This window comes from Pyricularia oryzae, chromosome 4 (genome assembly GCF_000002495.2).
Source record: "Pyricularia oryzae 70-15 chromosome 4, whole genome shotgun sequence".
Taxonomy (NCBI): Eukaryota; Fungi; Ascomycota; class Sordariomycetes; order Magnaporthales; family Pyriculariaceae; genus Pyricularia; species Pyricularia oryzae.
The window spans coordinates 57,078-122,055 of NC_017851.1; the positions used below are offsets into that span (position 1 = coordinate 57,078).

Sequence of the window (64,978 nt, forward strand, 5' to 3'; positions counted from 1 at the left end):
AACACCTTGCCACACTTGTACATGACTGCCAAAAGTCACAGCGGATCAACGAAGCGAACAGATTTTTGGTGCTTCGGCCCCAACTGCCCCGGTGACCGGGACAGGTGAGCAAATGGCAGTTTATTAATTAATGCTTTATAAAAAAGCCGACTTTCTACAGAGGCTGCCAGGCCAAAACTTGGGTTGCTGTGTGTGTGTTTCGAGTGTGTTTGTTGAAAGATGTAATCATCTTTTCGTCCTCCCTTTACTCCAAAAAATCTTCCAAACCATCTTGATGACGAGAAGGGAGAGCTCGGTGGTGGGATGGACGACAACACACACAACAGCAAAAAGTTTGATGCGTAAAAACAAAAACAATGGAGAAGGAAAAGAACCAACAGATGTGGTTGGGCTGGCCCAATGCTGGACATGTGAAGCAAGAAACTTCATGTCCCCGTGTAACCTCTAAAGCCTTTTCGTCGAAACTGGTAAAAGGACAAACAACAAAAACGCAAACGCAAATCCAGAAACCCCGAGGTGGTCACTATCGACTCGCGATATGAGGACCAAAGGTTGGTTGGTTGCGTGACAAAACAGCAGGCCCAAACATAAGGAAAGAGACGGTCCAAGGAAAACAGTGCCCAGGAACAAGGCAGATAAAACCACCAACCATGGACAGGGACAACATGACTGCAGAGCCCCAAAGCACTTGGCCAGAATGCCCTCCAGTCCGGAAAAGAAAAGGAAAGCAAGCAACAGCAAAGACAAGATCCCAACAGCTAAACAGGACTTTTGATGTGATCAAAGCAGATGTCGCCGCACCTGGGGTGAAAAAAAAAGGGGAACTTTGCGTTCCTTGTCCCACCCTTGAAAGTGAAAACAGTGAATAAAGAATGAACATCCTCCTCTTGCAACCCAGCATAGTGACTGGGGGAGATGGCCCGCCCGTAAAAGTGACGCGCTAGGCCTCCTTGGAATGAAGTACAAGCACCATAGAAGCAAGGTTAAAAAATAGAATCCGACCACCATGGAAGGAAAGAAAATAAACTAAAAAAAGGGGTAGAAGGAGTGAAAAAAAAGGAGTGTAAAGTGACCGCCTATGCAATACACTGACTATATGTCGAGCAATTCAACTTTTTTTGAGTGGAAAGAAAAGGGACAAAACCAAAGCCACCGCAAACAAGAAAAGGAAAAGAAAAGCACAACACCATCAAAACACACCCTTGACCCCATCAGCGACGGTGTCCCATCTGGGAGCGATGGTGATCCGAGCCATGGGAGTGATGATCAGGAGCGCCCCCTTGGTGATAGCCCGAGCCCTGGTAGTGCGAGTAGGGGTAGGCAGACTGATGGCCGCCGGTGGCCGCCGGGTGGTGAGGATCCTGCTGGTGATGGTGGTGGTCGTGGTGGTGTTGCTGCTGGTGCTGATGCTGATGCTGATGCTGATGCTGGTGCTGGTGCTGCTGGTGGTCATGGTGGCTGCTGCTGCCAGTCGGCGGAGGCGTCGGCAGCGGTACGTAGCCGCTGTTTGGGTTCACCAGCGACGGCATGCCGCGCCTGTGGTCGACAGAGGCGGGGCTGGAGCCGGCCGTGGCGGTCGAGTGGCCCGCGTGGGCGTGGTAGGGCGACGAGTGGGCCGATTCGGCGTATTCGTAGCCGTTCATGGAAGGGCCGGCGTGCATCGAGTCACTGAAGATGGCGTCGGGGAGGTTGTTAGCAACTTCTGGCATGTCGGTTCTGGCGGCGGCGGTGGCTGAGCTGTATGCCCGGTCCTGGTGGTGGCCCTGCTGCTGGTGGCGGAGCTCTTCGTCTTCCCTGCCCTCGTCCTCGTGGCTCTTGTGGTCCTCCTGCCCGCTCACGCTGCCGCCGATGCTGGTCCTCGGCGTGGCGGAAGAACAGGCCGGGCTGGTGGTGGAGCCCCGGTTGGAGTTGGCGGCAGGCGAGGCGGTGCCCTCCATCTTGACCATGTGCTGGACTGAATAGGGTGCATTCGAGGGGGGAGCAGCAGCATCGCCGAGCTGGGAGTTCGGGGACGGGGAGTTGGAAGAGCTGGTGGCCAGACGCTCGGTCGGCAGCCCCTCGGGGATGAAGTGGTGGCCACCGCCGAGCCTCAGGGTCGTGGGCTGGGGCATGTACACGACGCTGCAGGACTGGTGGTGGCCAGCGACACCCGCCTGGGTTGTTGTTGTTGTGTGGTAGGGGTACTGCATGGCAGTGTAGCTGTGTGGATGGCCAGCACCGGGAACAGCCGCAAGAGTAGCCAGAGGCGGCATCGACGCTGTAACGGCGGCGGCGGCGGCAGCAGCAGCAGCAGCAGCAGAGACAGGGATGACAGAAGCAGGCCGGTGAACGAGCGAGGCAAGGTTGTGAGGGTGATGCAGGACAGGGGCAGGTGGATCCACGTACATGCTGCCAGCCGTCGGTCCCGACCTGCTGCTGCTGCTGATGCTGCTCCTCGTGCCCGACGCGGACCCGCCGCCGCTGCTGCTGCTGCTGCCCCAGGGGCTATACCCAGTCATGTCGGTCATGGCGCCCGGGTAGTACGGGGCGGGCGTGTGGTACTCGTCCTCGGTGGAGTAGCCGCTCCAGGAGCTGCTGCCGGCGGCGGCATAGTAGGACGAAGGTGCCGCCGCCGTCGGACGGCTGCCGTATCCGCTCGAGTACGGCGCCCGCTGCTGGTACGAGACCTCGCCGCCCATTTCCGTGTAGGTGGGCATCGGTAGGGGCGTTACGGAGCCCCGGTTAGCGCCGGCGCGTGACGCATCCATGTTGTAGCCACACTCTAGGTGCGGGTTCGGTGTGGGGTTTCCGCCCTCGTGGGCATGGCGCATGTCGGTCAGCGTCGTGAGAACCTGGCTTGAGTGTGGATGGAGAGATTGAACCTAGAGCGAGGAGGAGGTGGGATTGTGTCAAGAGTTAGTTAAGCGTGAACTTCATTTTGGCTTCTGGCGGTCCTCAAACAAAAAAAGAAAAATTATATGGGAGGTGGTGATACTTGCCCGTAGGAATTGGCAGGGCTCATTGGCTCCAGCATTCTTGCAGTTGATGCACGGTTGGCCACCGCCAGTGTCGCCACTGCAGCGAATCTTTCTCTTGCGACAACGACCACACTATTTGGGTAGTTAGTTAGTTAGTTCCTGTTTCCAGATGAGCTGTCTGTTTTTGTCTGTATGAAGATAAGATGCAGTGAAGGTGGAGAAGAACCAAAGTGCTGGGTTGGAATCCCATCGCCCGGCGTCGGGTGCCAGCAGTGTATAAGTCGGAGCAAGGGTTAGGGTACATCCAACAAAGAACAAAAAAAGGGGGTAAGACGGGAAACACAAACTGCACAACGGCATCACAAGAACGGATAAAAAAACAAAACTCTGTGGCAAACAGCAGACGGGAAGAGCAACGGCAAAAAAAGCATTCAAAGACGGAAGACAAGGACAAGGGGAGCTCGGGACGGGAACAGGGCAGGCAGCCTAGGGCAAAAAGGGGAAAGGTTTCCAACATACCGCCACAGCAATACGCTTCCGTGTAGGCGTCTCACTGCTTTCCGAGGGTCCGTCCGACATGATTCCCGACGAAGAAGTAGCGGCTGTCTTTTGTTGGTTCCCGTGGTGGTGGCCCAGAGACGAAGCTAGTGCAGATGAGGAGGTGGACGAAGAAGAGTAGTGTGTGCTGCCACCTTGGTGCTGGCTGTAATGACTGCCGCTTGTGTAGCTCGTGAAGGACGGAAAGGTCGAAGAGGGTGGGTAACCCGAGGGTCTATATCTCCTGCTGCCACTGCTTCTACTACTGCTGCTGTAAGAGGATGTGCGGCTTCCGAGCATGGTATTTGTGCTGGCGCCTCTTCTCCCAAAGATTATAATAACGCGGATTGGGGGTAGAGGGACTGATGATGTGAGTTGACCTGCCCTTTTTTTCTCGCCGATTTATGGGGTCGTGACCCAGCCAAAAGGAGTCCAGAGGCGTCTGCTATAGAGCGGAAGGATAAGGTCTCAAAGCAGTGGCGAAAATAACCACGTCTGATTCGATCTCAGAATCCTGGCCTGGGGGTTAAGTCCTGAGGCTGGGCTCAGATTGGGCAGTTGTAGTCGAGCGGAAGGACGACACGCATTCCCCCGGAGGATGATAACCAAACAAAAGAGCGAATTGGATGTGGGATGCAGTGCAAGGATGCCTCCTTGGGACAGGAAAGAAAACAACCAGCCGACCCAAAGGTCTCTCTTTTCTCTTGTCTCTTTTTTCTTCGTAAGCCCCTATTTCCCACCGTGGCAGAGAACAGTGTCGTAGGAAAAGAGCGAGTAGATGCAGACTGACGTGTTGGCGCGGATCAATGACAGGCCGCCGTAGGGGTGATGTGAGAAAAAAAGACAGGGGCCAAGGGAAACGGGCGTAAAGCAACAGCAGAGTAAAAAGAGCCGACTCCCAAGAAATGAAATAGACAACCACCCCGGATGCTAAGAAAAACAAATGGCAAAAAAATGCCCAACACAGAAACCGGGGCTGTGGGAACCACCCCCTCAAGGCGTAATGCAACGGCACAGGCAACGAGACAAAAAGAGGCTAGTCTGACACGCACAACGGGCGCAAGGCTAGATGCACGGGTAGCCGACAGATCTCTCTTTTTTTTTCGGGTCCCGAGGATGAGGTAAAGTGGGCTACACAGACCCAGACGGCCGTTATGCTGGGTGGCTCTCAAGTCGCTTTGTCGTTCCGGGGGTTTCGATTCTTGTATTGCTTGACTCCCGTCCTTTTCTTGGTGAATGTCTGCGACTTTTTTTTGGGGCTGTTGCTTTTTCCCTGCTGCTTTTTTCCCTGCTGTAGTCGATACCAATGGGGGTATGGGAAATGGCGTGCCTGCCAAGGATGCTGCTCGAGTTTTGTTGTCTCAGACGTGCTCGTTGAAGGCCTCTTTTTTTTCTTGCCAATATTGCCGCCCCCTATTAGATACTATCAACAAAACCAGAGAAAGAAAAAAAGGACCACCCAGTAGAATGCCAAAAGTGGAAAGAGCGGAAGTGCAACCCGTCGTCCGCGGCTGAGGCTTGGCTGCAGTTGTAATGATGTTGCTTGCTGCAGGTCAAACGGCCGGAAGCACTGAAGCAGGCGGCGCTTACAATTTAAAAAAAAAAGAGTCTCCTTCTGCCGACAAGGGGTTGGTTGTTGATGGTAGTGGCCCAGCGGCCGGGGTTCCGGGGACCGGGATTTGGCAAACCTAGGTTCCAAAAGCTGGTACCCCAGACTTGTTCGTTCAATGGGTGTAAGAAGGAAGAAGGGGGGATTGAGATTTGTCTTGTTATGAGCGTGGCTGTGTGTTGCTGATGTCTGAGTCAAAACGTCAAGCCGGTCAGCATATAGATGTTTTTTTTTCTTTGGTTGTGAATGCTGATTCGAGCAAAAAGGGGGGAATGTCGGCCGTTTCCTGCCGCGTCTGCCGCGTCTGCAAGTTGCAGATGCCCGCGCTGTCAGGAAGGTCCAGAGAGAAAAGGAAAGCCAAAGATCGTCCACTGCCCCTGTAAAGAGAGACTGTTTTTTGTGTTTGTGTACTAGGAGTAGTATGAGGGCAGGGTGTTGAATTGAAGCATGGAACAAACAAAAAAGGGCAATGTGTACGTGGTGGAGGTTTTTTTTCCGTCTAGAACTAGTATGGGAGACGTCGGGCTTTAACACGATGCTGTCTCTCCTTGCCCTCAGGTCCAATGGCCTTCTGTGAAACTCACCCGCGTCTCTCTAGGTCAGGCCCGTCCGGCGAGGCAACACAGCAGAACGGTGGCCCACTAAAGTGTAGGCTTGTGATAGGTCACCTCTCTGGGTTCTCGCCTGTGCTTGCTGGTGTGAGAAAGCCCCAGATTTCCTTGCTCCCTTTTGCTCGGAGCTAGAGCTGGGGTAGAAGCTTCTCTCTGTCGTGGTTGGGCTAGCCTTTTCTGAGAGGGGGTTCGAATTTCAGTTTATGACCGGTGAAGAAAGAAATGCAGGACATGAATGATCCATAGGTTGGGTGCATACTGTGTATAGAGTTGTTTCTCTTTTTCCTTTTTTTTTATTCGAGGCGCACCACCGTCTATACACCTCTTTGATGTTGCTGCTACCAAGGAATGGCACACAAAGAAAGTCTCGTTGTATGTGTTGACTGGCTAATGACACCTTTTTTTGGGGGGTACAGTGTACGAGGGTATCACCAACTGAGGCAAGCAAGCCAAGAGCAAGGTAGATCAGAGCTCCAGTATCTTTGGAGATGACAAGGAGGATGAAGGTTGACCCGTTATCTTGGTGCAAGATAAAAACATACAAGGAGAAGGGTTGAAGATGGAGAAACTTTTCCCAAACATGGGGAGGTCATTGGCGAGTATTCATCAGCCTCGTCAGGATCAAGGAGAGAGGAAAAGGTAGAAGATATACAATTGCGGAGGAATTCCTTCTTCGAGATACCCACCACACTCACTGGCCACCAGGAGCTCAAGGCTTTCTTGCTATGAGCGAAGAAAGCTTTCCTTCGTTTGCTCTCATCCTGGCACGTTGGGGGCGTTTGGGGTGGGTGCGGGCTGGCTAGGACGATGTCATATTTCTCGTCCATCTTTCTCAGGAGATAATAATACCAAATAAAGAATAAACTAAAAAATTCTCAAGTCACTCTTCAGGAGAACTTTTTTTGCCCCAGGCAAGAAAGACGTAAAGGTACATGGAGAGCAGATGTTTGTTGCATCATTTGCCAGAAATTCCCCCAAAAGTTCCAATTTGACATTGGCCCTCGGGTTGCTGCAGTTTGAAGGAGAGACGCGGGGGGCGGGTCAAGGTTAGGTACATGGACGGGCGTGGCTTTTTTTTCTTTGGAGAGACGGAGAAATTGAGAAACCACAATCTTTCTGCCCTGGTTAAAGGGACAAACAAAAAGCAGATCAACCCAGAGTGCTATCCGACCCCAGATCGGTCCCGGAGGAATCTTGAGATAGAATAGAGAAAAAGAAGTGACGACTCCACCCACGAAAAGACCGTTCCAACTTTTTGGGGCAGTATTCAGCGCTGTTTTTGTTTCTTTTTTTGTTTTCGAGGTTCGACACCACCTCGGGCCTGCTGTAAGCCATCCGATAGGGCATCCATCATCATTGGGAATCTCTAGCTGGGTTCTTTATCCGGAACCGATGCATGTCTACCTACCCATCAACCAAAAAAAATTGGGTGGTGCTCAGAACCAAGAGCGGAGGGTACCGAGCCCGAGCGGTAGAGGTGCAATAGCCCCCCCGCTTCTATGACAACCCTTGAAAAGTGTGCTGTCCAATCGGCCACTTGCATATGCACAGAGTGACCGGGGGTTGTCGAGGTACCGGATTACATGTACTGTACCTGGCTCCAGACCCTTTTCTTTCCAAGAAGCACACAGCACATAGCAACCTCACCGATGTCTGGTCATCAATATCTATGTTTTTTCTCCTTCTTTTTTTCTCTATCCGTTTGTTGGCTTTATTTGGCAGTGTGTATCGTTTCCAGGAAACAGGATTGGAATCAGCTCGAGCCAATGTCTCTCCTATGGATTTGGCATATCAATAATCAGGGGTAGCTGCGTACGGATATCATCCACTCATGTGTTGGAGAAAAGGCCGGAATAATACCAAAAACATCAAAGATCATTGGACAAAGTCTTATGATCAAAATGGTGCATTGAATTCTTGATTCTGTTCCTGTTTCAAACTTTGAACTATCCAATCCAGGCGTCTTCCCCGCGCCTAATCATTGACCTCGTGCGATTTTCATCTGCCGGTTGACGCATCCCCCTTTCCACACTCTTGCTCGACCTTGCTTGACCGAGAGGGGCATTCAAGACAGTATAAGAGACACCCGAAAAACGTGGGGGTATATCAAGCGCTGTGTACGAATCCAAACACATACATACACGATATGTTGCTGCACCTCGGTATGGCACAAATATACATGGACGCGCTCAAGAAAAGGAATCACCACACTGACGCATCTTCCAGACCAACGTTCCATCTTGCCTTTCACCGTGCCAATCTCGCGCTTTTTTTTCTCTTCTTTTCTTCTTTTTGTTGGCGCCGGGGAGCCAGGATGTGCGGGACCGTGAGACTTTTTGCGTATGACGTGAACACGCAATGGAGAAAAAGGGAAATCATGAGTATCTGAACAAAAGTTCCATTTCCACTTGACACACACCCCCACGGAACTAGCTTCTTTTTTTGAACGTGACGGCAGGAATACGACCTTTGACCTTTTCGTGTCACCAACCTAGATGGGGATCTGCGTACCGGTTAGTCTATGAAGACTTTTGGCTGGGATTTCGGAGCAGGCCGAGCCGTTTGAATTAGCCTTGAGTGGTAAGAGTGATGGAGCAATTACCAAGGCTTCTCATCATGGCTGTCATGTAAACATCCGGCAGATATTTCCTACATGTCAATGCCGTTTACCTGGCGAGGCAGTCTGCAAGGGGTTATTCATTCACGCTCGCCAAACGTTTTAGAGTAAAAAGAAGAAGAAAAATACATCGGCAAAATGGGACTCTGAAAAGGCTTTTGTAACAGTCCAGGAAGCGGTTAGCAATATGTCGTACCGCTACGCCGGTGGCGCAAATCACTCGTGCATGTCAAAGTTCCTCCCCCCTTGCCGTCCCTTGTCCGCGGTGCAACAAAAGAATGCACGACAGCGTTGTGGTTGACTATTTTATTTTCCTTGATTTATATCAGGATGCTTCTCCTTTCTGCTCATCCTCACCGCAGTCCCTCGCATGTTGTTTTTGCATACAGCGACAGAAGAAAACAACAAGGATTGAGCTTGCGGGTGAACGCAGGTGTCTACCTGTCAAATCCACTCGGACAGGTAGTCTGTGGGGGGTGGTATCCTTATTCAATCCGCAAGCAATACGACAGATAGAAAAAACAGGGATATCCTGGCTACAGTGGATGAACTTGGCTTGCTTGGCTTCATGGATCACGGATACCAAGTTCCGGGATATCAGATTGGGTGATTGGTTCTTGTTCGGCTTGTTTGCATGCCAATATTGAATTAAATCATTTCTGTACGTTTTCTTCAGGGTTTCGGGTTTTCTTGATCTGGTTAGGGCACAACGTCTTCACCAAGCACCAGGCTTGAGAATATTGACCCAAGCGAGTTAAAGTAGGTATAATTTGTAAAAACAGACGAATTGCCAGTTTGATGACATCCTGTTTGTTCAATTACGTATCATTTCGTCAACCTCTTAAGATGTTTGCAAACAGCTCACGCCCGCAGGTTGGGGGGTTATTTTTTTGTTTGCTTCAAGGTACAAGCAAAAGACATTCATCTCGTATAACTGACCCAGCGCAACACAAAATTGGGGGAATGTAGTTTGTTTGCCAGGGGCCTCGCCTTTCCCCTATATCTCGCAGCAAGCTACTGTTTGTTCATCGACCTGCATTTCCTGCGCTGCATGGCACATCTGCACACAAAAGATCAAATCAGTAGAGACAGACAGAAAAAAAAAAGAAAAAAAACTTTCCGTACCCTCCACCCGCCAAAAGACTCGGCTCTCCATGCACGACAAGACAAAGTACATCTGGAAGCATTCCGTCACCAGCTTCGGGCCCCTCCGCTCGTAGATTAAATTATCTTGCCGTCGTCGCCAATCCCAGTTAGCAGCTTGTCCCGTCCCGGTTGTGGGATCGCGGTCGTCAGCACACCCCAAAAAAGAAAAAGAAGACCAATGAAGAGCCTCATTTGTCCGAGACCAGCGGGGATGATGATTGACAAAAGCAACGTGTAGCATTAGCCTCAATTGGATGTGGCAAGCAGTTAGTTGTACGCAGTTGGCAGGCATGGTACTGTTTAATGCCACATTGTGCCAGCCAATCGGCAATACATGTACTGTTGGGCCTGTTCCAGTTATTTATGGTTGACAGTTCGGCATAGTAGACGCAGATAGGTTATTACTATTTGTAGATTGAGAAGGAATATTTCATCTTGTCAAACGGTCAAACCAAGAAAAAAAAACTGCCGTTCTATCCCCGCACCATCGCAAAAAAGATTGTGGTGAGGGGAAAACAAGCTTGGCTTGCCCACCTCAGGCAAATTTGTACCAGGTAGCTCAAAAGGTTCTCTTCCCGCCTCCCCCAACCCTTGCCCACTCTGCCCTTGTTTTCCCATGAAATTCTGTCATTTTTTTGATCTCCGGCAATCGCCCTGATGGAAACTTGGAAATGTGACCGATCTCTCATTGCTACCTTACTCTTTTGCTTTTTCTCCACCCTCTTCTATAATTCCTTTGTTATAAAATGTAAATGGAATAGCAAACAACACACGACCTTGATCATATGTTTGACTATGTCCTGTCAAAATTTCCAAGACAAGCATTGAACTGTCTCGCCAGCTGGAAGAGAGAGAGAGAGAGAAAAAAAGCATTGCTCGCTCGACACCATCATTACCATGCCATGACGACAAAGCCACGTCCATAAGCTGCAAGAAGCAAGCCATGGAGCGAATACTCCGGGGCTGTAGTTCCGATACGATGGGCGTTTTGCTGCTATTCACACGCCTCTCCATCTCCAAAACCCCTCCCCTCCCATTTCCTTTTTTGGTCCCGGGGCGGCACCACCCCCACACGAACATATCTTTCCTCGCCTAGCCCTTTTTGACCACGCCCTTTTTTTTTCTTTTTTTTTGCTTCTATTTTCTTTTTTACGTCGATAAATCGTATCTGTATAGTGTCTTGACTGCATTAACAAAGGTTCGCTTGCATATGCAGCTAGGCTTCCGGCATACAACGCAGGAAATAGGAGAAAAGGCCTAGGAGAAAATACAAGTTCAGGGGTTTTTTTATCGAGCAAATGCCAACGAAAAAAAAATCCCCGTCTTCCTCGTCTGGCTGTGACATCGAGTTCTAGACCAAAGGGTTTTGAGAGCCGCGAGGGACCAGAGGGTTTCGACAACTGGTACAGAGATTTAGTGGGCTTTGGACCGCTGGCTTGTCGTAGCTTGTTCCTGGAGGGGCTTGTTAATGTTAGGCAGGTCATGTCGACTGTCGAGCAACCCTGCCATCCCACATCCATCCTGTCCTGTACAACCATCCATTCTGCAGTTGAGCATTGGGTGCAGAAAAGTACCTACGTGCCCACCCAAGGTGCGAGATACGTTTACGACCCTTCTGGCAGAACGCGCACAATCTCTTGGGGAGGCACTGTAACACCACGCCATCCTTGAACGGTGTGATTTTTTCTGCTCTTTTTTTAAGAATATATATATATTGTTTTGCCGAAAGAAGAGGGGTGTTGTCACTCGTCAAACTACTCTCAATCTCATCTTCGGCGCATGCACACAACCGACCGTTTTTTTTCTTTTCTGTCCTCCTTTCTTTCCCAGTTCACTTCCATTCTTATCCCCCCAAAACAGTCTTTGTCGCCTCTCCAACAGCCCTCCGTCATCATGGATGCAATTAAAGTCGGGGGATCTGACTGGAACTCAACTCTTTTTGGCCGGTGAGCTTTTTGTCGAACCCGCCAGCGGGAGTGGCCAGATGCCGTAGACGATGTCACCCACACCAAGATTGATAATCCATGACCTAGACACCATCCTCTTGCCCTTAGAAGGACAAATAAAACAAACTTGAGATTGTTAATCTCACCCGAACTCAACCCACACACACCTTTACCAAAATAGGTCGCCTTGTCAACATATACAGTTGGGGTTTGGAATAGCGGGGATCTGAACCGTCGGCGGACCACGCAATTGCGTATCTGGTTGAGCCTTTCCCTCTGTGCCTTCAAATTGCAATTAGACTAGAACTAGTCTAGATACCAAGAACAGCAATCACATCTAAAGTTGCACGGCATGCCCAATCTCAACCACTATCTATCATTCCAGCTGCGCCTTTTCTTTTCCCCTCTCCGCTAATAAGTGAACCACAACATCCAATCCAAGATTGAACAAGAGACAGGAAAGAAACAAGAAAGGGGGGCAAGACCCGGACAGTACGGGCCTGCCATGGACATCTGCACCTACCCGAATATGTGCAAGCACTGCGACCCTTTCGCTGCCCTCCCCTTTCCCTCCAACCCCTACCCTACCCCCCAGCCTAGCCTCTGCTGGACAAGGGGCCGCGCGCTGCAGGACACAAGATGGCAGCCAATGAGGCGAACTCCGGGTTTTCGTACTGCCACTACTTACTCGGGGCCAGCCGGGGGGGCGAGGCGGGGGAAGGGAAAGCCACTGGATTTGAACAGCATTCTCTTTTTTTTTTCTCCTTCAAACTAAACGCCCAATCTATTTTCTTCTTGTTCCTTACTTGTAGACGGTGCATGTTTAATTAGTGGCTTGGGAGGCTCATGCGGGTTGCTGTGCGATGTTTTGTCCAGGCTGCTCGAGCCGAACTAGGGCAAGATTTGCCGCGTCGCTAAGAGTCCCTTCCCCCCTTGAAGAGAAACCAGGTACAAGCGCCGCACATGTTGCAAAGAATCCAGCCCCCCTCTCTCGTCGATAAGGGCAGGGGCCCGAAAGCAAAGGCCAGCGCCATGCTTTGCCGCTTAGCCGCAGGCGCTTGTCGTGGTTTCTTCCCATTTGCAGGTTGCTGACGATTTGCTTTGAGCTATCTTTACCTCAAAATAGCATCAACCTCATTCCCTTCCCGGTATCAGAAGTCAATCGATATCTTTCGGGCAGGATTCGAGAACATAGATGGTCGTAATTTCATTTCTCCCACGCAGTGTGTTACCATTCCGCCCCCCCTCTGCTTTCGCCGCTCGCCGCTTTCCGCGTGTCGGCTATATTTTGGTCCGTGGATATCAGATCAGATCAGCCCAATGGCCAGTCCCTTGCTGGCACCAAATGCCACATACGGACTTCCAAATCAAAGCCCGGTAGTTCTGGCTCATGCGTGAGGACCCCAACCTGCCTAGGTAGGCAATGATCACACGCAGCGATGAGGGTCATATCCTCGCCTGGCCCCTCTGTCTCTTTGCTCGTCCTTGGCCACAGCAGAACCCCGGTTCCCCAAGGACTGACCGTTGGCGACAGTGCGAGCCGTGGCAGCAGCAAGATTTCGAATCGTCATTTGAGAGATGGAGTGTTGCACCAGGCCCCGTTCCAGGTGACACAGACGATGGGTAGGGAAACCAAAGAGGTTAGCCGTACGACGGCCCATAAGAGAGAAGCCGCGTGTTATTGAGACGCCCGCAGCCGTCGGCCCCGACTAAACCCTACATCATGCATGATGTCCTCCTGTCATGAGCCCTGTCGTAGCAGGTGAGGCTACATACCGGAATGACACCTCCCAGCCTTTTCCTTCCCGGGAGATCTGCACGCGGTTGTTTGTCCTGCCCTGGGGTCCGGGTGAGCAATTGGACAGGTCTGGGCTTGAGCTGAACCAAACGACAAGTAAGTGATGCCCAATGCTTTTCAGGTGGAGGAGGGGGCGACACCCAGTTGCCATTGGCGATTTTATGCCTTGTTATTTATCAGCAAGAACTGCAATTGGGCTGTAGGGAGTAATCTTTCTCCCAAAAAGACCATTCCGGCATTGACTTGAGGGAGTTTGCGAGGTCCGCACAAGGAATGAGCAACGTGACAATCAGATATCGGACCTCAGTACGATAATGCGTAGTAACGAGACACGGCCAGTGCCGTGTAGCCCACCATGCTTCCCGTCGTAATCCCCGTGGCCGCCGCACCATGTGGTGAAATGCTCAACATAGACACTAGGCATCATGAGCGGGGCCGGCATAAGCAGACCATCCACTATGAGTAGCCAAAGATATGATAACAAGGACCGTGCCCACGAAAATGAACCCCGCTCCCATAGAACAGCAAAATATTATCCCAACAGACGGATCATGGCAGCGGGCAGACCATGTGGCATTCTAGACGGTCTGACGGTCTTGTTCTAGTCTATTCTCATGGAACAGAGACATGAGCCCGTCTTGCGGAGAGTTGAGGCAATGACCCGGAGACAATCCTTGTCATTCCTGTCTCGAGGCGGGAAGGGGTTACAGAGATAGAGGGACGAGAGCATCGCTTTGGTCTTGGGACGAATCGCTTGCTTGAATAGGCCAGTTGGGTGCTGTTGTAGCACACACCTTGACCCTGGGCCTATTTTCTGCCACGTCAAACAACGATAGCGGCCAGGAAATTGAGGAAACACTCATCAGAAGGCACCGGTATCATAAGGTAATGGTGGCAAGGCAAGACAGTCGAGGCCCAAAACAAGGAAGATGAAGATACGAGATGGAAAGGTGGCATCACATAAGTGGTGGTGTGGTAACTAACGCAAGTTATTGCTCTGAAAGATTAGAAAATTGGGTAGTATAAACGTCAACTTTTCCCCGTACTCTATTTGCGGACCGGAAAAGCTCACATCCGGAACAAGTAATAGCAAGGGAACCATCGAACGGCTGATGATTATGCCGCCACCGTGCCTGAGATATATCGCAGTTGCATCACCTCTTGATTTAGTCAGGGGCTAGAAAACAATGAGTGCGAAGGGGAAAAAAAAAAAAAAAAAAAAAAACCTCTGGGATACTTTTGCCCTCCCCGATTTCCCAGCTAGGTAGCATCTTCCCCGAGGTACTGACACTCCAACTTCAACACCCCAGCTGTTCGAGAGGCCCCAGCGAGTCTGTTCTGCTGGAAGCGGCAACCAAACAAGTGTCCAAAACTGGAATTCAAGTCAAAATTGTCAACCAGAAGATACTTTGTCGGTCGACCTGTCAGAGAGGCTTTGCCAGTCACTCGACCATGTGGCCACGGGATGTTTATGAAGAGTGTGTAATGTGATACCACCAGATTGAATGGTAGTGAAGCGAGACAAAAGGAAACAACGCAACTCGGGGTGACACAGAGACAAGAGACAAGGAAATTCACGATGTACCTGCAGTAAACCCAAATTGACGGGTGCGTGATCATGTATGGCTGGCCACCGGGCGCCAGCAAAACTGCGGTCTGTAAACGGCAAGTCATGACGGAGACAAACATGATAACCAGGGGGGAATAAAATTGAGTCATGTTTGTTTGTCTATTGGATGCAAGGTATGACACCAAATCCATGTGGGAGAGGCAGACTGATAGATGAGCACCACCAGGCAGAGTCAATAGCCTAGGCGGACATCGGCGGACTGCACTAATGCTGTTGCTGTTGACCTCCGTCAGTCGTGAGCGGTAGCAAGCGAGCGGCCGTAGCGTGTAGCACCGTCAGGTCTTGCACCCATCCAGCAATACCGCTCTCATCAAGGAAATTGGCCTCGTTTTTCGCTTCTTGTTGCTTTATCCATTCCACATCGCATGGAACCTACAAACTTGAACCATAAATGATGCCGTCTGTCAAGCGAACTTACGTGTCATGTTGTGAATGCAGGTTCTGCACCGCTCTTCAATCTCGAAGCATTTCGCCGTAATCCTAACCTCAAGATCGGGGATGGTCCAAGTGAAAAGTCCAGGCAATCAATGAATCGAGGCTCGAAATGGGATTGTCTGCCGTCCAGCTGATTCCCACCTAATCCACCAGTTCGAGTTGCGATGATGATGCGACATATCTTGAGCGATCCTCGGCCATGTATGGCGGAAGTGATTGCCAGTAGTCTGGACCAGTTTTGGCGATCCTGTAGAGTAACTCAGGATGTCGCCACGGAACGAATGCTAGACTCACTTCAAGAGGTCAGACTCAACTACTATGTCAACCAGTATACAGAAGCTACCTCGTCGGCGTCCGTCCGGTTGATCGCGGCCTATCCTTTTGCTGGACTGCAAGTGACAGTCACTCATCGTCTCCTGTAATCATCACGTCGATCCCTATCACGGCGACGGTCTCGATCGTAGTCATTACCACGATTATGGCGTTCTTGACCTCGATCCCGATCATGACGGCTGCGTTCGCCGCCTCTTTTGGAACCCGAATCTCGGTCATCCCGTCGCCGCCCATCTCGTGAATCTCGGTGCCTTTCTCTTCGCGGACTCCGACTGCGGCTCCTTCTTCTTGAATCCGAGGCCCTGTCTCGTCGTTGGTCGTAACCATTACGGTCACCCCCACCCTCGCGAGGCTTCTCTGCGTCGTGTCCCGGGCCTGCCTTTTGACGCTCGTGGCGGCCTTGCATCTCTTCCTTGCCGTAAACCATCCCGTAGCTATCCGGCCGATCGTCCCGCCCGTCGTCTTCTCTGTACTTCCGCCACTTTTCCAGTTCGTCAACTCCACCCCAGCCGCCGCGGCCTTTGGCAGCCTGTTTCCTCCGCTTGTCGTTGGCGTCCGTCCGCCATGCATTGCTCAACTTGCTCACGCTTTGACTGAAATCAACGTGTATACGGCGGTCATCGATGAGAACACCCTGCATCTTGAAGTATGCCGTCTCACAGGCAGCCTTGTCCTCGAATTCGATGAATGCGTACTGCAGGCTGTCGCCCGTCTTGGAATCCCTAATGACCTCGCACGACAGGATTTTGCCGAATCGACTGAAGATGAGCTCTAGATCCGCATCCTGCGTAACGGGGTTGAGTTTGCACACGAATAGCACGTTCTCGGGAGGCTTGACCTCAGCGAACGGCAGATCGCCCATCATCTCAAGAGTCAAAGCCTGCGCTTTGGCCTCCCGCTCACGCCGCTGCTTCTCTGCCGCAGCAGCCCGGTCCTCATCGCCCTCCGCATCTTCCTCCGCAAGCTTCGCGGCCTCGTCTTCGGCGATGCGCACCGTGGCTATCTGCGCAGGTGTCGGGGCCGGGGAGCTGCTGGGCTCCCTCAGACCAGCCGGATCGGGGTAGGGGTCGTCGAGGATGACAGTGTGTTTGATACGGATGTCGACGAGCGGATGTCCCTTTTCGTCAATGATGGCTTCGTTTATCTTCTCAAGGGTGTCAAAACCCTCGACCACTTTGCCGAAAATGGCCGCCTTGCCGTCGATGAAATCGGTGTCTTCGCCCAGTGTCACGATGAACTGCGAGCCCGCCAGTCGCGTGTCCGGGTCTGTAGGATGGGGCGCCGTGGCCATACTAACGGTGCCGCGCTCCGCATGACGGAGCTTTGGATGGAAGAGGGCTGGAAACGTTCGCTGGGCGGGGTCGCCCGATAGTACTCCCCATATGCTGCTACCACCGTCGGATTGGGGAGCCATAGGTCCGAGGGGATCACCAGTTTGGAACGAAAAGTTTTTCTGGACAGAATGAACAGGCGAGAAGTTGTAGTATTTGACTTTGCAGAGCTTCAAAAAGTTTTCGCAGAGCTTGGGCGCGTAGTCGACCAGTAAGTCGATGACGATGTCGCCTGCGCTGGTTTCCAGTAGAACCGACATGGTGATTTGTTTACAAGTCGGAAGTCCGACACCTCTCTATATCAATTGTGCATGCAGCGATGTCGACTAGCGCGAGTGATCTTGGTGAAAGGCAACTACAGTCAAAAATGATAATAATGGCGTATCGGCGATGTCCTCTTTGTTAGCGTTGATAATGCCTGCCAGTATCCCCTGGAAAGCTGAATCAACTTTGTCTTGACGTCGGCCTGGGAACGGACGGCCCGCCAAGATTTGAAGGCATCACTGTGGCGTGAGCTGTCAACCTAGTCAGCTGTGGCTGACTTCACAGCCACATTGAAAATTGATGCTGGGTGGATAAGTGGGAAAGAACCCCGCCGAGTTGGCCTGAGGCCGCTACTCCATTTTCGTTAGGGCTCACAATTGGGAAAATGGACCAGGGCCCCGCCCGTCCAATCAGCCAGTGGCAGGGCTCCGCTAATCGATGCACTGCGATTGAGCAAGCAGTCGAAAATTAACAAACGCCATCTTGTACCCGAAGCCTCGTCTTGCATTCTCCTCCGCCCTCTCTCGCGTCGACGACTAGGTTCAATATCACACCAAACCACAGCAGTCGCAAACATGGCCGACGATACCCCCGTCACTCTGCGCACGCGCAAGTTCATCCGCAACCCTCTTCTGGGTCGCAAGCAGATGGTCGTGTGAGTGAACTTCCCTTGTCGACGGTTTTTCTGGTGTCAGAGGAAAATCACAGATTGGTGGTTTTGGAAATTGGTGGCGGCGAGACGGAGGATCGATCATGTTGGTCTGAAGAACCGAAACTGCGACAAACTACGACTGCCAGATTTACGATCAACGGCCGACTTCAACTTCGATCGATATGCTGCCACCAAAGCCAGACGAGCCACCAGCCAAAATACCAGCACGAGGAAGAGACTAACCTTGGACGCGCCCAACAGTGACATCCTGCACCCGACCCGCCCCAACATCTCCAAGGATGAGCTCCGTGAGAAGCTTTCGGCCATGTACAAGGCCACCAAGGACCAGGTCAGCGTCTTCGGCCTGAGGACTCAGTTCGGTGGTGGCAAGACCACCGGCTTCGCCCTGATCTACGACTCTCCCGAGGCCCTCCAGAAGTTCGAGCCCCGCTACAGGTTGGTGCGTATCGGCAAGGCCACCAAGGTCGAGAAGGCCAGCAGGCAACAGCGTATGTTTTCCCCTCCAAGACTTGACTATTTGGTTTTGGCTGTTTTTTGTGCTGACATTGGATATTTTCTCCCTCACAGGCAAGCAGCGCAAGAACAGGCAGAAGACCCTCCGTGGTACGGCAAAGGTCAAGGGTGCCAAGGCGAAGAAGGACAAATAGACGATTTCTACGAACAATCGGCGCATTGCAGGGCATTCTGGGGTTTTTACTCGTCGCGTCGTTCTCAACATATTCTACTTTCCTCCCTTACGCCCCTCGTTTCGGCATCTTTTGGGGAACGAACATCACAAAAATGGTTGGGGGAAAATACACTCACATGGGCGTTGGCATCATGTATTGCCGGGCTTGGGCTTGGCTTGGGCTCGGATCGAGATGAGAACAATGCAAACAAAAAGACGATCTTGTTTTGCCTGTTATTACAATTTCCGGACTTCGGTTACAACGGTGGCGTGAATGGGATGGTTTTGATTTTTTTCCTTTTGCGGTCAACAGCATCAAAGCATTCCAATCCAGGTGTTGTGTTCGTGTCTTCAGCTCCCAATGTGTTGAACTGGGTGTCTTCAGCGGAGGCCAGTACCGGATGTACCGTTGTTTTGCGGACGTTGTGAAGACTTGCAAGTATCAGTGAATGTTTGTATTGACTGACAAAAAGAAATAATCATGTGACTGGGAAGGAACAATAGCCAGCTCAGCTAGCCGGGGACGAATACATGATACAACCTCCTATTATCGCACAAGATGCAGGCTTCCAAGCGAAACATGAGCAGGGCACAAAAGCTTTAGCTCCTCATACACCCATACAGAAAGCCTTACCACGCCCTCAAGCCAACCACACCAAAATCGCCGACCCAACCGCCCCAGCAGACACCACCACCCACCCAGGCATATCCAGCCTCGACCCAGCAGACCACCCAGACTGCCCACCGCAGTAAGAATAGAGGCCGCGCTGGACACAGCCCCACTGATTACCTCCGCCGTTCAACCTTTGCGTTATGCCTTCGACTTGGGCGTCCTCCTCGTTCCTGACCGCGAGAGCAGTCGTCGTCTTGGCAGCACCATCTTGGCTCCCGGTGGCAGCCGTGGCCTCCTTGATGGCGGCGATGGCCTCCTCGAAGCTCAGCTCCGGGTACGGCGACGTGGCCAGCTGGCGCGCCGCCGAGACGTCGGACTGAGGCAGCGGCTTGCGGACAATGTAGAACGTCCCGTCGTCGTTGCTGGTTGTTGAGGCTACTGCCGGGGAGGCGATGAGGAGTGCAGCGAGGAGGAGGGCTGGGGTGGTTGCGGTAGCTGTCTTCATTTTGTCCGTGATGCCGGCCGGCTGGTTATTCTCGTCGTTATTTGGTGAGATTGTTAGCTTGGTCTTATGATGGTGTGTTCGTGGTCAAGACTGACTAATTATGGGAACTCTTGGGAGAAACACAAACGTCGCTTGTAGTAGTAAGTACGAGAACTTGTTTGGGATCGAAGTAGAGGACGTGGGGAACCAGTTTCTCTGGGTTTGGCGAACTGCTTGGCTTTGATGAGGATCATACACCACCTACATCAGCTTCCAAGGGGAAGGGCCAGCCGTGTTCTTATACAGCTAAAATCTCGGTGCTTGGCAACCAACCCATCTCGCCCCGACAATACCGTCTATACTTTCCATATACGCATCACCAGGCTCTTGTTGAGACATTGCCTAAGGTAGTCACCCACCCTCCCCTCGGGGACGATGGTTTTTTTTTTTTTAAAAAAAAAAATGATATCACTGGGCCGTTGCATAGGAAGGTGTGGTGCAGCTCACGGTGACGACGCCCTCTACCGATAGTATATCTTGCTCTGGGGTAACTTTGACAGGTCTGCCGACCAATAAGAGGCCTGGATGGGTTTAAGTATTTGTCGCTGCAGCCGCAGTTATTTCCGTTTCTCCGCGCTCGCCTTACAGGAAGCACCATAAGGCGACGCCAATCATCGGCACCCCAAGCCGGCTCACCTTCTAGTCTATAGGACCGACGTCCCCCCAAGCCGGTGGAGTCTCCATAGGGTAGCTGATTAGAATTCACAGTCTACACGAGAAAAGGACGGTCAAGCAAGGCGGACCAAAGCAGGGCGAGGGAAAAAAAAACCCCTGCATAAGGTGTGCCTGACGGGTCCCGAGCCGAACATATGACGTGCAGGCGAAAGCCTCACGAGAGACGATATTACCGCCATTGTCAGGCTTGTAGCAGCAGAGCGCGGCATTGGCGAAAAGAGAAGGGCTGCGAGAGTGAGGGCGCGAGGCTTCCTTGTCAGGGGTGATCCATGATCATAGACACGTAGTCTGGCTCTAGCGTGGTGGTTTGGCCAGCATGGGGCTTTGACCTTTTTTCATGTAAACGCTTCACGCGAGACAGATTAGAAAGAATCGCACTTATTATACTATATAGCAGAAGAAACCATCCGATGTTCTGGGCGTACTGAGGCTTCTTGCAATATGTTCAAATAACCGAGTATTATAGATAGTTATTGTTGTGATATATAATGTTCTTAATTAGTTATTATGTAGTTTTCGGGTTTTCTTCTTCATTACGAATCATCACTCTTTACTACTGCCATTTAGTTCCATCACGCTAGTTTTACCAAATAAGCTCATTATAATTTGGGATGACTTTTAACACAAAAATTGTGACCAGGAATGCTTTGTTCATCGTCTTGTGACGATTCGGGTATGCATGTAAGTGAAGGGTGGGTACTACGCACAACCGCACCCAAAACATCAAAAAACACCAAAACACCAAAAAAAGTCATCGCGACACCGTTATTGCGTTGCAATCACAATGGAGACACCAAGAATCGAACTCGGGACCTCTTCCAATCAAGACAACTTGATGTTGCTAAGGAAGCATTATACCACTAAACCATATCCCCATGTTGTGGATGATTTAACTCATCGCTTGTTGTTGTGGAAGGGCCCACAGGTGGATGCTATGAGGGCCAGGTGGGACGGGGTCATGGAAAAGAACTTTTCCTAAGAGGGACAGGACTCAGACACACATGTTCCAATACTGTTGTGGAAAATATGCGTGTTATAAGTATCAGTGATATCAAAGAACGAGTTCCTTCCGAGCTGTGTCGGGCATGTCTGCATGCTGTTCGCTGTGAAATTCCGGATGATCAGGCTGATATTTATTGTCGGCAGAAAAATACCGGGTATTGGGTATCTACCTCATGTCCAAAAAAAAAGGTCCGCTCCCCTACTGTTACGCGGGGCCTGCATATCCCCTAGGCCGCAAATATTAATGTCGTCATGGGCGGTATTCGACCACAAATCTCCTCTCGACAAGCTGCAACGTTCCCGTGGTCTCCTCGCCCTCAAACCGTAGACTGACCTTACCCGTCTCGGCGTCGATGCTCTCGACCTCGGCCTTGTAAAACGTCGTGCTATCCGGGTAGAGAGCCAGCACTATTTTGCCCTTGTCCAAGCTGGGCAGCTTCTCGCCCGCGGCGGGTATGGGTATCATGCTGCTGGCGCTGGTGCGATACTCCTTTCGCTCGTCAGGTGACACATCCGGATCCTCGTCCTTGACCTTGTAACGACGTGACTTGCCCTCTCCCAACACAGCGGCGACGCGGCCCAGGAACCAATCAGCCGTGTCGCCATTGTTACTGCTGTTGTTGGCCTGCTTGGGCTTGAACGCCACGTCCTGGCCCTTGGCGAACACGACCTTGGACCGCTGCAGCGCCGCCGCCGACGCTGATGTGGATGAACCTACCGACGACCCAGTCGCTGGGAGCTGGGGCGGCTCGGCGCTGTCCGCCTTGGATGGTGTGTCGCGGTCACCACGCGGTGGCAGGCTGTCCCTACCGGCAGACCGCTCACTGCCGAGCTTCCGAACGGTGTGATTTCCATGCGGCGACGGTACGGGCGACTCGGCTCCGTCAAAATCGTAGAGCGAACTCTGATCCTTTTGCGACGAGGCCTCCTTGGCCTCTTTGGCTTCCTTCGCCTCCTTATCCTTAGACCGGTGCGCCTCCCTAGTGGCGGTGGCGCCTCGGCTCGCGTTACGGCTCGACCCGCCCAGGCCGCTGCTCCTTGCCGACGACGGATTCAGGTGCTGGCTGCTCTTGCCGCCCGAAGAGCCGCTCGGGTCCTTGGCTTTTGAAAGGGCGCTGAGGATCTCAATGTTTGTGCGAACGGCGCGGATCTTTTCAACTAGGTCGTCGTTGGTCTTAACACCCGACCGGAGCAGCTCCTCGAGCTGATTGAAAGTCGCGTCCATTGTGGTCCGCCCAGGGTTCTCCTTGAGGATCTGATCCTGGGTCTTGATCTTCCTTCCGATTTCGGTGCTCGCGTTGAACTGATCCACGATCTGCCTCAGCTCGCCCTGGATCTGCTCCCACAGCTGCACCTCCTCGGCCGCGCTGTCGTTGCGGCTTGAGCCGCGCGCCGGCCTGTTGTTGCGCTGCGACGCCATCGGGGAGGTGTGTTTGGGTGTGAATGTGTGTGAGAGGTTCTCTAATTCTTTTGATAAGCCTGACATTTCTTTTTATGTTTTCTATTTTCGCTTTTTTGTACAAGGTGCGTGCAGGTGCAGGTGGGGGAATTCAATTCTGCACAAAGAAAAATAAACCGAGACTGGTGTATGCCAAGGATGTTTTTACGTGAAAAAGTAAAAGAAAGTATATAGCAAATAGTAGGTTACTCCGTATGCTTGCAGAATCGAATGTCTGTTTGGTTGGTGAATGAGGCTATTCCGGGTAAACATGGGGAAGGACCGACAGTGACATGGGAATTCATCGTGAATTACTTGGGTGAGGTGGACTTACCGTCGTTGGCTCGCAATTTCTGGGGAAAATAACAAACGACGCCACTGACTTGTCTCCCGTCGCGACTCTTGCAGTCCGTTTCAATCGCGACCGTGCCCAGGAGACAAAGGAGTCGTGATATTGCTGATACGAATCAATAGCTCAATCCCTCATCTAATCACCCAGAGACGATCAAAGGTAGTGTCTCGTAGAGGGATTGTTGTGGATGTTTTGATGAGGATTCGCGGTATTAAAATAATGGGAAACACGATTGTAGATCGAGATACAAACAGTGTCAAATAAATACAAAGAATGGCGTGGCGTACATCTGTGCCTAAAGTTTTGGGAAGGAACACAAGTTCAAACTGTCGCTAAACCATCAAAGGCTTTCATATGATGCACTTTAAGGCCGCCAACACGCCTACGTCAATATACCACAGCTAATATTAAGCGCTTCCAGACGCGAGCATGAGGAGGACGACGGCCGTCACGTGTTGGATGATGAGATTGGATATTACCACAAACTGTTCCGCAATAGAGCCGCTCGTCCAATGGTCATTTTTCCATTTAAACCAGAACCTTATTTTTGACGAGGTAGCACCGAAAATATCAATGGAAAACGATGCGCAATTGGCTGTGTGTACTGAGTGAATGTGCAAAACAGAGATTAAATCTCGCCTTCCATTGTAAACGGACGTGTTTTTACGATGATGCAAACGAAGTGTACCAATACAGCAGCAGCTCTAGCCCACTTTTTGCGAGCAGAGTAGTGCTAAAGATGCCAAGTACAGTAAATGCACTGTCTCCTCCAGTGGTGTTGAGCTCCCTCCGCTCCGCAAAACCTCACAAACAGCTAGGCCATTTACCCCGCCATCCTGACAGCTCCTATTCTCGAGCCATTACATCACACTGTGGTGCACTGGAATACATCAGGGTGACGAAGGCCGCTCGCTGCCCACTTCAAAAGGCAGCCTCTCAATGTCGACTTCCAAATTGCGGAAACAAGCTCTACGAAGCACACAGCCAGCCAACAATACCGACAATATGCAGGTCCCTCTCTTCCGTTTGCAATGCGGCGTCAACTCGTACGACTGGGGTAAGAAGGGATCCGAGTCGGCAGCCGCCAAGTTCGCCGCCGCGACGCCCGCCGACGACTTTTCAATCCAGGACGACACGCCCTATGCGGAGCTGTGGATGGGCACGCACCCTTCCAACCCTTCCAAGGATGTCGACACCGGCCGCACCCTACTCGACCTCGTCGAGGACAACCAGATGTTTCTGTCGTCGTCAGTCATTTCAAAGTACGGCAGCAAGCTTCCTTTCCTTTTCAAGGTCCTGTCCATCAACAAGGCCCTCTCGATCCAAGCCCACCCCAACAAGAAGCTAGCCGAGAAGCTACACGAGCGCGATCCCAAGAACTACCCCGACGACAACCACAAGCCGGAGATGGCCATCGCCATTACCCCGTTCGAGGGTCTCTGCGGCTTCCGCCCACTGACGGAGATTGCACACTTTCTGGACAACGTCCCCGCTCTGAGGAGTCTCGTGGGCGAGGACAAAGCCAAGCAGTTTGTCGAGGTTGCCAAGGACGAAAAGGCAGATGTGGCGACCAAGAAGAAGGCTTTGCGTGAGGCCTTTGCTGCCGTCATGGATGCATCCGAGTCGGCACTTGCCGAAGCCACCAAGCAGCTAGTTTCAGCCGCAGAATCGGAGGGCGCCGACTTCGCAGCTAAGGGGGTCTCTTCAACCTCCGGCGCGACGCTTGCGGAGCTAGTCAACAGGCTTCACGGACAGTTCGGAGCCGATTACGGTCTCTTTGTGCTCTTTTACTGCAATTTCGTCACGCTCGAGCCCGGCGAGGCGCTGTTCCTGCAGGCCGATGACATCCATGCCTACGTCTCGGGCGACATCATGGAGTGCATGGCTGCTTCGGATAATGTTGTGCGGGCTGGCTTCACGCCCAAGTTCAAGGACGTGCCGACCCTGGTCGACATGCTGACGTACGATTCGGCACCCATCGACGAGCAGAAGATGCAGCCCACTGAGTATCCATATGTCAAGCTCAACATGGCTGCCTTCAAGTCCGGCTCCGAGGTTCTGCTTTACGACCCGCCCATCGAGGAGTTCAGCGTCCTGCGCGGTGTGCTCAAGGCGAATGAAGCCAAGGCCACGTTTGACCCGGTCGAGGGGCCAAGCATCGTCATCTGCACAAAGGGGAGCGGCAAAATCTCGGTCGGACCGACCGTCAAGGATATCAAGGAGGGTTGGGTGTACTTTGTCGGGTCGACGGCTCAGTGCGTGCTCGAGGCGGATTCGCTGGGCGACGGGGAGGAGTTCCACTTTTTCAAGGCGTTTTGCGAGGTCGAGGACAACAGCAATGGTGCTTGATCAGATTTGTGACGGGTATAATTACCGGTATGGGTGGATGCGAGGCCACATGCATAATGAGAAGAACAACAAGTCAACGAATAATGAGTGAACAACTATACAGTAAGACCACAGTCAAGAAAAAACCTTGTGAGAAGGTTCTCGCGTGGTCGGCGAGACGTGTCTGTGGAGACCGTTCAATGCTCAGCGAGCTAAGCTATTCTGCGTTTCGTCGAGCAATTTTAACCGCAACGAGATTAGAAAGACGCAGATGTGCAAGTTAAAGGAGAGAGGCCCGTGCATGCTTTAGACTACAACCCATCGGAGAATTTGATTCGACAATGTGAGCACCAAAGCGGGGGGTTTTCTATGGGTTGCTCAGGAACAAGTTGCCGAAGCCCCGCTAAAAGGTACAGACCGACCCTTATTGCCAAGCATTTGGTGAACTACCCGCCCCCCCAGAAGTTTTTTTTTTGTTCTATTGAAGCGGTAAAGTGCTCACTCCATCGCAGGGCCAGAAGGAGTCTCAAGGCAAGGTACCAACTTTCTGGGTACCGTTTGAGACGCGCGCAAGGTACCTGCAGACGCAGTTGTTTGGTACTGCGACGGAGTATGAGATCTTGGAGATGAGGAGGAAGAAAAAGAGGCAGAAGAAGAAGAAGAAGAAATATCTAGCTGATTTTTTTTTTACGGAGTTCCTGATGTTTAAGTAGTAGAACTAGTTTGTGACTTCTTTTCTGCAACGGAAAAAAGTTGAAACAAAAGAACGAACTCTTTTTGTTTGTTCTCATTAGCACCTGGGTTTTCCAGACCTCGCCTTCTACGACCGTTAGGTATTCCATCCACGTCAGCAGAAAAAGACAAAAGATTGGCTCTTGGAAATTACGAAGTAACTTTCGGGTACGCAACCACCAATTCCTCGCTTGGGAGCTCATTACCATCCCAGTCCACAACCCTTTCAAAAAGCTGTCGCCCGGATTGCTGATCATAGATCGGACATTAAGGAGAAACGCAGTATTAACAAGAACAAAATAAAGGGTCAAAACCAAATTAACTGCGCTCGCTCGTTCGACCCGAAGCCTGTTAGAGTTTCCAGAAACTCATCCTGTTCCCCTCCACCAGCCCACCTACTAGAACTAGAACAGAACTAGACCTAGACCGCATAGCCCGTTTGACCCTCGGACCCCAGTCATCTGTCCCCCGACAAGCACAAGACGTTTACGGGGTTTGCGCCGAACATAGACCAGATACCTTTTTTTGTCCTCTACCAAATTGAACCAAACACCTAAACGAATCTCGCCAAAGAAAAGAGCTGCAGAGCATAAGCTGTTGTTTATTTCTCTTGAGCTTTTGCTTCCCGCCCCGACGCTTACCGACTTGTTTCGACCCTCTTCAACGTCCTGGTGCCGCTGCGCGCGCACGGTGCCCAAAGCTCTCTCTCACCTCCACAACCAAACGAAGCTCCTACTCTCCCGCCTCGCGAGGCCTCCTCCCTTAAACTCCCTTCGCCCAATTCTCACAGTCCGAAAAAAACAAAAGCAACGCTCTCGCAGGGGAATCGGAAAAGAGACCAGCACATCAGTTCCCGTCCCTTGAGAACTAAAGAAACCGATCATAAATCCAAAACACATACACACGAGGCTTCCCGCACAAGCCATTAGCCGCCAAGATGGGAGGGCAGCTCTCCAAGATGATGGGCAAGATCTTCGGATCCAAGGAGATGCGGCTGCTGATGCTGGGATTGGACGCGGCCGGCAAGACGACGATTCTCTACAAGCTCAAGCTGGGTCAAGACGTGACTACCATCCCGACGGTCGGCTTCAACGTCGAAACGGTGACGTACAAGAATGTCAAGTTCAACGTCTGGGATGTCGGTGGTCAGGACAAGATTCGTCCTCTGTGGAGGCATTACTTTAGCGGTAAGTTTTCCGGTTTCGGGCGAGGGCGCGTACCAATGGTGGACTGAAAGGGGTCCGGACTGTGCGGCGAGTTTTTTTTATGCATGTGCTTGTTGCTGACCCAAAATGCGCCGCGCTCAAAACATACAGGAACCCAAGGTCTCATCTTTGTCATCGACTCGTCGGACCGTAAGCGCATGGACGAGGCTCGACAGGAGCTCCACCGCATCATCAATGACCGAGAGATGAAGGACAGCTTGCTGTTGGTGTTTGCAAACAAGCAGGATCTTGAGAACGGTAAGCTATCAAGATCGGCAGCTTCACGAAGAAAATATATGCTAACTCCAGATCCTTACCCCTTCAATAGCCATGAAGCCGCAAGAAGTCACCGAGGCGCTCCAGTTATCCAAGCTTAAGGACAAGATCTGGTACGTGGTGCCCAGCTGCGCAACCACGGGAGAGGGTCTGCTCGAGGGCCTGGCCTGGCTCTCCAACAACGTAAAGGCGCCGCCTGCGCCGGCCAAGAAGTGAAAGACCCACTAGTTCTAGTTCTAGTCTTGAGGATTTTTCTACGCTGTTGAGGTGTTTTTGGGATTATGACCGCCTTCTTTTCTTCCCATCCCAGAAAAACCGGAGTCGCGCGGGATATTTGTTCTGTATCTTTTTTTTATACGCTCGGGTTCCTGTTTTCTGCTTTTGTTTTCCGTCTTAACGAAATGTCTTTTAATACCCCCATATTTTTTCCCCATCTACCGTCTTATTTTTTTCCTGTTTCATCCAGCAAAAATACCATTCCGTATCTCTTGTCTTGGCCATGACGATGAAGAGAAATACTCAACATACAAAACTTGCTGAACCAATCTCTTCTTGAGAACTGCCCGGACTGCTGTTTTTGTATAGTCTTTGAAGGGCTTTCTTGTTGGGCGTACGTTGCTGTCTTTTCACAAATACTCTTCATGGGGCTTTATCCACGGCGGCGGCTTATCCACATTGAACGTTTGTTCAAACTGCGCCTTTTGTATAGGTACCAACTCTGCTCTAAATATCTGGCGTCTCGGAGCAGTGGCCGGATTGGTTGCTTTAGGAATATGGCGAAAATACGACATAGCCTGTGTGGCTGGGCGACTGCTTGGTTTCTGATTTGCACTTGCAGTTTATGTAAAAAATGGTGACAGTTTTTGGCACAGCAATCACGCCCATAATCTCAACAGGAGTTTTTGTTGGCTTACACCAACACTATTGAAGAAACAATATACCTTTGACCGTGCCATGTATTTAAAACGCCGTACGCCTATAATAGGTATCCCAATACATAACAATAGACGAACCCAGAACCCAAAGAGAACAAACAGCAGCGGCTGGAACTCCAAAGGCAATTGACCAAGCCTAACCAGAAAAAGAGAAAAAAAAAAAAAACATCGGCAAAAGCCTGTAACCAAAGCGACGCCCCGAGTAATGATTATGCTTTTTCACTCCTTGACTCGCTTCCCGGGCCTTCCCATCGAGTCGTCCGGCATCCCACTTCTCTTGGTACCGGGGACGCTGCCAGTGCGTATGTCGTTGTCCTCCTGGCTGACGCGACGGTGTGGGTACTCGGCCTTGCAGCCCTCGAAGCAGTTGGCGCTGACCCTGTCACCTGTGCTGAAAAAGTTGTGCTGCAGCGCGGCCGCGGCCGTCAGCCGCTTCTCTGGGTCGTACTCTAGAAGCCCCGCCAGGAGCTTGTAGCCCTCGACTCCTAGCGACGCCAGACTGCCCGGCGGCGCGTGCGGCATCGGCCCCGCTGTCTGGCCCTGCGAGACGGTGTGGTAGTACCACTTGTCGAGGTGGGATTGGCTTGCCGCCGCGGCTGCAGACGACGAGTTTGCAGACGACGAGGACGTGGGGCCGCCCGCCCTGCCTCCATACTGGGGCCCTTGGTTGTAGTGTTGGTGGTGGTGATGGCTGTGAGCCGGCTGTTGGGAGTAGCCCGAAGCGCTGAGGGGTGGCTGTAGTAGTGGCAGCTTGTCGTAATCGGGCATGCTGGTTAATAGTGGCCACCGCTCCTTTGTCGGCATGCCCATTATGTCGACGATCTTTTGCATCTGGTGGCGCTGGAACGGCATGTCTCGGCTGCCTCCCTTCTTGGTATTGTCCATTTTGGCCTCCTCGCCTTTGAAGATTGGCCTCAGGCTCAACAACTCTGCAAAGATGCATCCCACGGCCCACATGTCCACCGCGGGCGTGTAGTGGTGTGAACCCATGAGCAGCTCTGGTGCGCGATACCATATCGTCACGACTACCTTATCGCCCTGCATGAGGGTACGCACGGGTTTCCAGAAGATGCGGGCCAGACCCAAGTCGCCAACCTTGACCTCTCCCGAGGACGTGACCATGATGTTGGCGGGTTTGAGATCACGGTGCAGAACCCAGTTGGTGTGCAGGTACTGACACCCGTTGAGAAGCTGGAACATTATGCTCTTGATGGTTTGCGGTGGGATGGGGTGCTTGGGCTGCTGCGTGTGATGGTGGATAATCTGCAGCAGGTCGTGCTCAGCGTATTCGAACACCATGAATATGGCCTTGTCTTCTAGGATTGTCTCGACGAGGCGGATGACGTTGGGGTGCCGGAGCTCGGAGCAGAGAGCCATCTCGCGGATGGCTGACTGCGAGATGCCTGTATACGTGATCTGCTCGCCTTCCTTGTCCGGCTTGAATTTCTTGATGGCGAACTCTCCCGGCTGGCCCTGGCGGCCACGGGCTTTGTAGACTCGACCATAGGTTCCACTGCTAATGAAGCCAATAACTTGGTACTTGTCCATGACCCTAACCTTGCTCTGGTAAGCTGGTGGGCCAAGGCCCCGGTCTAAGGGGTCTGTGATCAAGATGTGTTAGCATGCTAAACTAGACTCCGGAGATGTGAATTGATAGTGCTAAAGTTGCATCGCTGGAGTAGACGATATGGGGAACTGCCCCAGACTGTCGAGCAAGGCTGGGGTACGGATGAATTATCGTACATTCACGTCTTTGAAATGGGCGCATCACGGCAACCGCTACAGAGGCCGCAGACTGGGGTTGGATTCACAATCCTCACGGCGACAACAAGGAGCAGGCCCTGAAGCTGTTGGCTGCGTCGAAACCAGTGTGGCGCAGGCAGAACCCAAATAATAAAGCCTCTAGACCCAGTGACTGCTGCCTGAAGCGTTGAGCAAGCTCTTGCTCAATGGCCGAGAGGTTTACGTAAGACTGAGTCCCAGGTGGACAAAGATGCGATGTGGAGGCCAGATCAGGAACTTCCCAACCGAGCAAGCCGTAGCCTATTGTGGCCAAGTAGCATCACCACGCGGATACATGAGGGGGTACCCGGTCGGAAATGGAGAGGGATTTTGATCAAAATTTGACTGGGTGTTTGACAAAATGCATGTTATATCAAGGCTGTTCTGCGGTGCTGCCGCCGACTGGGTTGTCCAGAACAAAACCCCAAGACAGCAAGCACACGGATCTAAGCTATGATCAACAACGATCAAGACCCATATTGGGTGCCATCGAATGGCGAGCTCGTGCCGTGTGGCTGTCGTGACCGCCTCCCGAGGGTCCACAGGTGGGGTATTGGGGGCGGGCGCAACGAGGCATTAGCCACTTCAGGCAAAACGGGGCTTGCCGCAACTTGTTGGAGAGGGGGAAAGATGGAACGACCCAGGCCTTTATTTGAGAATGGACTCTATGTTGCAAAAGTGCAAAAGAGCAAAAGACGTCAAAGGGTACTTGGATAACAGTTGCTAGGAAAAGGTACCAAGTACTCGGATGGGAAAGAGTACGGAAGGTATGGTGTGAGGTTCGGGGAATTCGGAGCAAAAAAGCAACGAACAGTGCATTCGATGTTTTTGATAGGACGGATTGTCCAGTAGACGAATCGGGGAGGGGGACGAAGAAGTTTAGACATTGTCATGGAATCAACCAGGGAATTTTGGGCCGCCGGCTCATCAATATAATTAGAGTCAATCAACAACCAAATAGTTGTGCTCACCATTGAAGGCGGTCTGGATGCTGCGCTTCAGCGAGTAATACCCGCGCGCCGGAGCTGCCGAGGCCGACGCCGAGCCCGGACCGCCCGAAGCTCCTGTCGGCGGGTTGCTGTGGCTCATCTGGTTGTGACCATTTGCAGTATGAAGGCGCTGGAGAAGCAACAGGATACACTGACGGTCAGATCAATGTGATCCAGCTGAGTAACGAAAGGTGCGGGTGTCTCCGTGTCCCCGCCACTCTAGCTGACCCTGTCACTCCGGGGTGCTTATTTTCGGGATTCGTTGCTGACCCTGCGGTGGAAGCGGAAATTCTAAAGTACCGTCGGGTCAAAGGTGAGAAAGAGCTATGCTTGATTACGGTAAGAGTGTCGCGTCGCGTTGGCCTGGTTGCCGATCATTTGGAGATGTACAGTATGGATGGTTTGTTGTTTGTCCAGTCATAACCTTGCCCTTACTCAGCTAGTGCCAAATGCTGCAAGGCAGAGTTGCGGAGGACTGGGAAAGCTGGCCTAGAGAGGTCGCACTGTTCATGCCCGGGTGAGGGCATGCCTTTGTCACAGTTTTACATCTGAATTTGACGCACGGATCTTTACTTTTCCTCAAGCCCAAAGTCGACATCCAAGACGCTAAGCCTGTTCAAGACAGCTCCAATTCAAACCCCACCATTAATCGATTGGCTCCACTAAAAAAAATCTGGACGTTGAAGCCGCGATTGTCAGCAAACGCCTTGCGACACCAGACAGAATTTGTTGCGGTGGGAATCCCCCGGTCCACGCGACTCTCCAAACCAAAAGAAGAAGAGGGAAACAAGAGCAGGAACAGAAGAAAATCGGAATAAAAAAACACCCCGCTTGCTCGAGCAAGTAATTCAGTCGCAATGCCTGCCATCATCGAAACCGACTTGCCTTCATCCAAGGCGGACAAAAAGTCCAAGAAGAACAAGGAGAAGAAACGACCACGGGAAGACGATGAAGCCACCGAGGCCCGCAACAACAAACGGTCCAAAAGCGAGGCCCCTACTGCCGATGAAGCTGAAGATGGTCAACATGTCAATGGAGGAGAGAAGAAGAAACACAAGAAGTCGCGCAAGTCAAAGCAAACCGAGACGGAAGATGTCGAAGTGGAGCCAGAACAGGTAGAAGAGGCTCGGGCCAAGAAGGAAAAGAAGCAAAAGAAGAAGAAGGATAAGACAACAAATGGCGAGGATGCTTCAGAAGAGGTTGTCCCAGAGTCGCCGGTCAAATCCACCAAGAAGTCTAAAAAGGTCAAGAGTGAGGTGGAAGCTGCACCGGAGACCATTGTCGACAATGCAGCCACTGAAGAGGCAGCACCTGAAAAGAAGAAGAAGAAGCGATCAAGGAGAAAGTCGGATCGTGCGGCGGAGGAGGATGTCGAGGAAGAGTATGGAGCTGCCAAAACCAAAAAGTCGGACTCGGAGGCTCTGCCGCCAGACTCTCCGGCCTCGCAGGGCTTTGCCCTCGACTTGATGGACGTCGACAGCCCCTCGGTAGCACGGTCTGCCAAGCCCGATATACTCCAGCCCGCCCATGCGCCGTCGAACCCAGAATTCCCCTTTGCCACACAAATCGTGTCGCTCTACGTCCCCCTGTTCCCCATCGGGTTCGACCAGCCCCTCACCAAGGTTGCGGAGCAGCACCTGAAGCCGCTCCTGAATCACTACTCACCTCTGATGAAGGGTGTCCTGCTCGACTACAGGCACGTCACGCTTGGCGAGCTCCCCACCCGCGCCGACCCGCGCAACCCGCCCACCGACCGGACCCCGACGCTGCTGTCCTGCAAGGACGAGTATGCCGTCGGGTTTGGCTGGCTCACGGCCGAGGTCTACCTCTTTGTGCCCCGGCGCGGTGCCTGGATGGAGGGCGTGGTCAACCTGCAGAGCGAAGGTCACCTGGGCGTGGTGTGCTGGAACCGGTTCAACGCCAGCATAGAGGCCAACAGGGTGCCCGAGGGCTGGAAGTTCATCGACGTTGTGCAAAAGGCCGAGGATGCCAAAAAGGCAAAGTTTCGCAACGCGGGCAAGAAGATCAACCTCGAGGAAGCGGAAGGTGAGGGCGACGAGGAGGCAGAGGCTGCCGAGGAGGCTGGAGAAGACGACCAGGAAGAGCTCGAGGCGAGCCTACAGCAGATGCATGCGACGGGATACTGGGTCGACGCTGCCGGCAAGCGCATCGCGGGCAAGATCCGATTCCGAATCAAGAACTTTGACGTGGGCACTGCGGGCGATCATGGCTACATCAGCATCGAGGGCACCATGCTGGACGACGAGGCCGAGCGGGAGCTGCGGGTCAAGGAGAAGGAGAGGGAAAAGGCCAGGATGGCCAAGGCCAGCACGAGCGGGATGCTGAGGAGGTTGACGAGGAGCGTGCCGGAATTCAGCATGACGAGCTTCGGCAAGGAGGATGAGGAGGAGGACAGCTCAAAGAAGGTGGAGCTGTATTCTGGCAGTCGACCCATGACGCCAAGCTGACGAGTCGAGGAATGTGTGGCTTTTGTGATATTCTAGGCTGTTTGGGGGTTAAAATGTTTTGCATTTCGACAGGTTTTCTTTTCGATATATTTCTAGGGCTTTCATTGATGTGGACGTGTTTTTCCTCGTGCCTCTGGACGATGACCTGAGATGAGGGTTTGGCTTGTATTTGGGCGATTTGTTCTTTGGACTGCTTGACGTTGTTGACTTTTTGCAATGTTATCTCCTGAACCCGGTTGACTAATGGCGAGTTTGACAGTCGACTGTATCGACCAAGAGGAAAATGTCACTTTTGGCAAACAGTCTCTACCTTGGTCGCATTAAGCATTGGGCGCGAAAACATAATCATAGATTCAACAACGACGTCTATCAACGGCACACAAGAACAGAATATCCTACAGCTTCAGTCACCGTCAACCGTCAACCCTCAAAAACTCCTCAATCAACTCCTCCACGTCGGTCCCGGCATTGCGCAAAAGGGTCCAGTTCCTCCGCATCTCGTCGACGGCATCGGTCATGAGGTCAATCTCGGTCAGGCACGCCTTCTTGGAGGTCTCGAAATCCATAGCGGCCTCCTCGAGCTCCTCAAAGGCGGCCGTCCTGGCCTGCTGCAGCAGCTTGCGGAACGCCGCGTCCTCCTCGGGCGTGACCTTGACGCGCTTGGCCGCCTGGAGCACGGCGTCCCTGCGCCTGCGCTTCTGGCCCTGCGAGGACGAGTCGCCGCCGTCGCCGCCAGCAGCCGGCCGCGGGTACACGGGCGTGTCGGGCTGCTCGCCGCGTTGGCGCCGGTCACGCTCGAGGTCCAGCATGGCCGAGATGGCTTTGAAGCGGCGCTCGAAGGGGGCGCTGCCCAGGACCCGGATGACGTCCTCGACGGGCCACTGCATGCCCTCGTCGTGGCCCTGCGGGTCTATGCCCGCGAGGGGCAGCAGGCTGCCGTAGAGCTCCGAGACCTTTTCTTGCCTCGGCGGGCCCAGGGCACCCGACGCCCAGAGCCGGGTGTGGTGCGCGGCCGCGTCCTCGGGGTCGGGGGTGGCGGGCGCGTCTGCGGTGGGCGCTGGGGCGTCGTCGGTGGTGACGATTGCTGGCGCCTTGGCTTTTCTTGCCTTGGTCGCTTTGGCCTCGGCGGTGTCCTTGGTCTTTTCCTTTTCGGCAAAGTCGGCGTAGCCCTTGCGCACGTACTCCCTGAAGGCCGAGATGGGCCCGGCCGAGTGGTCTCGGAACAGCTGGACGAGCTCGGACTTGCGGGCGTTGGAGGGAAAGTCGATGCTGAGGGCCCCGAGGGTGTTGCGCAGGATGGGCGCCCGGATCTTGGTGGCGTCAAAGTCGTCGGCCAGGAAGGGGTAGGTCGCGCACTGCTGGTCCCAGTACTCGGCCTCGGTGAGGGCTTTGGGAGGGGAGGGCATGCTGGCTCTGGTGGTGGGCATGTTGGCTCTGGTGGTAGGCATTTTTGGTATCGTTTGGTTCATGAGAATTTGGTTAGATTTTGGGATGGGATTGGGAAGACTTTGATGGGAATATAAGGGGTGGGAATAATGCAGGGTCGTATGGAGTTGAACTCGGATTTAGTCAAACAAGCGGCTATGCTATCCGGAAGCGGAGCAAGCTTTGAAAGAACCAAAACTGCATCAACATAGGCATTGGGAAGCTGAATTGAGCGATAACATCAAATGAGCAAAATCGACCGGAAGCATCAGCATTATTCTTTGTCCTGGTCACATGAAGATAAAAGGTGAGTATCTCGGCCTTGGCAACGAGTTTCCTTTGTTTTGTTCAGGCGGATCTGAAGATGGAAATTCCATCGCAAACACTCTTCCTTTGTCAGGACTGTATTGCGAAAACAGTTTTACAGTATTGATACACGAATTTTCCTGCCAAAATGGGAAAATTAGGTCCAGTCTAGATCTAGAGAACAACAACCAACACCATACATCCGTCACTGCATCGAAAGCCACAGGCGCAAATCATCCGTCATGCTCTCCCTCCACTCGGCACACTTGGCCCTCGCGTCGTCCAGCGCAGCCAAGCCCTTGTTCAACTCCCCCAGCAGCCGCTGCACCTTCCACCTGACGCTCTCAAACTCGCCCATGCTCGCCTCGAGCCGCCTCTCGGCCGTGCGCATGTCGTCGCGAAACTGGACCAAATCGTCCAGCTCGTCGCGGTCCAGCGCCGCCAGCTTCTGCCTCTTGAGCTGCAGCCGCGCTCTCGCCGCCTCGTCGTCGTCCTCTCGCCTCTTCGTCTCGTCCCCCTCCCCCCGCCTCTCGGCCTCGTCGGCGTCGCGCGCTCCTCTAGCACGCTTGACCCCCCGCGGCCGCAGGGCCTGCGGCGGCGAGGGCGGGAAGCAGGCCTTGAGGTTGGCTTCAAACTGCGGGACGAGGAGCGGGGCGTTGTGCTCAAAGGCGCGGACCAGGGCGGGCTTGCGGGCGCCGGGCGTCATGGGGAAGCCCAGCGCGACCAGCGAGCGGCGGAGGACGGGGACGGTGGCGCGCCAGGGGTCAAAGGTCGGGGACAGGAAGGGGTGCTGCTTCACCTGGGTGGACCACCAGTCCTCAAAGGTGGGCGAGGGCGGCGGGGGGTCTGGTGTGGGGGATGGTGGGGAGGGGTAGGTGAATTGATGGAGTTGGGTTGGGGACATTTTTTTATTCGTGGTTGTTTTGGTGGTATACTAAAGTAGTACGACAAGAATTTATTGGGAGAAAGTGTGATTTGGGTATTTGCAATGAGCATCTGGGATAGCCACCAGGGTCGGGTACGGAAACTGGAAAATGCGCATTTTAAGAGCAGCTGGTGACGACCGCAGCCTGGCATTGTCTCGAGGTATCAACAATGGGAGTAGAGAACAAAGGAGGCCTGCTACTTTTAGCATACTTGGGACGGTGTGAACAAAGATGCGTAGGCGATAAAGCAAGTCGGGAAGGCAAGTCCGAGCAGGGGGATTAGGTGCCTTAGCCGGGGGAGAAGATGGAATTCTCGTTTTTTTTATGTACGAAACTAAAGTTTTGGACCAGGTAGGTACCTCTATGACAGATGCGGTAATCGCTTTCGATATAGGACTTGACTTTCACACAAGCACTTTGCCGCCAATTTGGACCAAAAGGCACCGCGGAGAATTGCCCGCCACTACAGGTAACGCTTTCGCGTGACGCACCGTTTGCACCTGGGCGACACTTGATGGGCGATTAGCCGCATTTTTTTTGCTCTGTAGGTTTTGTGTGAGTTTGTGGCGTGCAGAGTTGCCAACTAACATGTGCTCTTGGACGCCCGAGGGACGTGACGTGACTGCAAACGTTGACGCACACTTTTACGCACATGAAGTTTGGGCGCAACTTGGTGAATGTTATTTATTTATTTATCTATCTCTCTTATCTTTTTATTTATTTGTTTACTTGACCAGCCACTTGGTCTATAAAAGCACATCCAACCCGGTTTCTCCATCCATCCTGATCGCTCTCCCCGTCAAACACAGTCACTCGCTCTATTTCCTCAATCCAAACACTCTACTTGATCAAAAAAAAGCATTGACTACCTTGTATATACAAAACCCGACCGAGATCAATCGCATCATCATGTCTACAGAAACCGACGCAGAGCTGGGTACAGCTCTCAGCGAATGCCAGATCATGGAGCGCCAGGCCGAGACAGCCAAGAGAGGATCGTGCCGGAAGCTCACGCTGGAGGACCTCCCTCCAGAGATCATGTTCATCATCTGCGAGTACGTGCTCTTCTCAAACACGCAGAGCGCGCCGCGCAACCCGGCGAGGGACCAGCACATGCGGTTCCAGAGCCCGGCGGCGCGGGGGGTGTGGCTGCCGCGGCTGCTGGGCATCGACGGGTGGGAGGAGCAGCAGACGCAGACGGCGCTGCTGAGGACGAGCCGGTTCCTGTCGGGGTGCGCGCGGCGGGTGCTCGCAACGTCCAAGTTCAGGGCGCAGGTGGACGTGGACGTCATGTGGGTGGCGACGTCGGGCATGTGGCCGACGGTGCTCAGCCCGACGGCCTGCTACCGCTCTGCTCTGGACGGCAGCCGACCGGGCACGACGGTCGAGGTGCTGACGGTGTCGATTCGGCTGTTTGACGACCCGGCCGGCCTGCACTGGTCGCTGGCGGGCTGGGGCCGGTTCCTGCCCATCCCCAAGGGCGAGGTGGCGATTGCGACGGCGATCCAGTCGCTGGTGGACTCGTTTCTGCGCGGGCGGGGGTTGATTGACCTGTACGGGGGGCAGGAAGCCGGCCACGGCAGCAGCAGCAGCAGCACAAACAACAGCGGCACAAATAACAACAACAACAACAACAACAACAACAACAACAACAACAACAACAACACCAAGACGATGCGCGTGCGCAAGCTCGTGATTGACGTGCAGCCCCCCGCGATGAAGCAGGCGGACAGGGTCGTCTTTTGCCCGCCGTTCGTCGCCAACGGCTACTACCACCGCTGGGGGGATTTCGGCAACGGCGAGTCGGCGTGGCCCAAGGGGTGGACGGTGCCGGACGATCTGGGGCCCGAGGAGCAGCGCAACAGGAAGCGGCTGCTGCCGTGGGAAGGGTGCAAGCTGAGGGCGAGGACCGCCATGGCCGACAAGGTTGCCAACTTTCTGTGCAGTGAGCTTTTGGAGCTGATGAGGAGGGACGAGGGCCTGGGGGAGCTTGGAGAGGGGCTTGAGAGGGTTGAGTTCAAGGTGGGAGGGGTGTTGAGGAGGGCTGTGGAGGTGGATGTCTAGGGCGGAGTGGGTCGACTGGTGGACCAACATGAGTACGAATACAAATACTTGTGAGGTACATACTTATGAGTACATATAAGAAATATATTCAGCGATTGTAAACTGTTTGGTAAACTGTCTGGTAAACAGTCTGGTAAACTGTCTGGTAAACAAAAGAACATGCAAGTCTATTTTAGTATTAAACACAATCAGTCCTCTTTCCCTCACAGCGCCCTCCCCGGCGTCCGGCTGTTTTGCACCTGCGACACCTTGACGATCAGGGCCTCGATCATGATGAGCTCGCGCTGGAACTCGACCTCGCCGTCGAGGGTCTCCTTGATGACGTCGGCGGCGGTCCTCAGCTCGCCGCCCAGGGTCATGGCGCCGTCGTCCATGCCGCCGACGCCAAAGGCCGGGATCTGGATGTGCGGGTCGGCCCAGCCCGTGGACAGCAGCGCCTTGATGGCGGCCACCCAGCGGCCCCGGTTGCGGGCCAGCGTGGTGGTGGACTCGGGCGTCATGTTGAGGACCGAGGACGCGCCGCGGTTGTGGAAGAACTGCCGCCCCGCCTTGAGGGCCTGCGTCCACACCAGACGGCGCTGGGCCTGGAGGTCGGCCGAGTCGACGGCGTTGACCTCGGTGGGGGCCACGGAGAGCGAGTCGTCGCCGGGGCCGTCTCCAGCGTCGGCGGCCCCGGCACCGTCGATGCCGTCGGGGTGGGGCGGACCGCCGGCGGCCTCGAGCAGCAGCGGCACAAAGCGGCCGTCGGGCATGTCGTGGTGGAAGTCGCGGTAGGTGCCGGTGACGGCGCCCGAGGCGCTGAGGCTGGGCCCGCCGTCGACGGTGCGCGAGTCGCCCTCGGGGCTGACGGCGAACTCGAGCAGGTCCATGGCCAGCGAGGCGCGGGCGCGGTCGTCGGTGACCAGCGAGAGCTTGTAGCCGACGTAGCCCAGCAGGTTGGCCTGCAGCGCGAGCGACAGGAAGCCGGCGCGGCGCGGGCTGGGGCCCAGCTCCATGGGCTCGTAGTCGGACCAGTGCGACGCCATGAGCGGCCGGTACCTGTCGCGGTACCAGCCCACGTCGTCGCGCGCCGGCACGTGCTCCTTGACCGCCGTCTGCCACGCCTCCTGGAACGTGCGGTCCAGCTCGTCCAGCAGGCCCACGTAGGTCTCGCGCGAGCAGTCCGGGTCGCCGTCGGCCACGAGGCGCTCGTCGACGCGCGCGGCGTAGCGCAGCACGTGCGACACCAGCAGCCAGGCCTCGGGGGTGAACTGCAGGCGCGGGCGGTTGGTGACCACCAGGCGCAGCGTCGAGAAGCACTTGAGGTAGCGGATGGTGCCCGACATGAGCGAGACGTCGAGGTTGACCGACGACGGCACGGGGGCCTTGACCTTTTTCCACACGCTGGACCGCAGCACAAACTCCTTGGCCGTCAGGTGCATAAACACCACGCGGTTGCCCTTGTCCGTGGTCTCGAGCAGGTCCGCGCACGACGTGGTCAGCCGCGACTGCATGCGCGCCGTGATGGCCGCCATGTCGGCCCGCGTGTAGGGGTGCGCGCGGTCGTGGTCCACCACCAGCTTGCCCACCGACGGGTCCTTGGCCTGCAGCTCCTGGCCCGCGATGAAGCCCTCGTCGGCAAAGGCCAGCGTGATGAGGTTGGGGGGGTCCACCGCCCGGAGGATCAGGTGGAAGATGCGCGCCGCCTCGCGCTGCTCGTCCTTGTCCAGCGCCTGGATGATGCGCATGTACAAGCCGTTGGGTCCGCCCAGCTGCGACGGCAGCGAGTCCAGCGTCGCCATGAGCTTGCGCAGGCTGCCCTCCATCAGCATGTCGATGGCCAGCCGGGCCCAGAGGATGTCACCCCTGGACTTGCGCGCCACCTCGTCGCAGAGCGGCCGCTGGCCCTGCGACAGGCCCGGCGCCACCTTGTCCAGCCTGTCGGCGCAGTACTGCGAGATGAGCTTTTCCGTCTGCGTGTGCACCCGCAGCCGCGGCACCCCGTTGAAGGCCTCCTCGAAGGGGGGCAGCTCTCGGCTGGCCACGCAGAGCTTGACGTGGTCCTGGTTGCTCAGGTCCATGATGAGACGCGCGATTTCGCTGTGCGAGTCGGCGATCCAGGCCGCGTTGCCCAGGACGTCGCCGCGCTCGTCCACGCTGGTGGCCTGCTCGCTGGCGCTGCCGTACTCGCTGACCGCCAGCGTCGACGTGTCGTTGGTCAGCTCGTCGACCGAGTAGCGGCTGCTCCTCTTGTGGAGCTTCTTGCCGCTGCCGTTGCCGCTGCCGTTGCCGCTGCCGCTATGATGACTCTGCTGCTGGTGCTGCTTGTTGTTGGGATCGTCCTGCTGGTCCTGGGCCCCCTCGGCCAGACGGTACTCGTCCAGACCGTCGATAAACATGCACAGCCTCAAGGTCTTGGACATGCGGGCAAACAGCTGGTAAAAGGCCTGCGACAGGTTGACGGTGGTGTTGAAGGGCACGCGCGGGGGCCAGGGGCCCTGCATAAAGGAGGGGAAGCACACGGGGATGAACTCGGGCTTCTGGGTCAGGATCTGGTACAGCATGCCCCTGAGGATGCCCTCTCGCGACTTTTGCACGTAGCTGCCGGCCTCGAACAGGAACACGGCGGCCATGAGGAGCTCGGGCTTGTCGCGCCGCCGCACCTTGTTCTCGTCGTCGATGCCGCTCGACGCCCAGCGCTGCAGCTTCTCGCGCGTCGACGGGTCGTGGAAGGCGTGCCGCATCAGCGTGGTCTTGCCCGACCCGGGGTTGCCGCTGATCCAAAAGATGGACTGGCTGGGGTCCTCGAGCCAGTTGTTGAAGGCGTTGGGGACGTTGTCGCCCGCCCCGCTGCCCTGGGTGTCCTTGGCCGACAGGATCCAGGCCGACGTCTGCTTGAGCTCCTCGTTGGCCTTGTTTTCGTTTTCACGCATGTCGTAGTGGAGAGCGTCGAGGATTTCTGTTGTTGTCAGTCAGTTGTCAGTTTTCGGTTGTTTCTCGACTGGCCTTTAGACTAGAGACAAAAAAGACAAGAAAAAAGACAAGAAAAAAGATACGAGACAAGAGCACCTACCCTTGCTTCGAATCATGCCCGCCTCCGTGTCCTGGAACCTCGTCCGCCTCGTCAGCTTGCTAATGTGTCCCACCAGCTGAAAGTATCCCGGGTCCTGCCTGTCCGTGTACCGGGCCAGGCCGTTGTGGTCCCGAAAGATGTCGTCCGTGGTCACGTTGAGCCCGTCGTACGCCGCGCAGTTCTTGGGCAGCATGTCGACGCCCCGAACCGCCGTCGTCAGCTGCTCGCGCACGCACACCACCGGCAGGTCGCGCGAGATGAGCGCAAACTCGCCCCGGTGCGTCTCCAGCGCGTCGTTGCTGTCGGCCATGATGCGGAAGAAGGCGTCGTCCATCTGGCCCTCGCCGCCGCCCGCGCAGTCCAGCCGGGCCGCGATGGCCGCGCACTGCGCCAGCGTCTGTCGCCCGTGGCCCCGCTGCGGCGTGCCCAGGAAGATGACCCCCACCGTGCGCGGGTAGATGCTGCCCAGCTCGCTGCGCTTGCCAAACACCTGCGACACCGCCGTCGTCGACAGCGCGTCCTTGACGATCAGCCCGCCGATGCCGTGCGCGATGAAGATGAGGTCGCGCTCCGCCTCGCCGTCCACCCGCGCCAGGTCCATCGACAGCTGGTCGCTGACCATGTCGCACAGCTGCCCGTAGCCTCCCGCCTCGCCCACCACCGAGATGTTCTCCGGCACCCGCCAGCCCCAGCTGATGACCCGCGTGTTGGCCGGGAGCTCTCGCGGAAGCAGGTCCCGCGGCCAGCAGACCCCGTCCTGCGTCCAGCTGCGCGTGCGCCCTCCGCCGAACCCGTGCACCAGCACGATGTCGATGCCCTTGTCCTTGTTCTCGCCCGACCCGCTGCTGGCCATGCTGTTGCCCGTCGTGTTGGTGTTTGCCGTGCTGAGCCCGCGCCCGCCCTCGCGGCTGCCGTCGTGCATGATCAGCACCCCCGGTCCGTCCGGCTCCAGGTCCATGGCCAGCGACCGCCGCGTCGTCGTGCCGCTGCGCGACAGCGCCGCCGTGCTGCCGTTGGGCGTGCCGTTCAGCCCGCCATTGTGGTGCTGCTGCTGCTGCTGCTGGTGGTGCGGGTGGATCATGCCGTCGCGGAGCTGCTGCACCCGCTGCGACTTCTCCGGCACCGTCTGCGCGGACGGCTTGCTGCTTTTGCCGCCCATTCTTGAAAGTGCTTGCCGTATCCGGCGCATGGTCGGAGCCGCCGCGCCCCTTCTCTTTCAGGTCTCGAGCCTTTTGCCGGGGTTTGGGGGCCTTTGTGGGATATATTTGTTTGCTTTGGCGTATGAGGGGGGGGGGGGGCGGATAGATAGATGGGATGGGTTGTCAAGTCAAGTTTAGTCAACCAAAACCACCCAAGATCCCTAGGAATCCCAAGTCTCCCCCCAAAAAAAGTGGTCTTTTTTGTTTTTACCACTTTTTTATTCCTTCAAAATGCACCCTTCTTCTTCCCCAAGTCCGTCTCTCTCTTTCTTTCTTTTGGCTCCCAATAGACAATGTCTAACCCTTTCAAGTCTCAAGATTGTGCTTGTGCTCCGGTATCCCCCCCTTCTTGCTTAATTCTCTTCTTCTTCTCGCTGTGCTTTGCTTTGTGCTTTGTGCCTGGCTGTGTAATGCAGGCGAGAAAACGAATGAATGGGTTACCTTGACGTACGTGCGTGGGTTTGTATGAATTGACCGCCCATTCTTCTTTTTGGTCTCGTGTTTTTATTCTTTGTCCCTCTTCGGTTCCCGCCCCTCAAATGACACAAACACAACCACCCCGATGCAGGACCAGAGGGTAGATTGTGATTTTGAGGTGTGATGGGAAACGGGGCCCAAGGGAAAAACAAATCGTACCAACTCTTGAAAGGAAGAAGCGATGTGACAAAAAGGTTTTCAGGGAGCAGGGTCTTTGATGGTTTGGCGACTTTTGTGTCACTTTCCCCTTTTTCTGTCCTATCCTTTTTTTTCTCTCTCTTTTTTACCCGAAGACGCACAGTCTTTGCTGTCTTCTCCCTTCGGTTCAAACACCCCAGCCAAACCAGAAAAAATAGGTCATCTCCCCCGCTGTTGGGTACCTGACTGACTACTCATGCTGGCCCGGCCCGCCGTCACCGCGCACATACCTCTTGATAGTGTGTTTTCTCCCTTGTCAAGACTCCTCCTCTGGGACCCTTTGACTTTGATCCTCATTTCTCCATCTTGACGTGCACTGGGATGCATAGAGGTAGCTAATCTTTTTTTTTTATTATCATTCAAAAGATTGCGCATCCTCATTCATGGAGGATACATAGTAAATTACGGGATAAAAATAAAGTACAAGGGATCAACGTTTAGTTGGGAATACCAAGCCAACAGGGACAAGAAATTTCCCCTCACTTGGGCCTGTACCTGGTAAATTGTGCAAATAACAGCATAAAACCAAGCACAACAAACCAGGGTCTAGGCTCGGATGAAAGGAGAGTTTTGGGGCAAGAAACACAATTAAATTAGATTAAACTGTGCCAAGGGATGACAGGAGTTCGCATCACGCGTTGGTGATCAATGTCCAGACGGGACCCTCCCAGGAACCTCCAGAATAGAAGAGGCGAAGGACAGAAAACAAAAAAAAAAAAAAACAATTGGCAGAAGCGACCCAGCCGGATCAAACCCGTTCGCACTCGCAAAATAAAGGCCCAATCCTGGGCCAATGCAAACTGGGGGACCCAAAATTGATTGTCCTGCGTATCAATTGACAGCCCCAAAAACTGTGCGGCATTTGTTCGGATGAACCCCTTGTGCGGTCTTTTTCTCTTCTTTTCCTCTCTCTCTCTCTCTCTCTCTCTCTCTCTCTCTCTCTCTCTCTCTCTCTCTCTCTCTCTCTCTCTCTCTCTCTCTCTCTCTCCCTTAGCGTGTAGCGACTCTTACCGAGAGGGTGAGAGAGTCATTCACTGCATCGCCTGGCGCTGATCTTGGTTCAATACGGGAAAGGGGGGCACCATTTCCACCTTGTCGCGTCCCGCCCTCGCCTGCAAGTTCAGGAAGACCCTTACAAGACAAAAATTGAACAAATTTCGTAAACGACAAAACAACCACCACCAACAAAAAAAAAAACCCCGGTTCAACAAATAAGCGGTGTGGAGGATGATCCGAAAAGGTTGTTGGCGTGCTTGCTTGGGTTCTAAAAAAGATTTATCCAGTATTCTCATCTCATCTAACAAACACTTAATCTCATAGTATATAAACACCATGTAACCGTCCCCTTAACAACAGGCGAACAAGACACCAGCAGCACCCTGACGCATAAGATTGCAGCACATGACCTGCACCTTGTCTCGTCCCGGCATCCATCCGGCAAAGTGATGCTGTAACGACACCAAGACTTTTTTTTTATCCATTAATCAGGACCCGCTTTTCTTTATCATCACAGTGTTATTTCCCCATTCTCTCTTTCGCTCTCTCTTTTCCTATCCTCATTCTACTCGGCGTAATCTCCTCTCCAGGCATGCTGCGGTTTGTCGCCTCTTTTTTCTGTAACTGCATCACCTGCAACGTGAGTGGTTGCGTCGTTGTATTGGGTGGAAAAAAGGTAGCAAAAAAAAAAAGACAGACAAAAGGAATTGAACCCCACACCCAAGAGAAAAAAGAGGGCCCCCGGCTTACCCTCCCGTCGGTAACCAGTAGTCTTTTGCCATTGAATCTTGGGTCGCACGAGCCAAGAAGGGTACTAAGGGCTTGACCAGAATTGAATGCTTACGCATATACGTAAGCAACACGTCTTATATGATAACTTTGTTGGCGATGGGACGGAAACATCCAAAAGGAGTCCGTGTTGGTCGCTTCCATCGCACATCCTCATCTTGCATTTTCCACTTTTGTTAATGAGGGGGCAATTTTGAAGGAATGCAATGGTAACAGTTGCAACATTACTGCGTGGATACCACGCAGGAAAACACTTGTCATGTCATGGGGCAAGGGAGGAGCACGCTTCCCAGTTTTTTTCTGCCCACCGACAGGGACACCGGGGTTTTGACTGTGTCCGCCTCGCGATGTCTTTTTTTTACTGTACTCAGTACAGTGTACTGGCAGTCGTTTCCCCCCCTACCCGCCGCTTACCATTACCCCCTCCTCTTTTTTAGGGTTTCCACATCTCTCAACAGCCACCTCTTTTTTTTTCTCTTTCTACCCATCCCTACTAAGCCTCGTTTGGGATCGGTAGGTGGGCATGTGGATAGACAACTCCTCCTTGGGAAATCTTGCCCCCTTTTGCACTTGTTTTGACGGGCCGGGCCTCGTCTCTCGTCCATCCCAGATCGAGTGTAGATTAGTGCTGAGTCGGGTTTAATGCAAAAATGCGTTAGCACTCCTTTTGTGCAGCTGACGACCTGGTATAGCTTCTTAACGCATGAAGCTATTCGGATACCAACAGCAAGGGATGATCTTGTGGGGGGGGAGGAGGGTTTAAAAAAAGGGTTATCTTTCAGAAGCAAAGAAAGAAAAGTGACCTGTAGAAATTTCTTTTTTCCCCTCCTGTACCGAGGTTTGGTATATCCACCATCCACATTGCCGGCTGGCCGTCCGGCGGCGTGCAGCTGCAAGGGAGTAAAAATAAAACAAACCAATGACAAAAGAAAAAAAAACAAGACAGAGAACAATCTCGCCCACTCATTGTAGAGGGTAGGTACCGAGGGCCTTAGCCAGGTACAAGGTGACACAAAGACGAACATTTCGGCGCGTAATCGGCACCGGCAAACCCCGAAAGGCCCTCATGGCCACATCCTTCCCACCGATGCAAGGGAGGACTGCCGTGCAACTCGGCACTGTGCCCTCGACGTCTCATTTCCTTTTCTCCCCTTATCCCTAGAATGACGCCCCGAATCCGTACTATATAACAGTAGAACAACTTCCCTGTTTGACCCACCTACTATAACACTGATTTTTGGTACTACAAATACATATAATTCTATAAATTTTATATAGCCCCCAACTCTCTGATTATATCATTTTTGTTTTCCATTTTTCAGGGTTAATATCGGCATCTTGGCAATTTTTCCAAGCCAACCCCGGTAATACTTGCAAGATGTAATCCTCGCCCCCATCCCTACCTCTTATGTGACCTGTTAGTGCCAAGCGTTGATTGTGTGGTTCGATTCTGTACTACCCGGAACCGTTTGCCTTGTGTTGCCTGCCCGTAGCCCTGTTCATCTGCCTTGTCTTTCTCTTTCTGGTACTTGTCCCCGAACCCATACGTTTGCCCATCCATCCCTTACATCTCCCCTTACCCAACCGCATGCTGTGCCACGTCGCAATGGATACATGGGCACCCCCCTTGCCTATGCTCGCTTCAATTTTTTTTTTCTTTCTTTCTTTCTATTCCCTCTGTGGTGTTCCCCATATTTCAACCATCCCTCCAACGACCATGCAGATAGTGTATGAACTGATACTACTAGACCAGTTCCATCTACAGGAAAAAGAATACCCACGCACCTGCAGCGAACGACAGGAGGCCAGACACGCGCACCCGCTGCTTGGTCGATCAGTCTTGTTCGGCATGCCGTGGTTAGGTGTATCGAGAGCGGAGCAGACCGGCGCTTGCTGCGCAGTTTTCCCTTTCGGCCGTAGAGGTCTGCAGTTCTGGTAGCATTACCTCTTCGGTAGGCGGGACTACCGAGTAAGTACATTGCATTGTACTTGGCAACCGATATGCAGGAGCGGGATTCGGCAGGTTTGCATGAAGTTCTTTTTTTTTTTCTTTGCTTTGTTTTGTTCTCTTGGTTTCTTCTTTTCCTTTGGGTTCTTCTTTATCTGAATATCATCGCAAAACCCCCCATGACAGAAGCTGCCAACCAACAAATCGAAAGCTTGCATCGACAAGACAGTACATCAAAGATGAGATGACAATACTACAGGTTTATTAGATCTAGTTCTAGTACCAACTTAGTCAAGCCTCCAAGATTCGTACTGCCGTATATGTGCCCGGGAAGAAGCACAGACCAAAATGATTCTCGCAAGGGCCGGGTTCTCTCCTCATCGATGAGCACGTCACACCTCCTAGTTTCATCCACCACTTATCGGTTCGCATGAGATCGAAGGAAAAATAACCTAGTTGAGTGTGGTATGATACGTTATTACGTGGTAAACCCTACCCGTTTTCTTTTCTGGCCCCACGGAGCTTCTCAGTATCTCCCTTATTCCCCCACAGACGATGGAGCATAACCTTTGTTTTTTGCGCCATCGTCCTAGTGTCGTCTATAGAGACTAGGCTGTTAACCGATCGATAGATTGGTTTTGCTCGGCCCAACAAAGGGTACCCACAATGAACGACGTCGCCATCTCGACTGTCGAACGAGGGGACACCGCTACGCGCGTGGTAAATCATCTCATGCCTGACTCTGTTTTTTCGTTTGTTTGTTTTTCTCTGCTCGTTTCCCACCGCTACCATACGAAAATGAGGGGCAAAAAAGGAGCGCACAAATTACTATTTTTTTCATCTTGTCCTCCTGGGACTCACCTTGCGTCCAGTGGCGGACATAGACGTCAAGAGCGCATCAACTGAGCTTAATTTCCCATCCAAATTTTCCTCACGCCGTAACTCGTGTGTGTGTGGTCACTTTGGTAATGGGGTCCTCAAAAACCATTACAATAATCCGCCCCGAACAGGGAACCTCCCTCCTTGGTTTGATGATCTAAATGTCTCAGATTTCTACATTGGTCGTTGTTTCCCTTTGGCGCCGTTACATCTATCGCGCATCCAACCCCACAATATCAGGTCCCTCCATTCTTTTTTTTTTTCTCCCTTCTTTTTGCCTCTTTTATTACTCGATGTTTTTTTTTTTTTTTCACTGCCCCCCTTGAATACTTTGCCACAAGCGAGTAACAGCATGGAAACAAGTCTGCAGATGTTAGCGACAAATAGTAGCATGCAGCATGCCAAGAATAGGCAAAGACAGGGGCTGGAATCCACAAGCTCAATACCAAAAGGTGAAGAATAAAAGAGGGCACTAAAGAAAAGAGAGGGAGAGATAATGGAAACATGATGACCATAATTATGGTGGAAACCGTTCGGGTGGTGATCCATCCAATCCATCGACAAGTTCCGACGGGACCTAGTCATTATCCGGATCCATCCCCTCCACATGCGTTGGCATGGGCGACTGCGGAAGTTGGCAATATGTGACGGGTAATGTGACGCCGAGGTTTCTCCCCTTGCCTTCATTAACTACATGTATGCGACGCATGGCGTATCTCGTATGTCTCCTTGCTGTTCTTCATCACGGCTCTGCTTCTGCTTCCAAACAAGACCACACACACACCAAGAGGTCTTGGGGGGGGGCAGACTGACGATACCACCAAAAGCTAGTTATATCATATCACTCTGCGACGTTCCGGACGTTCCGAGTCAAGAAAAAGGCGGCATCGACAACTGACCTCGAGACCTCTCACCTCCTCTGGCTAACGACGCGCTTGGATGGGTTTTTCCAACAAGGCTATCTCTCGTCTATTGACCCTCGACCCCGCAGCCCTGCGCCCCTACCCCATTCTTGTTTCTCTTTCTCTTTGGTTTGTCGAGAATTTGGGGATCCAGTTCTTTTGACGAAAGAGGTGAAGGTAACGAAGGCAAGGGAAAAAAAAAAGAAAAAAAAAAAAAGACAGAGCGATTTGTTAGCCAACAGAGGAGCTCGCCCAGACATTTTCCCAAGTGCACCTGACATTATCTCCATGCGGTTAACGTTAGCCTCTCCGACCCTAGCCGTCGATCACCGCCTGTTTATTTGGACACCAGTTCCTCTTTTGTAGGGGAGGCGTTTGTCGCTCTCAACCCAAATCGATATTCCCCTCAAAACTCGCTTCGCATCCTTTAACGAAAGAGCCGATAAGGTCAGCCTTGGTTTCAGCCGACTGCAAGCACCCTGTCCACCTTGCCCTTTTTCGCGCCCCCCCGTTCGCCCATCACATAACTCACCTTGTTTTTATAAATCCCACCTTCCCGTCCTCGAGCTCGACCTCGGCTCTATAATCCATCAACATGATCTCTATCGTACCGCAGCACACAAGAACGGGACAGGATCCTATAGCTGCCACCGCCGCCAACACTACCACCATCACCCAGTGCTCCTCTCCCGGGATAGCCCGTCCCCGCGCCATCACATCCTCGTGCTATCTTGCTTCAACGATGCCGAGGAAAACCACCGAGGTCACTATAAGACCTCTTGCGTCGCAGCCCATGTCTCCGGCCATGAGCAACCGCCTGCCCACCAAGGTAGATGCCAACATCAAGGCCGGCACCACTGACATAATCACGCCGCCCTCGTCTCCCAGGAGGTTGAGCAATGCCGCAGAGACAGAAGGGAAGCAGGCCGCGCCACCATCCGGCGCTGGCATGCACCTCAGGCTCCCGGATATGTTTGCCTCGCTGATGAGCATCCGGCCGCCGATAAACCCCAACTATCAAAAGGTCAAGGCCGAGGCCGAGGAGTGGACTACGAGGTGAGTTTTGTTGATTTTTTCCATTTCTTTGTCCTTTCTTTTTTTTCATCTCAAAGCCTTGATCGATCTAACAAAGCAACAAAATAAAACCACAGAACCCTCAACCTGACGCCCCTCCAAGCTCTCCGCAACTCCAAGGCAGACTTCACCTTTCTGGTGTCGTGGTGGGCCCCCAGCGCCGACGCCGAGGCGGTCCGCACCATGGTGGACTGGCAGCACTGGGCCTTCCCCTGGGACGACCAGTTCGACGAGGGCCACCTCAAGCTGGACCTCCCCGGCGCGGCGGCCGAGGTGGTCAACATGACGGCGCTGCTGGACGACTCGCACCCGGCGCTCTCGCTCGGCCAGCCCGGCACCGACCCCATCCAGTACGCCTTCCAGCAGAACTGGTACCGGATACGGAGCCGCGCCGGCCCCGCCCTGCGCCACCGGTACAAGATGTACCTCAAGCACTACATGCTCGGCGTCCTGGGCCAGGTCGGCTCCAGGTCCCGGGATCCCAGGTCGCTGTCCGTCGACGAGTACCTGGCCTTTAGGAGGGGTACCATTGGCGTCATGCCGTGTCTGTGCCTCGTCGAGTACGCCGAGGGCATCGAGCTGCCGCAGTACGTCGTTGACCACCCGTCCGTCAAGGCCTGCCAGCAGGTGGCTGTGGATCTGGTCCTGCTGGATAACGATATTCTGTCGTACAGGAAGGATTTGGTAAGTTTTTTTTTTCCTTTTTTTTGTGAAATGTCTTCCAGCCCCTTGTGTAGACAACGTGGCTAACTTACAAACCTCCAACCCCACAGATCGAAGGCGAGGAGCTCAACCTCATCAACATCCTCCGCTTCTCCAAGGGCCTGACCCTGCAGGAGGCCGTCGACGAGATGGGCCGCATGATCACGGAGCGCTACCGGATCTGGTACCGCGCCCTGGCAGACATGCCCAGCTGGGGCCACAAGCTCGACGCCGAGGTGCTGCGCTACCTCGACGGCTGCAGGCGTGTTGCGCTGGGCAGCCTTATCTGGAGGTAAGACCTTTTTCTCCCCTTTGCTGCCCCCACCCTTGGCTTTTATCCCACAATCGTCAAATGACTGACTTTGTTTGCCGTGCTTTTCTCAAAACAGCTTCCACACCGGTCGCTACTTCAAAGACGCCGAGGGCGAGCTGGTCCGCGAGGAGCAAAAGCTCTGGATCCCCGAGGAGCTGCTCGCTGGTATCGACGGCAGGCCGGCGAGGATTCCGTCCGAGTCGCTACCCGAGCCGGTCTCGTCGTAGTTTCTTGTCTTTTCCTTTTCTGTTTTTTTTCGCATTATAATGACACGAGTCTCCTTAATGTCGGTTGCCATTTTTTTTTGTACATAGGGGGGGTTTTCTGGTTCTTTGTTTGGAGTTTTCGTTTTATTGCCTCATATCCATTTTGTTGCTGTTATATGTCGCGCATGGCGAAGCGTTGCAAATTGGGGTCTTTTTTTATTGTTCTTTCGCAAGGGATGCATGCACTGGAAGGAGGGTCGAAAGTAAGGCAGTGGTCGATTTCTCTCTAGCAAAAGAAATAAGAGAGGGAGAGAAAAGTCTTTCAGTCTTCTCAACTTTAACGTTGCGTACCCCCTGTTCGGCACCCCCCCCTGTTCGGCACCCTGAAAATCTAACAACGAAATGCCTACTTTTATAAACTGATTTAAATATAAAATTATCAACGGACAAAAATACAATCGTTTTCACGCTTCTCCGGTTCATTAACCTCTTCTTCATCAGCTAAAGGTTCCAAATTTTCTATATCATTTTCCTGCAATCCAATAATGTTCTGTTTGTTAACCAAAAGCTCGTTTGGATCCGGAACCACCCTCCTCCTTTTAACCGGCCGTATTGCCTCCAGTTGTGCTTCCAATAAGCTGATTTTTTGCTGGGCGCTAGCCAAAAGGGTATCTTTGGCTTCGAAGCTTTTTTGGACTTTTGCAAATAAAAGACGTGAAGTAGCGTTGGTTTTGTTGGATTGGGAAAGTTTTTGCAGTTGAAGTCGGATATCTCGGGTCGTTTTAGGGGTTTTCCAAATAAGTAAAGACGGGTCGTTAATTTTTTGGGCTGGGCTTTCCGGTGTTTTATCCCTTTGCAAACCGTTGTTTTTATCTTTTATAACGTTGGCGTTGCTATTTTCTAACAAAAAAGGGCTTAAAAGTGGTTTAACCAAGTTTACCGGCCATAACCCCGTTGTACGCCAACCAGATTGAATGGTTTTTGCTATAAATGCTTTTAATCTGGCCTTTCGATAACAAAGTAGGAAATTTCGTTTTCCAATAACTGTTGAACAGCAAAATTGGCTAACAAATCCAAGTTGACGTCGATAAGCTTCTTTTAACGGCCCAAAAACCGATAGATCCAATGGTTGAAGAACGTGTGACGAATGAGGGGGTAAATATAGGAGTTGAATATTATTTTGCAAGCAAAGAAGCATAAATTCGTCCGTTATATGTGATCCATGGCCATCCAAAACTAATAACCGCTTTTCAGGGGTTAAAGGTTGGGTATACGGAATAAACACCTTTTTTAACCATTCGATAGCCGTTTGGTTATTTGTCCACCCGTTTTCGGTTGCATGAAATTGCCAATTATCGAAAGGGCTTAAATCCGTGGGAAACCATTGTTGTTGTACGTTTTTTCCCTTAAATATAACGAGGGGAGGGAGGGCAACGCCCGTAGCCGATATACATTCGATTATAGTCGTCCAACCACGCGTTCCGGGCTCTTTTCGTTGCAACGGCCGGATCCCGTTAAGCCCTAATACTAGGCCATTAGATCCTTTGCCTTCCATTATACCGGTTTCGTCCATATTCCAACGGTTTTCCGGTTTAATAGCGTTAATAACCGGGTTCGTAATATAAAGCCACCAAGATTTAATTACCTCCGTAGTAGCGCCATTAACCCGGGCGTTATCTATTCGACGGGGCCTTTGGGTTTTAAGGATTGGATAACGAGCCAAAAAACGAGTTATCCAACGTTTTCCAAGGCCTTTTGTCTCTCCGGCGGCTTGAAGAATTCGTTCGGCAAAAAAGCGTAATTCTTGATGCGTTGGCGGAAGCCCTAAAGCTGTTTGGGTAAGTACCCAATCAGCCAAATGCTTTTCCTGTTCCGTGGAAAGCCTTTGAAAAGGGCTTTGTGCTTTTTTATAAGGTTGAAAACCTTTAAGTCGACTTTGAAGTGTAGACCTAGGTATTCCCCATTTTCGGGAGGTTTTTGCAATTGGATTGCCATTATTGACGTCGTTAATTGCAGATATAAGCTGTTTTTCAGTATATTGCTTCATTGGAAAATGGAGAATTAAAATCAGAAAAAAGTAAATCCAAAAGTGACAGATTCATCGAGATATTTATAATAGAAGTTGGAGGATAAAAATAAAAGTGTTGTTATTTTTGGGTGCCGAACAGGGGGGGTGCCGAACAGGGGGTACGCAACGTTATGATAAATCATGGGTGTGGTTATTTCAGCGCCACAAACCGACTAACTCACGGCCATATGGGTACCTTTACAATGCGAATAATTAGCAGCACATATCTGCCCAGGTACCCAGGTACCTAAGGTACCTAGGTAACTTCCATAAATCACAAACCCAAAAATCAATTGGCCCGTAAACTACCATATACCTGTTGCATTCGCACCATTTTTACTATTTTTAACGTAAAAAAAATGCGCTCGTATGCGATTCGACTTTCTCGATCGCATCGCTAATATGCGCATTTGTTTTTCGTATTGCAAATGGTGCAAATGGTGCAAATGGTGCAAATGGTGCAAATGGTGCAAATGGTGCAAATGGTGCAAATGGCGCAAATGGTGCAAATGGTGCAAATGGTTTTTATATGGAATTATATACCGGTAATTAGTTGCATTATATGACCGTACATTAAAAGATCCGTTGCGCCGGAATAAGCATACCCTTAACTTCAGAGGCTCAGGGCGGCTTTATATAGTGTGGTTCTTGTTGCTTTGAAACATTGTTTGTACTTCATGGCGCGGCCAAGATGGGCAGGTTGAGAGGTTTAGCTCTACTATTCTTGCTGGATCCAAGCCAGCATACTGAGGACCAGGAACCGCAGAAAAAGACCAAATCCACACATTGTAGTTTTGATTTGAGTGCAAGCCGAGAAACATCAAGTTATTGCCAAGTCGAGGTTCTATGGGAGAACGAAGAAGAAAAAGAAGATTGAATATAAAACCGTCTAATGGAAAGGGGCTTATCACTAGATGGAACTTGGAAGGGGATACTTGATCACTTTGAAGTGGTAACACAACCGAATACTGTCGTCATTGTTCAGGCCCAATCAAGCAAATCATCCGTGGCATACCTATCTCCCCAAGTACAGATCCGCCTCGAGATTCCCAAACATGCATTCCATCCCCTCTGCAAGTTGCAACAACCAAAACATCCGAGTCGGCGCGCGACTCGCAAACAGGGCTCGATGGTGCAGTCAAGGGCAGGGAGGGGACTGTAGAGTCAGCTGCCGGAAATGCAAGATTGAGGGAGATGTTTCTGCAAAGGAACCGGACGCCGGAGCAGCTTTGGATAGAACAGGCTCAATTTGAGGCATGCGTTACCTCGAGGGGGTGTCAATATATTGAGCATTCCAGACTCTCCCGATTGCAAATAAAGCTGCAAGTCAAAAATTACTCTCTTTATACTATTTTTCTCTTTTGGGGTATTGTTGTTTAGACTGTTACCGCAAAAGGGAATCTAATGCGCATTGAATGAGAATATCTTTTAAATCCAGCGATATTGCGCGTCAGACTTGGGTTTATTAAAGAGAGCGACAACTGGTCCAATAGTTTTACCGAGAAACTGATCTAATCGACTTCACTTTTCCATCCCGCACCACTTATGACTAAGGTAGACATGTGCTGTGAAAATACAATAGGGGGCTTGTGTTACGATCAAGGTATCGGGTGACCTGTTCTTATGGTAAAATACAGTGGGTTAAAACAACTAAGCGTTTAATTGGGTAACTGGGATTTTTAATAATTGGGGGGTGAAATTATAATCGTTTTTAAATAAATACTAAGGTTAATTAAAATTTGATTGCTGCTAAACAATCCTAAAATCGAATTTATTTATATGGTAATAAACGTGCCTTATATAAATTATGTTCCGAATGTAATTACCCTTATGTAAATAATTATAATTATTTTGGGGTAATTACCGTTAGGTTTAATTATTTTTTTGGCAATAATCGTGGTTATTCCTATTCGGGTAATCGGGTTAGGGTTTTTTATTTTATTATTACGTAACTTCGTGCTTCCATTTTCTGTCCCTGGTTCGTGCTTTTCGGTAGTTTTGGCTTGGGTTCCCGACACCTTTTTCGTCCTTGCCCAATCGTGTCGGTACCAATCCTGGTCGTAACAGCTTGCTTAGGTTGGCTGTCGACGAGCCAAAAAAGATGGCAAACCGCGGGCATCTGGTATAACAACCAACTAATATGGGTGTTTCTTGGTTTTTGGAAAGGTTGTTTGTCGGTTACCCGGCTGTACCGGTAATTATTTGCCCTGCAAAGGTGACCATTTGGGTCGTGATTTAGGGTTCACGGCAGTGAGATAATTACACGCTTGCGAAACAGTTTCGAAACACCTACCAAACTTTGCAGGTAGGATGCGACTATAGAACACGTAAACAAGTACATTTTTTTGTAATATAGTATATTACAGTCCCAGCATTTGCGTGAATATATTAACTACATTGCAAACCACCTACTTCCTACTCTCCAAAATAAGGCTCCCAAACGCCTTCTTCTCTCTAATTTAATACTACAAAGCTCAACTGGTTTAGCTGTGGTTCTATTCATCCCCAAATTCACCACTCAACATCAAGCCTCAAGCAAGAATGAAGTTCTTCACCTCCCTTTTCATCACAGTTTTGGCAGCCATTGCCGTGGAAGCTCGCAGCTGCACTGCAAGGGGGAAACCCGCAAGATGCTTTGGCACCACATGCATTACTACCGGCCCGGGTCCTGACGTCGTGTCCATTGTAGACTCTTGTTACGATCAAGGTATCGGGGTAACCTGTTCTTAGGGTAAAGTACAGTGGGTTGAAGCAATTGAGCGTCTAATTGGGTAACTGGGGTTCTCAATAACTGGGGGTGAAATTATAATCGTTTTCAAATAAATATTGAGGTTAACTAAAATTTAATTGCTGCTAAACAATCCTAAAATCGAATTTATTTATATGGTAATAAACGTGCCTTATATAAATTATGTTCCGAATGTAATTTCCTTAATTTTATTAAATTAGTAAAATTACTTTCACTAATTTGTTATAATCTCAAAAAATCATTGAAATTATTCTTTTGGTAGTTACGTGAGGTTACGTAATTCCTTTTTATATAATCCTCTTTTTGCCGGTCGGTAATTTCTCTGGGCGAATGTCGTCAGGAGGGGTGTGACCCCACCTGGCCTCCCTGGTACCGGCCCAACTGTCTGGTCGTAACAACTCTCCCGGGTGCCAGTAAAACAGTAAGTTCTAATCGCACACGCCTTGTTTCTTTTCGTTTTTCTTTCCTGGATGCAATCGCCCCCAGCATCAAAATATCAATGGAACTAACATGATTCACTTCCTAAAGGTCCTATTAAGTCCAACCGTACTAGGCGTCGATTTTGGATGGTGGATTGGGGATGGTGGTGATCAATAGAGCCCCTGAGGGAAAGAACATGGATGAAATTGACTTGCCTGTTCCATCTATCCTGCACTTCTTTTTTGGAGTTGATATACTTTTGCTGTGAAAATGCTGTATGCTCGGTTGAGTGCCCAATATTTGCCAGATGGGCTTCGAAAGGGGTCGAGGTGTTTTCTGAATCCTCCACCAAGTCTACCTGCTCAAGCCGTTTACAGATATCTGCTTGCCTGGAAAACGTCATTTGGTATTTTTGCGTTGGAGCTCCACTGAGACAGGTATATAAGCTTTATCTTGCACTTTGACTTTGAGGAATACAAGCTTGGCCGCCAACTAAGCTTTGCTAAGTATACAATGCATTGTGGACTGGATACCCTTGTCGGCCAGTCCGAATTCGCAGCCGGCAGATGAACCGTGGTTATGCATTTCTCGAGCGCTGGCCTCATCTGGCTAGGTCCATGAAGATGCTGCTTCCAGATACCACCATAGAACAAAAGAGGTACGGTCCCGAAATCAGTGTGGGTAGCTATGAGAATTGGTTGTAAGAAGTCGCCGAGAAACCTAGCAGGCCGATTTCTGTTCATTAGACTATTCTATCAACAAGAGCAGGACCGTTTTTGAAGTCCGATTTTAGTAACGGCGGTGTCGCCGTTATGCCAACGTTGTTCGAAACGGTTGTGTGGGGGGAACGACTAGGTGCATCGATATTCGTTTTTTGGAATCGATTCTGTTTCTCATGTTGAGAAGGAACCGGCAATGAATGTCGTTTTAAAGGAGAATCATTCTAGCCTCCTACTCAGAGCGCTTTAGACTTTTTTTTTCTCTTTTTTTTTACTTGGCTACCTTACTGCTGTGCAAGTTACCTGTCTGGTGTGGGTTGGGTCGAGTCCTGGCAGTGGTGCATGAAGACGACGAGATTGCACTGCAGGAGCTTTTGTGTTTGGAGTGGATTTCGCGAGTCGTTGTTAGGAAGGTACCTGCACATCAGATACCGAACAGTACTACCTTGCACGGCACATTCGCTTGCTTGGGTATGTCGAACCCCACCCCCGCTCTCGGTTTTCTCAATTAAACACTTGAAATTTCACCTTTTGCTTCTCGACGACCCATTCAATGAATGCGCACAATCTGAATGGTCGCTGGTCGCAAATAATGGTTGCAATCAATCGACGCACGGCAGGAATAATGACGCGTCTATGGGACAAAAAAAACACGCTCGGGATTAACGCACCCACGTAAAGTTGGCGAGCTGACTAGCCAGTCCGTCTATGGCCCTCCAAGCCCTCCTATTCGGCAGTCTTTGCCGGTCTTGTCCCTGTCCAAGAAACATTCTCTACCTTATCGCGCTAGCTAATCGACGCCTCATTGGAGAACGTGCTGCGCATGTCGCGGTTCCATTGGACCAAGATGGTTAATTGCGCCCTGAAATGAACCCCTAGGACAATTGGCCAATCGTTTTGACCGCGACGCCAAATTCACCCTTCAGCCCACCGGGGGACCCGCACATGTTCGCCTCGTCAGCTTTCACAGCTTCCTATCCTGGAACTCACCCTCCGCTTGGCAGGGCTTCGATTGCCCGAGCTGCGACTTGGGGTGCTAGGCAGCCAGCTTGCTGCACCAGCAAAACAAATTGAGAGCTCTTGGTTCAATAAAAAGCCATGTCACCCGCTCGTCGGCAGTAACCTTGGATCGGAGGTGACGTCCTCCAGCAACCAGACGTCGTCTCTCGTTGTCGTCCTCGGTCGCCATGTTGACAAACGCTCCGACCGCAGCCCTTGTGGCCCTTGTTGCCGGCCTTGTTGCCCCATCTCTGGCCCAGTCCATCGCCGAAATCAACGGCAACAAGTTTGTTTCGCCGCTCAATGACCAGGATGTCAAGAACGTCACTGGAGTTGTCCTTGCAAAGGGCCCCAATGGCATCTGGCTCCGTTCGGACAAGCCGGACAATGACCCTCTGACCTCGGAGGCCGTCTACGTCTATGACAGCAAGGTCGGCGCAAACCTGGCCGTGGGCGATCTTGTCGCTCTCGACGGCCGCGTGCTGGAGTACAGGTCGGACAACAAGCACTTGTTCCTGACCGAGGTCACCACCACCAAAAACGTCAGGAAGCTGTCGTCGGGCAACCCCGCTGCGCCCCTGGTCATTGGCAAGGATACGTCCGCCCCGCCGACCGAGCAGTACACTAGCCTCGACGATGGTGACATTTTTGCTACTCCCAACGCCGCCGCCCGCTTGACCGAGGTGAACCCAGTCTTGGACCCTACCAAGTACGGGCTGGACTTTTGGGAGAGCCTCAACGGCGAGCTTGTCACCGTCCGGGCCCCTGTGGCTCTCAATCGCCCCAACACCTATGGCGACATCTGGGTCGCAGGCGACTGGCCAACCACGGGCCGAAATGCCCGCGGCGGCCTTACGACCCTCGGTGTCGATGCCAACCCGGAGGCCATCCTGATTGGCACCCCGCTCGACGGGACCAAGAACCCGGCCGACACCAAGCTCGGCGATCAAATGACCGAGGTTACGGGCGTCGTCACCTATGCTTTTGGCTTCTACCGCATCCTGCCCCTTACTGCCATCCGCGTGGCTACTCCCATCCCGTTCAACCCTCGCAACGCCACGCTCGCCAGCACGGGAAGCTGCAGCGGCGTGACAGTGGGCATCTTCAACGTCGAGAACCTGTGCCCGTCGTCTGCCCACCTGCCGGCCATCGCCGCCCAGCTGGTCGACGCTCTCAAGACCCCGGATCTCGTCTTCCTGCAAGAGGTCCAGGACGACAGCTGCGCCACCAACGACGGAGTCGTCGACGCCACCAACACCCTCGAGGCCCTCAGGTTTGCCGTCTCCAACCTCACCGACGGCAAGGTCGACTACAGCTGGGTCGAGGTCGCTCCCGTTGACAACCAGGACGGCGGTCAGCCCGGCGGCAACATCCGCGTTGCGTACCTCTACAAGCCCTCCGTCCTGACCCTGGCAGAGCCGACAAACAGCGTTGGCACCGGCGCCGATGCCAACGAGGTGCTGCCCGGCCCCACGCTCAAGTTCAACCCGGGCCGGATCGATCCCGCCAACGCAGCCTGGGCTGCCACCCGCAAGCCCCTCGTTGCTGCCTGGAAGGCTCTCAATGCCACCAAGCCCTTCTTCACTGTCAATGTTCACTTTAGCTCCAAGGGCGGCAGCTCGTCCTTGCACGGAGACCTGCGCACCCCTGACAACAGCGGCGTGACGAAGCGGACGCAGCAGGCAACCGTCACTGGCGTAAGTACCCCCAAGCAGTTGGTTGTACTTTTTGGACCATTCCAGCCGATATCGCCTCATATGGACCTGACCTCCTTCCTTTTGCTAACATGTTTCTCCCCCCCCACCGATAGGAGTTCATCGCCAAGATCCTAGCCGAGGACCCCGAGGCGCAAGTCATCGCGGCCGGCGACTTCAACGAGTTCATCCCCGTGTCCCCGCTGCAAACGTTTATGAAGGTCTCTGGCCTGCTGGACCTGGACGAGGTGGTAGAGATGGCCCCAGAGGAGCGCTACTCGTACCTCTTCGACATGAACACGCAGCAGCTCGACCACACCTTTGTCAGCCCCTCGCTCTCCGTCAGGACGCCCTGCAGCCGTCGCTCCCACTTCCAGCACCTCCACGTCAACACCTGGTCCGACACGGCCGGTGAGGTGTCGGACCACGACCCCAGCGTCGGCAGGTTCAACGTTTGCGCTTAGGTGTTTGGGGATGGGGAGGTTTTGGTTGGTGACGACGGGCATGTTTGGTTGCATGACATGGGGCGGGGGGCAATCTCACTAGACTACGAAAAAAGTAATACGAAAGATGATTCCTTTGTTTGCACACGCTGATTGCAAAGTTTGATGTTGCTGCAAGGTTTGTTACGTCCTCAAATTGCCTTGCGACCAGCTCTCAGTGAGCCATCTAACTGGCGTATTCTGATAACACCACCAAGTTTGAGTTTCTTCGCTTTTTTTCTTTGGTATGCAGAAGTAGATATGCAAACGTCCAAAACCGAAGGGGGATGAGTAGTTACGGCGCAAACACAAACACATGCAGCACGAGTCTAAGCTTTGCACATATACTCTCGCTATCAAGCCCTGCCCGGATTCCCCTATATCTTCCCCTTCCGCCTGTCCAAGCAGCCAGTGCTTTCGCATCCAAAAGTTCACACACTATCTACACATATACCATGAGATACATGAAGTACCGTTGACGTTTTAGTACAAAGCTTCTCGACGGGCTGAGAGAGATCCAGATCTCAATGCGTGACGGCACGAGCTTCTACTCTCCTCAGCTAACCCTCTCGGCCGCTCTGTGAAACACGCACAGGAGAGCTCTGAAGGATGCAGCGACCCTGTGCCCCCTTTCTTTCAAAATGGGTGCATGTACAGGCACGATTGGCACGATTCTGGACGGCGAGAACAAGAGAATCCTACCCTATAACATATTTGCTCTTTTTGTTGTCTTGAGATCACTTTCTTGGAGTCTTTTGACCAACGACCGCGGCTTCATCTAGTATACAGGCCAGGCTTGGGGTCCTCATCGTCTATGAAGGGAACTCTGAGTGTGCCACGGGCTACAGCCGCTTAGTCTTATTTATATCAGGGACAGCCTGATTGTTTTGCTTTTTCTCTGCAATAGACAGAGTCACGTTGATTCTGGGTTTTGTTGTCTCTATTCCAACACCAGCAATTCTTTCTTTTCTTCGCGTTCAAGAATCCTCGAATTCGTTACCTATAACCAGCGAAAAACCTGCAAACGGCGGTATCGACTAAGCATTCTTTGTCAGATCTTCTGATCGCGGTTCTGGTGCTTTCGCCGTGTTCTCTCTGCTCTCAGGAACCGGCCATGGAGCTCTTTGTTACGACCAGGATTGGTACCGACACGATTGGGCAAGAACGAGAAAGATGTCGGGAACCCAAGCCAGGACTACCAAGGAGCACGAGGTCACGTGGTGATAAGATAAAAAACCCTAACCCGATTACCAGGGCCGGAATGATTACGATTATCGCCAAGGAAGTGATTAACCCAATTGTAATTACCCCAAGGTAATTATAATTATTTATAAGGGAGTAATTACACCTGGGATATAATTTATATAAGGCACGTTTATTATTATATAAATAAATTTAATTTTAGGATTGCTAAACAGCAATCAAATTCTAATTAACCTTAATATTTATTTGAGAACAATTATAATTTTACCTCCAATTATTAAAAACCCCAATTACCCAATTAGACGTTTAATTGCTTTAACCTATTATATTTTATTATAAAAATAGATTACCCCGATATTTTAATTATAATATTTTAATTGCTCCTGTTTAATATTTTGTTTTAAAATATACCGAACAATATCCGACAATATATTTTCCCAAACGTCCAAAAATAACACCCCCAGCACCCCGGTTACGAGCAGTAAAGCGGCCCAAAAAACCCCTGTTCGGCCCAAAAACGATAATAATAACGAAAACGAGGAAAACCAATTCCGCAGGTAGGTTGCTAAAACCAACCAAAAATTCCACGAACAAACGTGTTAATAATAATGGTGCTAACAGGGGATATAGGGGTAAACCCTAGGTGCGGCGTGGTAAATAACCAGTGCTAAAAGCGCTGAATAATAGGTAGAAATGCACTATAATTTTGGTACTGATAAATAATTGGTTGGGGGAGATTTTGCTTTATTTCCCTTACATACTCTCCGACATCGAAGTGGGGGTCCGCACGCCAGAAAAGGTTCCGGTGCCGCGAATGAATTTCCGAAAAACTAATTTGTATGGGTTTTTGAAAAAACACCCTCATTTGCATACAAACCATCTCTGGGTTTGCATTTAAACGTTGACTTGGTGAAATTTTCAACCCGGTACAGGGTAGCTGACTCGCAGGTGCAGGGTGGGTATTAAACCCGGTACAGGGTAGCTAACCCCACTCGCTGACCTTTAAATTGCATTCCTGCATTAACAAAGTAACGGAATTCCACCATTCCCCACTCCACTTCGGCACTAAATAAAATTGGCTATATACAAATAAAAGTGGGCTTATTACATGCAAAATAATGCATATAATTAACACCCCCTCTCTTTTGCTACTTAATCCAAAAATAAAGTCGGAAAAGAAAAGTACGTAAAATAAAACCCCCAAAACAAAAAACAAAAGAAATTCCCCCTTGTGTCCCAACCCAACTCGAACCCCCGGTGCGAACCCCCTGGATGAATAAGCCCTTTGTACCAAACCCCCGATTGACTGAACCCCAGATTGGACGAACCCCCGAATTGAAAAAGACCCCCAGAATTGTAACAACCCCCGGATTCGAACCCACGACCTACAGATTATAACCAACGGAACTTACTACTAAGCCAGGTAGCTAATCTGGCTGTTTGTTGTTGTGGATCCCAGAAAAGTTTAATATATAGGGTAGATTAAAAATCGCTAGGTCGCCCAAAACGCGAGCTAATTAAATTCGGATTCGACTTCGGGTATAAGGTCGGTATAAGTTGCTTAATAATCAACCTGAGCAGGGTAGGTTTGGGTAGATCGGTTGGTGTCGGGCTAACAAAAATCCAATAATTGCAAACAAAGGAGAAAAATGGTGGTAGTTAGCTAACGAACTAACTAGGTGCCCTACAATTCAATAGGTAAAAACTAAGTTTACAGGGGTTTTAACCCTATAAGCTCTAAAAAAACCTTGTGAATTGGAAGCGTTAGGGGCTTTGTAAGGCCGTCAGCGGGCATTTGTTTGGATTCCAGGTATTTTAGGGTCACTAATCCTTCTGTAACTAACTCCCTTACGTAGTGAAATTTTAATAACGTATGTTTAGTACGTTGGTGGTGCGTAGGGTTGTGTGCGTTAGCTATAGAGCCTGTATTATCTCCAAATATTGCAATAGGGCCTTTTACAGGTAGTCCAATCTCTGTAAATAGGCTTTTAAGCCACTGTGCTTCACGCAGGGCTTCCGCTAAGGCGTCGGTTTCGGCTTCTGGGGTGCTTAAAGCTATAGTACTAGCCTTTTTGCACTTCCACGTTATAGGGCCCCCAGATAGGGTATACAAATATCCGTAAGTGGATTTTGAATCTTCCCTAGCCCCGGCAAAATCGCTGTCACTAAAACCAAGTAATTTTAGGCCTTTAAAACCCCCAATCAAAGAGTTAGGTGGTAAATTAGCTTTAATTACCCTATTTCCGTAGCAGATTGCTAGGGATTTAGTACCTGCTAAGTAGCGAAGTAGGTTTTTAGCTGCCGTTAAGTGGATTGTAGTGGCTTTCGTTAAAAAACGAGATAACCATTGAACCGCAAAACCGATGTCCGGGCGCGTTAATAGCATTAAATACATTAGGGTGCCGATAATACGCTGTAACAATTTGATTTCTAGCGCATTTACGGGTTTGCCCCCACTATATTTTAGCACACCCGGCTGTAAGGGAACAGAAATAGGTTTGCAATCAGCTAATCCGAACGTTGCTAATGCTTCCTCTATATACTGACTTTGATGGAGCCAAAGCAGGCGGTTAGGCCTGTCCCTTATAATCTGAACGCCTAAAAAATAGGCTGCAGGGCCCCTGTCTTCCAATGCGTATATTTTGTTAAAACGGGCTTTTAAATCCTGAATATATTGCAATTTAGGACCTATTAGCAGGCAATCGTCAACAAAAGTAACAATGAAATGCTTGGATTTAGCATTATAAAAGACAGCTGGATCAGAGATTAGCGGCTTAAAACCTTCTGTAAAAAGTAGGCTTTTTAGCTTTGTTTGCCATTCTCTTGGGCCCTGTTTCAGACCGTATAGCGCCTTTTCCAACAGTATAACTTGCATTTCCTTTGGATTATAGCCCATTTGCACTAAAATTTTAGCGGTAGTAGGGCTGCAAGATCTAGCCCAATCGCTAAAACCCTCTGGAATTTGCAAATAAATATCTACGTCGGTAAGGTCACTATTTAAAAACGCACCGATAAAATCGATTTGTTCTATTTCCCAATTTTGTGCATTAGCTATAGCCAATAATATACGCCAGGTGGGCGGTATACTAGTGCTAGCAAAAGTCTCGATATAATCTAGGCCTTCGACCTGTAAAAACCCCCTAACAACAAGCCTGGCTTTATACTTTATAGGCTTATTATTTTCATCCTTTTTTAATTTAAACACCGGCCGGGTAGAGATTAGTCTACGGCCTGTATGCATTTTAATTTTAGGGATAAAACGGAAGGTTTTTGCAGTAACGATCTGGTCGAATTC

The 64,978-nt window shown here is 51.9% G+C and overlaps 17 protein-coding genes and 1 non-coding gene across 19 annotated transcripts; 7 read left to right on the plus strand and 11 right to left on the minus strand.

Moving 5' to 3' along the window:
• Positions 1-1,189: 1,189 nt before the first annotated feature.
• MGG_10683 (uncharacterized protein) lies at positions 1,190-3,152 on the minus strand (the record flags this gene model as incomplete). The annotated part of the gene is made up of 3 exons (XM_003715847.1): positions 2,979-3,152; positions 1,327-2,861; positions 1,190-1,298 (listed from the first exon to the last, which is right to left on the minus strand). The coding sequence occupies exons 2-3, from the start codon at positions 2,808-2,810 to the stop codon at positions 1,190-1,192; spliced, it is 1,593 nt and encodes a 530-aa protein (XP_003715895.1). The 5' UTR covers positions 2,811-2,861; positions 2,979-3,152.
• Positions 3,153-10,890: 7,738 nt separating this feature from the next.
• Positions 10,891-13,645, minus strand: MGG_15343 (uncharacterized protein; the record flags this gene model as incomplete). Its single annotated transcript, XM_003715848.1, has 8 exons — positions 10,891-11,003; positions 11,056-11,163; positions 11,591-11,705; positions 12,112-12,153; positions 12,780-12,835; positions 12,946-13,132; positions 13,200-13,386; positions 13,524-13,645. 8 exons carry the CDS (start codon positions 13,643-13,645, stop codon positions 10,891-10,893), a joined length of 930 nt encoding a protein of 309 aa, XP_003715896.1.
• A 411-nt stretch (positions 13,646-14,056) lies between these two features.
• MGG_10681 (peptidyl-prolyl cis-trans isomerase-like 4) lies at positions 14,057-17,394 on the minus strand. The gene is made up of 2 exons (XM_003715849.1): positions 14,807-17,394; positions 14,057-14,593 (listed from the first exon to the last, which is right to left on the minus strand). The coding sequence occupies exon 1, from the start codon at positions 17,208-17,210 to the stop codon at positions 15,693-15,695; it is 1,518 nt and encodes a 505-aa protein (XP_003715897.1). The 5' UTR covers positions 17,211-17,394; the 3' UTR covers positions 14,057-14,593; positions 14,807-15,692.
• Positions 17,395-17,667: 273 nt separating this feature from the next.
• MGG_10680 (40S ribosomal protein S24) lies at positions 17,668-19,160 on the plus strand. Its single transcript, XM_003715850.1, has 3 exons — positions 17,668-17,869; positions 18,128-18,375; positions 18,455-19,160. The coding sequence occupies exons 1-3, from the start codon at positions 17,790-17,792 to the stop codon at positions 18,532-18,534; spliced, it is 408 nt and encodes a 135-aa protein (XP_003715898.1). The 5' UTR covers positions 17,668-17,789; the 3' UTR covers positions 18,535-19,160.
• Positions 19,005-19,894, minus strand: MGG_10679 (uncharacterized protein). The gene is made up of 2 exons (XM_003715851.1): positions 19,768-19,894; positions 19,005-19,693 (listed from the first exon to the last, which is right to left on the minus strand). The coding sequence occupies exon 2, from the start codon at positions 19,670-19,672 to the stop codon at positions 19,196-19,198; it is 477 nt and encodes a 158-aa protein (XP_003715899.1). The 5' UTR covers positions 19,673-19,693; positions 19,768-19,894; the 3' UTR covers positions 19,005-19,195.
• Positions 19,895-21,171: 1,277 nt separating this feature from the next.
• MGG_20174 lies at positions 21,172-21,261 on the minus strand. The gene has a single exon. It is a non-coding gene; the product is annotated as a tRNA-Ala (tRNA).
• A 170-nt stretch (positions 21,262-21,431) lies between these two features.
• Positions 21,432-23,551, minus strand: MGG_10678 (uncharacterized protein). The gene is made up of 2 exons (XM_003715852.1): positions 23,161-23,551; positions 21,432-22,849 (listed from the first exon to the last, which is right to left on the minus strand). Exon 2 carries the CDS (start codon positions 22,806-22,808, stop codon positions 21,639-21,641), a length of 1,170 nt encoding a protein of 389 aa, XP_003715900.1. The 5' UTR covers positions 22,809-22,849; positions 23,161-23,551; the 3' UTR covers positions 21,432-21,638.
• Positions 23,552-23,917: 366 nt separating this feature from the next.
• MGG_10677 (mannose-6-phosphate isomerase) lies at positions 23,918-25,527 on the plus strand (the record flags this gene model as incomplete). The annotated part of the gene is made up of 2 exons (XM_003715853.1): positions 23,918-23,929; positions 24,190-25,527. 2 exons carry the CDS (start codon positions 23,918-23,920, stop codon positions 25,525-25,527), a joined length of 1,350 nt encoding a protein of 449 aa, XP_003715901.1.
• Positions 25,528-27,175: 1,648 nt separating this feature from the next.
• On the plus strand, positions 27,176-27,935 carry MGG_10676 (ADP-ribosylation factor 6; the record flags this gene model as incomplete). Its single annotated transcript, XM_003715854.1, has 3 exons — positions 27,176-27,425; positions 27,555-27,701; positions 27,772-27,935. The coding sequence occupies 3 exons, from the start codon at positions 27,176-27,178 to the stop codon at positions 27,933-27,935; spliced, it is 561 nt and encodes a 186-aa protein (XP_003715902.1).
• Positions 27,936-28,546: 611 nt separating this feature from the next.
• MGG_13931 lies at positions 28,547-31,850 on the minus strand. Of its 2 annotated transcripts, none has more exons than XM_003715856.1 (2): positions 31,408-31,850; positions 28,547-30,255 (listed from the first exon to the last, which is right to left on the minus strand). In XM_003715856.1, exons 1-2 carry the CDS (start codon positions 31,523-31,525, stop codon positions 28,874-28,876), a joined length of 1,500 nt encoding a protein of 499 aa, XP_003715904.1. In that variant the 5' UTR covers positions 31,526-31,850; the 3' UTR covers positions 28,547-28,873. The 2 variants fall into 2 exon arrangements, with proteins under 2 accessions (XP_003715904.1, XP_003715903.1); XM_003715855.1 differs by lacking the exon at positions 31,408-31,850 and adding an exon at positions 30,398-30,913 and having other exon boundaries at positions 28,793-30,255.
• A 283-nt stretch (positions 31,851-32,133) lies between these two features.
• Positions 32,134-34,945, plus strand: MGG_10674 (uncharacterized protein). Its single transcript, XM_003715857.1, has one exon. It carries the CDS (start codon positions 32,283-32,285, stop codon positions 33,891-33,893), a length of 1,611 nt encoding a protein of 536 aa, XP_003715905.1. The 5' UTR covers positions 32,134-32,282; the 3' UTR covers positions 33,894-34,945.
• MGG_13933 (uncharacterized protein) lies at positions 34,221-35,393 on the minus strand. The gene has a single exon (XM_003715858.1). The coding sequence runs from the start codon at positions 35,360-35,362 to the stop codon at positions 34,307-34,309; it is 1,056 nt and encodes a 351-aa protein (XP_003715906.1). The 5' UTR covers positions 35,363-35,393; the 3' UTR covers positions 34,221-34,306.
• Positions 35,394-35,638: 245 nt separating this feature from the next.
• On the minus strand, positions 35,639-36,664 carry MGG_10673 (uncharacterized protein). The gene has a single exon (XM_003715859.1). It carries the CDS (start codon positions 36,526-36,528, stop codon positions 35,830-35,832), a length of 699 nt encoding a protein of 232 aa, XP_003715907.1. The 5' UTR covers positions 36,529-36,664; the 3' UTR covers positions 35,639-35,829.
• A 455-nt stretch (positions 36,665-37,119) lies between these two features.
• On the plus strand, positions 37,120-38,614 carry MGG_13934 (uncharacterized protein; the record flags this gene model as incomplete). The annotated part of the gene is made up of 2 exons (XM_003715860.1): positions 37,120-38,065; positions 38,258-38,614. Exons 1-2 carry the CDS (start codon positions 37,139-37,141, stop codon positions 38,612-38,614), a joined length of 1,284 nt encoding a protein of 427 aa, XP_003715908.1. The 5' UTR covers positions 37,120-37,138.
• Positions 38,615-38,680: 66 nt separating this feature from the next.
• MGG_15344 (uncharacterized protein) lies at positions 38,681-43,957 on the minus strand. The gene is made up of 2 exons (XM_003715861.1): positions 41,667-43,957; positions 38,681-41,552 (listed from the first exon to the last, which is right to left on the minus strand). The coding sequence occupies exons 1-2, from the start codon at positions 42,853-42,855 to the stop codon at positions 38,818-38,820; spliced, it is 3,924 nt and encodes a 1,307-aa protein (XP_003715909.1). The 5' UTR covers positions 42,856-43,957; the 3' UTR covers positions 38,681-38,817.
• A 5,427-nt stretch (positions 43,958-49,384) lies between these two features.
• Positions 49,385-51,374, plus strand: MGG_10671 (pentalenene synthase). The gene is made up of 4 exons (XM_003715862.1): positions 49,385-50,110; positions 50,206-50,812; positions 50,902-51,122; positions 51,220-51,374. The coding sequence occupies exons 1-4, from the start codon at positions 49,650-49,652 to the stop codon at positions 51,368-51,370; spliced, it is 1,440 nt and encodes a 479-aa protein (XP_003715910.1). The 5' UTR covers positions 49,385-49,649; the 3' UTR covers positions 51,371-51,374.
• A 6,758-nt stretch (positions 51,375-58,132) lies between these two features.
• MGG_10669 (endonuclease/exonuclease/phosphatase) lies at positions 58,133-60,588 on the plus strand. Its single transcript, XM_003715863.1, has 2 exons — positions 58,133-60,001; positions 60,115-60,588. The coding sequence occupies exons 1-2, from the start codon at positions 58,493-58,495 to the stop codon at positions 60,460-60,462; spliced, it is 1,857 nt and encodes a 618-aa protein (XP_003715911.1). The 5' UTR covers positions 58,133-58,492; the 3' UTR covers positions 60,463-60,588.
• A 1,734-nt stretch (positions 60,589-62,322) lies between these two features.
• Positions 62,323-62,785, minus strand: MGG_17004 (uncharacterized protein; the record flags this gene model as incomplete). The annotated part of the gene is made up of 3 exons (XM_003715864.1): positions 62,323-62,381; positions 62,445-62,513; positions 62,671-62,785. Coding segments are annotated over 3 exons (243 nt in total), but the record flags the coding sequence as incomplete, so codon positions are not given.
• Between the last annotated feature and the right edge of the window lie 2,193 nt (positions 62,786-64,978).

What these genes read in the sequence shown, in the direction of transcription:
- MGG_10673 (XM_003715859.1), bottom strand. Translation starts at nt 36,528, where the DNA reads ATGTCCCCAACCCAACTCCATCAATTCACCTACCCCTCCCCACCATCC.
- MGG_13933 (XM_003715858.1), bottom strand. Translation starts at nt 35,362, where the DNA reads ATGAACCAAACGATACCAAAAATGCCTACCACCAGAGCCAACATGCCC.
- MGG_10678 (XM_003715852.1), bottom strand. Translation starts at nt 22,808, where the DNA reads ATGGCGTCGCAGCGCAACAACAGGCCGGCGCGCGGCTCAAGCCGCAAC.
- MGG_10680 (XM_003715850.1), top strand. Translation starts at nt 17,790, where the DNA reads ATGGCCGACGATACCCCCGTCACTCTGCGCACGCGCAAGTTCATCCGC. An exon ending in GGTCGCAAGCAGATGGTCGT is followed by an intron (nt 17,870 to 18,127) that starts GTGAGTGAACTT and finishes CGCGCCCAACAG; the next exon opens with TGACATCCTGCACCCGACCC. An exon ending in GAAGGCCAGCAGGCAACAGC is followed by an intron (nt 18,376 to 18,454) that starts GTATGTTTTCCC and finishes TCTCCCTCACAG; the next exon opens with GCAAGCAGCGCAAGAACAGG.
- MGG_10671 (XM_003715862.1), top strand. Translation starts at nt 49,650, where the DNA reads ATGATCTCTATCGTACCGCAGCACACAAGAACGGGACAGGATCCTATA. An exon ending in GCCGAGGAGTGGACTACGAG is followed by an intron (nt 50,111 to 50,205) that starts GTGAGTTTTGTT and finishes ATAAAACCACAG; the next exon opens with AACCCTCAACCTGACGCCCC. An exon ending in CTGGGCAGCCTTATCTGGAG is followed by an intron (nt 51,123 to 51,219) that starts GTAAGACCTTTT and finishes TTCTCAAAACAG; the next exon opens with CTTCCACACCGGTCGCTACT.
- MGG_10674 (XM_003715857.1), top strand. Translation starts at nt 32,283, where the DNA reads ATGCCTGCCATCATCGAAACCGACTTGCCTTCATCCAAGGCGGACAAA.
- MGG_13931 (XM_003715856.1), bottom strand. Translation starts at nt 31,525, where the DNA reads ATGAGCCACAGCAACCCGCCGACAGGAGCTTCGGGCGGTCCGGGCTCG. An exon ending in CATCCAGACCGCCTTCAATG is followed by an intron (nt 30,256 to 31,407) that starts GTGAGCACAACT and finishes TCTTGATCACAG; the next exon opens with ACCCCTTAGACCGGGGCCTT.
- MGG_10681 (XM_003715849.1), bottom strand. Translation starts at nt 17,210, where the DNA reads ATGTCGGTTCTACTGGAAACCAGCGCAGGCGACATCGTCATCGACTTA.
- MGG_10679 (XM_003715851.1), bottom strand. Translation starts at nt 19,672, where the DNA reads ATGAAGACAGCTACCGCAACCACCCCAGCCCTCCTCCTCGCTGCACTC.
- MGG_10669 (XM_003715863.1), top strand. Translation starts at nt 58,493, where the DNA reads ATGTTGACAAACGCTCCGACCGCAGCCCTTGTGGCCCTTGTTGCCGGC. An exon ending in AGCAGGCAACCGTCACTGGC is followed by an intron (nt 60,002 to 60,114) that starts GTAAGTACCCCC and finishes CCCCACCGATAG; the next exon opens with GAGTTCATCGCCAAGATCCT.
- MGG_15344 (XM_003715861.1), bottom strand. Translation starts at nt 42,855, where the DNA reads ATGCGCCGGATACGGCAAGCACTTTCAAGAATGGGCGGCAAAAGCAGC. An exon ending in GGGCATGATTCGAAGCAAGG is followed by an intron (nt 41,553 to 41,666) that starts GTAGGTGCTCTT and finishes TGACAACAACAG; the next exon opens with AAATCCTCGACGCTCTCCAC.